This window comes from Amblyraja radiata, chromosome 23 (assembly GCF_010909765.2).
Source record: "Amblyraja radiata isolate CabotCenter1 chromosome 23, sAmbRad1.1.pri, whole genome shotgun sequence".
Lineage (NCBI taxonomy): Eukaryota > Metazoa > Chordata > Chondrichthyes > Rajiformes > Rajidae > Amblyraja > Amblyraja radiata.
Genome location: NC_045978.1, coordinates 9,665,646 through 9,737,298, shown reverse-complemented (window position 1 = coordinate 9,737,298; position 71,653 = coordinate 9,665,646). Strand labels below are relative to the sequence as shown.

The 71,653-nt window shown below is 42.7% G+C and overlaps 3 protein-coding genes and 1 long non-coding RNA gene across 6 annotated transcripts; 2 read left to right on the top strand and 2 right to left on the bottom strand.

Moving 5' to 3' along the window:
* Positions 1-741: 741 nt before the first annotated feature.
* snai1 (snail family transcriptional repressor 1) lies at positions 742-4,884 on the bottom strand. Its single transcript, XM_033041521.1, has 3 exons — positions 4,397-4,884; positions 3,568-4,104; positions 742-1,722 (listed from the first exon to the last, which is right to left on the bottom strand). Exons 1-3 carry the CDS (start codon positions 4,473-4,475, stop codon positions 1,541-1,543), a joined length of 798 nt encoding a protein of 265 aa, XP_032897412.1. The 5' UTR covers positions 4,476-4,884; the 3' UTR covers positions 742-1,540.
* Positions 4,885-15,606: 10,722 nt separating this feature from the next.
* rnf114 (ring finger protein 114) lies at positions 15,607-38,739 on the bottom strand. Of its 2 annotated transcripts, XM_033041523.1 has the most exons (7): positions 38,660-38,739; positions 33,415-33,600; positions 28,330-28,480; positions 27,524-27,630; positions 23,968-24,079; positions 17,222-17,329; positions 15,607-16,027 (listed from the first exon to the last, which is right to left on the bottom strand). In XM_033041523.1, exons 2-7 carry the CDS (start codon positions 33,540-33,542, stop codon positions 15,956-15,958), a joined length of 678 nt encoding a protein of 225 aa, XP_032897414.1. In that variant the 5' UTR covers positions 33,543-33,600; positions 38,660-38,739; the 3' UTR covers positions 15,607-15,955. The 2 variants fall into 2 exon arrangements, with proteins under 2 accessions (XP_032897414.1, XP_032897415.1); XM_033041524.1 differs by lacking the exon at positions 38,660-38,739 and having other exon boundaries at positions 33,415-33,694.
* Positions 31,838-52,499, top strand: LOC116986219. Its single transcript, XR_004415441.1, has 3 exons — positions 31,838-32,049; positions 49,381-49,386; positions 52,490-52,499. It is a non-coding gene; the product is annotated as an uncharacterized LOC116986219 (long non-coding RNA).
* On the top strand, positions 39,219-47,121 carry spata2 (spermatogenesis associated 2). 2 transcript variants are annotated; one of them, XM_033041519.1, is made up of 3 exons: positions 39,219-39,424; positions 42,842-43,271; positions 45,328-47,121. In XM_033041519.1, exons 2-3 carry the CDS (start codon positions 42,960-42,962, stop codon positions 46,573-46,575), a joined length of 1,560 nt encoding a protein of 519 aa, XP_032897410.1. In that variant the 5' UTR covers positions 39,219-39,424; positions 42,842-42,959; the 3' UTR covers positions 46,576-47,121. The 2 variants fall into 2 exon arrangements, with proteins under 2 accessions (XP_032897410.1, XP_032897411.1); XM_033041520.1 differs by having other exon boundaries at positions 39,272-39,355.
* Positions 52,500-71,653: the final 19,154 nt, after the last annotated feature.

Below are 71,653 nucleotides of genomic sequence, written 5' to 3'. Positions count from 1 at the left end.
GGGAGTCTTAAAGGAGAGCAAGGTGAGATTTGGGGTCAGACATGTAGGGAGTGGGTGGGTTAAAACACAACTGGAAGTAGCTCAGGGAAGAAAAAATACTGGACAGAGATAAGAGAGTGAATATGGAGAAGAATATGAAAATGTAAACATTTGTAAATTCCCTTAAATCCTTCCCTTTGAGAACTATTGAATAGGGCGGCACGGTGGTGTAGCAGTAGAGTTATTGCCTTACTGCGCCAGAGACCTGGGTTCGACCCTGACTACAGGTGCTGTCCGTATGGAGTTTGCATGTTCTCCCTGTGACCTGCATAGGTTTTCCCTGGGTACTCCGGTTTCCTCCCATGCTCGAAAGACGTACAGATTTGCAGGTTAATTGGCTCTGGTAAAATTGTAAATTGTCCCTACTGTGTAGGATAGTGCTAGCTTACAGGGTGATAGCTTTTCGGCAGATTCTCAGTGGGCCAAAGGGCCTGTTTCCGCCCTGTATGTCTACACTCTATTGAACAGAACTAATGTTGTTTTCCAAGAGGCTATTTAGCTTTACATCATTAAAGTAGCATCAATCAACAATATAGTAAGCTCGACATCACAGAATTAAAATATAATAATTGAGTTACTATGAATTAAATTTGAATGATTTCATTTGATTCCAACTTGGCTGTGACATTTAAATGTAGCAAAACGCGACCTACTGGTTTACTGATATCGATTTATTTTTCACTCTCAATTAGTTACTTTGCGTTCCGTTGAATGTAAAAAAATTTATTACATATTCTTTATATAATGTACATGTTAAAGTCTTAGCAATACAAAACTGTCACGTAAAAAAAATGACAGGTTACAAAGAGCAATACCAGTGTACCCTTGTAATGTAAACAAATATATATTGTGACAATTGTGTACACTGTATAGAAAAAGATGCATTCGCCAGGCACCTGTCAATAGCCATAAAAAGTCTTTTGGCACACACCTCCTGTCAATAGTCAGGCGTTTATCTAAGCCCTGCATTGTAGCATGCGACAACTGCCTGCCATTAGTCACACTCCCACTGAAAAGCAGTTGTTAAGGTTCATATTAACAGGTGCTTCAGGACACAGCTTGCCCCGTAAACAGGAATTTTGTTTCGAATATCAAGCCATGTCTGTTAAACCCATTGCACAAATCTTTACACATTGCAGGGCTTCATTGTTCCACTGAGAACATTTTATGTCAGCAGCCCAAGTTTACCATTTTATTGCATAGTTACACCAATAAAAACAGTCTCTCTTGTTTGGTGGTTTGTACTGAATCAAATACTGAATGAAATGTCCTGGAGATACATCAAGGTCTCCCTGAAAGAGCCGGCCCTGTTCTGTCCTCCCTCTCAAAAAGGTGGTAGCTATTGAGTTACAAAACTGGAATGTTAATATTTATGCTCCAATCATAATAAATAAAACAAAACAAAAAAAATCAGCATTAAGCCAACAGAAAAAAAGATTCAGTCTGTAACCAATGAGTTGAGATGTGCGTGGCAGTTGTTGCTTCGTATAATCGTTCAGTCTCAACGAGCTGCACAGCATCCTGTTTCTTCGTGTTTGTGAAGAAGAGACATTCTGGAGAAAGTCTTGGAGCAGTTTTTGCACTGATACTTTTTCACATCTGAATGAGTCTGCAGATGGGCTCTGAGGTTGGATCGATCTGCAAATGCTCTGTTGCAATGAGGGCAGGAAAAGGGCTTCTCTCCTTAAAAACACAGGAAGAAAATAACAATAGTATGAATTTTCAGAGATAAATTGGTACTTTCAACATACTTTATAACACCATGCTTGAAAGGCTCATTCATGTTACTTCCATCTCTATTTTATTTGTTTATAATTAATATTTTGCCTCGAACTGCAAAGGCTGGAAGTTGAAACAAGTTAAAACAAACCAATTAAGCTTTGAAAGGCTGACAAATGCGAGGAGATCGGCGCAGCCAACGTTTACGAGCAAATAGGTGGTGAGCTGAGCTCTCATTGTGAAAGCAAAACAATAAAGGGATCTGCTTTCAATGTGCTAGATTGTGTGAAATATTAATTCTGCAAGGGAAATTTAACAGTAGCCTGTTGAACCAAATCTAATATCAAATTTGCAACAATCACCCTCAAATAAGGAGGAAATGCTGTGACCAAAATTTAGGAAGCCTATCTACAAAAAGAAAAACTACGATCCAGGAATAATTCCCAGACAAAGTTGAAAAAAAAGTGTTCTTTTAACTAATTCCTTTGAGGGGAATTTACTTAAGAAGGTGTGAAATCAGTAACAAAGTGGGAACGAACCCTTGCCAAGGGCTGATAAATAGATCTGGAGAGGGTGCATTGTGAAAAGTGATAATTCCTGCATTTAAAACTGATGGCCCCGAAAGGTGACAGCTGGAGTCTAAAGCTGTGCCTGCCGTGCACTGTAACAGGTGCACTGTACAAACCGCGCAGCTACATGAATGCACCTGCCGCGTGTCTGTCATTCACATACATGGTCCTCGGTAGGACAACGCCAGCACTCAGAAAGAATTAAATGCAATAGTGGTGAAACGAAGAATCACAACAGGGTCTTTTTGTTCCCCAGTAAGAACATCCTCTTTTTGCTGGTCGAGACAATGTATGGAACAAAAACACAGTCTGGAAAGCCACCAGTAATGTTTTGGCTGAAGGTGGCTTTATTGAAGCATGTGCGCCTTTTGTACCGACTCAATGGGGAATAAGTTCTATATCAGAATGTGATCAGCGCTGTGCATATAAACATTGAGATGAATTGGGAAGGGTAACCTGCCTTCCCTTGTTAGAACGACCAAGTAGAGGCAAAATATTTATATTAATGGTAAATATTCGCTGAAATGGGGAAATATGAGCGGGTCTTCATATTATCTCTTTTCGTGCCATTAAATGGGACCAAAGACAGTTACACCGGCCAGCATCCAAATATTTCAAACATAACGTTAAAATGAATAGGAGACGTTTCGGGTGGGAACCCTTCTCCACAGCTTGACTAAACATTTTCTAAAAAAGATCGACACAAACTGCTAGAGTAACTCAACGGGTCAGGCAGCTTCTCTGGAGAGAAGGAATAGGCGACGCTTCGTGTAGAGACCCTTCTTCAGACCTGGGATAGTCATTGCCTGAAGAAGGGTCTCGACCCGAAACGTCACCAATTCCTTCTCTCCAGAGATGCTGCCTGACCCGCCGAGTTACTCCAGCACTTTGCGTCCATCTCCGGTATACACCGGCATCTGCAGTTCCTTCCAACACATCAGATATAACGTGACTTGGTGTTGGATCCTGCAGGGTGAGGAGCAAGGTCCCAACACCAAGATAGAAACAAAAATCTGGAGTAACTCAGCGGGTCAGGCAGCATCTCTGGAGAAAAGGAATAGGTGACGTTTCGGGTCGAGACCCTTCTTCAGACAGTCAGGGGAGAGGGAAACGAGATATAGAACAAATGAATGAAAGATATGCACAAAAAAACAAAAAACATTCCACTTGGAACTGCAGATTTATAGAAAGTCACCCAGAAGGTTACTGGTCCCACCCCAGAGCGGCTCGATGTACTCACCAGTGTGTGTCCGAATGTGTCCCTGTAGCAGCCAGGGTCTGGAGAAAGCCTTGCCGCAGATTTTACACACACACGGCAGCGTGTGACTCCTGATGTGCATCTTCAGTGCCCCCAAACTCACATACTCCTTCTCACAGTACTTGCAGTTAAAGGACTTCCGCGCTTGGACCTCGCAATGCAGCTGTTTGTGTCTGGAGAGCCCAGCGAAAGTGGAGTACGACTTTGTGCACTGGTTGCATTGAAACTTCTCCGCTTCTGTGGCGGACGAGTCGGGGCTGGGAGGGTCCGACGTCTTCCCGTCCTCTTCCTCGCTCGACAACGACGCCAGGTCGTGAGGTTTGCACCGTTTCGCGCTGTCCGCCGACTGCGAATCGATCTGTTTGCCGGCGAGATTGGCTTCGATGTCAGCCGAGCAGAAACTGGAGATTAACCCTGCATCCCATACGATGGCGGGGTAGTAGGCGGCGGAGCTGAGGATATCGGGCTGTGGGATAGCAGGGACCGGGTACTTCTCATAGAGGAACGGAGAGATGATCACTGGAAGAAAACAGCATGAACAGCTCAGAATACGAACCGGGCGCTGCACACAATCCAGGCGCACTACATGTATATTCACTCGTGCAAATCCTATCGATTCTATCAAACATTCCCCTTAAGCAATTTTTTATTTTGAAGATAAGATACAAAATGCTGGAGTAACTCAGCGGGTCAGGCAACATCTCTGGAGAAAAGGAATAGATGACGTTTCGGGTCGAGACCCTTCTTTTTCCTACTGATTCCCACTATAACGCGACCCCCGCCTGCTGCACCCCCCAACCCGGGTTCTTACCTGTCTGGCTGTCCAGTTCTCCATAATTGGGTTTCTTACTGGTTGAGAAATGCTTCTTGATAAGAAAAGACCTCGGCATCTTGAGATTCCCCGTTTGCCTGTAGGCTCCCAAGTCCAATGAAAGCAGCGAGCGCGTTTGACTCAATCCACCTCGTCCACCCAGTGTTAGTGCGCCGAGTTAACTTGTGGAAGGTGTACGCGTCCTGGTGTAAATATTGGGTGCCGGGCCGGCTGTAGGAGGAGGGGGGAGTTGTATTTGTCCCACCCTCCTCCAATCGCCTGGTGGCACCAAGGGAAGCGAGAGACTAGGAGGGGCTTGCTGGTTGGGCTTGCTGGTTCCAACAGGTGGTTTATACAAAGCTGCAAACCCCGGGATCCCACTGCACAGATAGACCGATCGAACCCCATTGTTGTGCGTGAGAGCGAACGCTTCGCAGCCTTTTTAGGGAGTGAACGAGCTCCAAATTGCTCCTGCTCACACAATGTGAGCTAGATTAGGCTCTCCAACAAAGCCTGAAGCGCACAGTGTGAATGAAGCTCAGCTTCAGAGAGATGCGCGAACAAATGATGCGAGCAATAGTTGGAAATATTCTTCAAACATTTGCGAGAGAGAGGGGGGGGGGGGGGGGGGGGGTGCTCCAGGATTTTTAATTTGAGGCGCGAGGTGTTTAAAGGGACCCGGGGAAACAAGTCTGGGTTTGAAGCTGTCCTTGAATTAGTCACCACTCTTGCCTTTGCACTAACTCCGGATAGTTTTGACATGAGGTCCCGTCCCCGCGTGGTGTATTAATTTGTCAAATATCTATTCGGATTCCTCCCAGTCTCTTACGGACCCAAAGCGTTGCCAGTATAAAGCGGAGGCGCCTGGAAGTGATAGCACTGGTTCTTCTCCGAGAGTTGACGAAATGCGCTCCACCCCTCACCGCCCCCCCCCCCCCCCCCCCCACACACACACACACCCACACACACACACCTCTCTTCCCTCACCTCTCTCCCCCCCCCCCTCACCTCTCTTCCCTCACCTCTCTCTCCCCCCCACCTCTCCCCCACACCTCTCCCCCCACCTCTGTCTCTCCCCCCACCCCCCCACCTCTGTCTCTCTCCCCCCTCCTCTGTCTCTCCCCCTCCTCTGTCTCCCCCCCCCCCTCACCTCTCTTCCCTCACCTCTCTCCCCCCCCCCCTCACCTCTCCCCCCCACCTCTCCCCCCACACCTCTCCCCCCACCTCTGTCTCTCTCCCCCCTCCTCTGTCTCTCCCCCTCCTCTGTCTCCCCCCCCCCTCCTCTGTCTCCCCCCCCCTCCTCTGTCTCCCCCCCCCCTCCTCTGTCTCCCCCCCCCCTCTGTCTCCCCCCCCCCTCTGTCTCCCCCCCCCCTCTGTCTCCCCCCCCCTCCTCTGTCTCCCCCCCCCCTCCTCTGTCTCCCCCCTCCTCTCCCTCTGTCTCCCCCCCTCCTCTGTCTCCCCTCCTCTGTCTCCCCCCCCCCCCTCCTCTGAATCTCCCCCTTGTCTCTCGCACCCCCCTCCCTTCTTCCATGTTTATTCCTTGGCAACTATACAAAGTTACAGCTTTGAATGAAGGGCACTTGTGTTAGACGTGACACTTGCCGCTGTAAGCGAGATCAGGTGCGAACCCACACGCACCATTGAGCGCTTCGGAGGAATAAAACAAATAGATAAACATCACCCGTTAAAAATACAAAATGGGTTATTACTTTTGGAAATACATTTCAGCCGCCCGCAGGATGTTGCAACTACATAATGTTTCACGGCGGGAAACAGATTCTTTATCATAATCGATTAGATTTGTAGTAAAATTCTACTAACTGTATGCAAAAAGGAGAATGTTACTGTACCTACATGCTTGTGACAGTTAAGTACCATTGAAGTGAGATGGAAGTGAAAGAGATACATTTCCTTAATGCTGATCTGTTTAAGGGTTTAGTTCACGCGGTTTTCATTAAAAATGTAATTTGTAAATTTAAAAGGGTCACTTTTTGTGTGAAAACATTGATCAAGTTGTGTGCAGTAAATGCAGGGCATTGATGTCCAAACGGAATAGATGTCGAAGATAGACACAAAAAGCTGTAGTAGCTCTGCAGGTCAGGCAGTATCTCTGGAGAAAAGGAATGGGTGACCCTTCTTCAGACCATGGATCAGACTTCACTCCGACTTCAGGATAGATGTCTACTTGTTTTCCTACGCTTGCAGTGCGGAGAGCAAGGTGTGCATAATACCAGGGATGCCACGCATGTCGTGTCTTGCTTGTTTGAAGATGGTTCGGTTCTTATTTGCAGTCGTTGGCGCGTTAAACAAGAATGCGCGCAAACAAAACATTGGATTGTGAGTCAGATTTTCTCAGACATCGATTGTCCCCTCCGGCTTTGGGCCACGTGTCGGGGCAGGATGCACCTGCCGGGCGTACTTGCTGATGATCTCATCCAGGTGTACGGGCAGGTAGGGCAGGCGTTTGTGTACAGGTGCAGACTGCGAAAGGTATTCTCGTCGGGGGGGTGTAGGGGTGGGGCACTGAGACCGCAGCAGATACAAGTGTAGAGGATGTCCCTAGCTCCGAGGCAGACGGGTGAGGTGATTACACCTTGACTCATGGAGTCAGCAACGCGAAACATGGGATTGTTTGAGAAGCCTCTTTATTTTTACATCCGTCTAATGACGGGGTCGAAGCTATGCATTAAATAAGACATGAACAAGAAGTAGATACCTTCAGCACACAACTTGCCAGGAGTCGTGCCCAAATTAGGAAAGAGAGCTTGTTAACACGGGGGCCGATTTTGTCTCAACGTGTTGTGAGAATAACAATCACATTGAGTAATAACATTTTTCCCAACATCATCATACCGAGTACTGATAATAGTTAAAAGAGAAATATTGTGTTGAATTCACCTCATCACTTTCGATTTGGTGCTCAGGTAGTTTTCTCTAATAAAGGGATTTCAAGGGTTATGGGGAGATGGCAGGAGAATGGGGTTGAGAAGGAAAGACAGATCAGCCATAATTGAATGGTGGAGTAGACTTGATGAGCCGAATGGCCTAATTCTGCTCCTATAATTCATGAAGTTATGAAATCAACATCCGGAAAAGGACCATTGTGTATTTTGCATTTGTTTTATTTTAATGGTAGCTGTATTTTGTCTTGGAAATAGAATGGGACATTTCAGTCCAACGACCCCTCCCCCCCCCCCACCCCCCCCCCCCCCCCCCCCAACTACATCATACAATACCGTAACATTTTGTAACTCAATGTAACCAGAATATGGAGACACAAGACACCGCAGAAGCTGAAATCTTGAGCAAAAATAAACACTCCTGGAGGAACTCAACGGGACGGGCAGCATACAGGTGTGTGGAGGGTAAATGGGCAGAGCTGTTTCGGATTGGGACCCTTCTTCAGACTCAGATGTTTTGGGTTAGGGTTCATGAAGAAGGGTACTGAGTTGAAACATGATCTGTCCACTTCCCTCCACAAATGCTGCTTGCCCTGTTGAGATCCTCCAGCACTTTGTTACATGACTACGTTAACTTTATGTGTATTCATTTACTTGGCTAAACTAAATCTGCCATCTGAGTTAAATTAATCAAGTATTAATATGATTGTGGAAGAAAGTTTCGAAGTTTTACAACCTTAATCACTGAAAGGCCTTGACTCATTTGATTTAGCCCAGAAGACCTATTCTTTAAACTCCTCAATCCATGGAAATTGTTTCTGTCTATCAATAGTTTGTAGAATCTTTCCTCATTTATTTTATTCTTGGGTTCCATGTACAAGTGTAAGACACATATTGTTCCAATAGACAATAGACAATAGGTGCAGGAGTAGGCAATTCGGCCCTTCGAGCCAGCACCGCCATTCACTGTGATCATCCACATTCAATACCTTGTTCCTGCCTTCTCACCATATCCCCCGACTCTGCTATCTTTAAGAGCTCTATCTAATAGAGCACTCTATCAGTGCTGTCCTTTAACATGAGACTGAGAACTCCTCATGGCATAGTGGTGTAGTTTAACAAAGGGATTCAAGTAGCTGTCACTTTTCTTAGACCTTCTTATACTGCAGTCATGTAGAATCCTCATTCATCCCCATTCATCTTTTTTTTGTATTCTTCCATGATATCTTAAATATCTCAGCACTTGAGCAACTCTTCATAGTTTCACAAATTAGAAAGTACATTCTTCTAATTGTTCTAAGTTCAATATGGATAAGCTTGTGTTGAAATCCATTTGCCACAAATTTGTCAATTCACAATTCATTAATATCTCTTTGTTATTGAATAATTTCATCTACACTGATTGTGTTAGCACTGATTGGTACTGATTGGTTCAAACCCATCTGTGCTGTGTAATTGTTAAGTGGGCTGTGGAGAGGGGTGGGGGAGGCTGGGGAAGTGTATGTGTGGATAAATGGCAGCCGAGCCAATTTCCCATATCAAATCACTCTCACAATTCTATATGAAGTCAGGGGGGATGAACTGAACCAGCCTTGGTTATGTGAAGAGTAGCCATTGGGTTGGAGTGCCAGAGGCTCCTATCAGACTGGTACCGGAGGTGGACCTGTGCTGTGCTCTGATGAGCATCATTTTTATTGTGTAGGTCTAACAGGATTTCAAGTTACTAAGGGATGGCACATACCTATAAAGCAGACTTGTGTAGAAACGGCAGATGCTGGTATATACCGACAATAGACACAATGTGCTGGAGTAACTCAGCGGGTTAGGCAGCATCTCTGGAGAAAAGGGATGGGCGATGTTTCAGGTCAGTCTGAAGAAGGGTCCTGACCAGAAATGTCACCCACCCCTTTTCTCCAAAGATCCTGCCTGACCCGCTGAGTTTCTCCAGCACTTTGAGTCTATAAAGACGACTCGGTTTCATTTTAACCTGACATGATACTATGTGACTTTCACAAAAGTTTTGAAAATGATTCCCACTGAAACAATGAAATAGTTCAGTTTGATATATTATTGTCACGTATACTGAGGTACAGTGAAAAGCTTTTGTTTGTGAGCGAACCAGTCAAAGAAAAGACTGTACATGAATACAATCAAGCTGTCCACAGTGCACAGATAAAGGATAAAAGGTACAACATTTAGGGCAAGATATAACAGTAAAGTTATGTGGTACTGAAATAAGACATTTGTAGATTAACAAATAATACTAATATGCTTTTTCTGTAATTATGTACCCAGGTTGTGACAGAGATCTTTACATTGTAATATTTGGTAAATTCATAAAATGAACCAATTGATGTGTTTGTCGTGCAAGACATTTCAGATATTAACAATGGTCATTTAAAATAAAATTTGCAGAATCTATTGTGATGAAGGGTGGATTGTTCCAATTTGTGTGGATGTATTTCAAACTCTGCCAATGGTGACATCTGCTGGTTATATTTGGTATAACACCTCTCCTTGAGCCCATAAAGGTGGGTTGTAGAGGCTTTGCAGGGCGCTCACTCTGCGAGGTCCTCAACCAGTTGGGCATTACAGGGCTGGCAAAGAGGGCCATTCAATCCGCAAGTGAAGCTGCAGAGAAAGCCACCGGGTGGCTTTGGATTAAGAAGGCTGATCCGTGGGTGGTTGCTGCTGGGACGCAAGTCGGGGCTTGATCAACCCCGGCTGGGTCGCCTGGGCGAGGGTGTCTGATGTTGTGAGACCCGAAACACCCGATGACCCCTAGGTCACATCACTGAGGATGCGTCCCAGTGCATCTAGAAGATGTATCTTTCACACTCCATTAATAATCTCAGTTTGAATGGAAATAATTGAAGTCTTAGACAAAGACAATAGACAATAGGTGCAGGAGTAGGCCATTTGGCCCTTCGAGCCAGCACCGCCATTCAATGTGATCATGGCTGATCATCCCCAATCAGTACCCCGTTCCTGCCTTCTCCCCATATCCCCTGACTCCGCTATTTTTAAGAGCCCTATCTAGCTCTCTCTTGAAAGCATCCAGAGAACCTGCCTCCACCGCCCTCTGAGGCAGAGAATTCCACAGACTCACCACTCTCTGTGAGAAAAAGTGTTTCCTCATCTCCGTTCTAAATGGCTTACTCCTTATTCTTAAGTCTTGCTGTTAATGTTCCCATAAGTAACATTAAACCCTCTCCTATCATACATTTCGTGACAATATTATGACCATTTGCTATATCATATTGCAGCAAAGCAAAACTTTCAAGACAGCATCAAGAAAGATATTGCTGGTGCAAAAACCAATTCTTTAACCTGGTTTGAAATTCATAGACATTTTAATCTAGATGTGCCAGTATTCCTTACAATCTCTTTTGATAATTTCAGATAATTAGTTAACATTATCACCTCTTCTAAGCTTTTGTTATCTTGCGCTATCACCCCTGTTGTCACTTGATGCCTTCTGTGTTTCACTCTGACACAGACCATGTCTTTTGTTCTCTCCTCCCTTCTGCATTTCTCCGTTTCTTTAAACCTATCTACTTTTAACTCTTAAGGACACAAAGTGCTGAAGTATTTCTGCAGGTCAGGCAGCATCTGTGGAGAACATGGATAGGAGAAGCTTTTGATCGAGGACCTTCTTCAGACTGATTGTGGGTCGGGGAGAAGAAAGCTGAAAAGGGAAGAGGCAGGCCAAAGTGTGGCAGGTACCAGGTGGACATCGGCGAGAGGAGGTTTGGATAGGCAGATGGTTGGACCAAAGTCCAGAGATAAGAGCAGAAGGTGAGAGACAGGTTGTGGATTGTGGAAGGAAAGCAGCAGTGGGAGTGGGGGTGGGGGTGGGTGGAGGGTAGATGTAGGTCAGAGTCCAGGTGGAGTGGGGGAAGGGCAAAAAATGGCCAGGGGGCTGGTTGGGGAGGGTACTCTTTCAATTCTTATAAAAAGGCATGAGTTAATTTTGTTTCTTTCTGTTCAGATACTGCCTGACCTGCTGAGTATTTCCAGGATTTTCTTTATTCTCAATTTCCAGCATCTGCAGTGTTTTCCTTGGTTCTACTCTTAGAATTCATTAGTTTAGGCATCATTTGCCAGATAGTAATGACGGTTCGCTTAAAACTTTACCAAAGCATACGATTTTCAGTGTAATCTACAAGAAGATTATATTCGTAAAAAGCTGAAGTTCGAATGATTTCCCCGATTCTGTTACTCAGTGCTGTAGAGGTAGGCTGAATCATTACAGCAAACCTCTCATCTCGGCATTAAAATTCTGTGAAGTTACTGCCTACTTTGTCAATTGCTGGGTGCCATCATTACAAGTATAAGAACCTAAAGAGCGCAATGTTTAAGAAACATTTAGACAGGTACATGGATAGGACAGGTTTAGAGGGATATTGGCTAAACGCAGGCAGGTGGGACTAGTGTAGACGGGATATGTTGATCGGTGTGGACAAGTTGGGTTGAAGTGCCTGTTTCCACCCTGTATCACTCTATAACTCTCTAAGTGCAAATTCTGGCACATTCTTCAGAATACGTAAAGCATTTGAGAACTCAGACATGCATGGAGATTCAGCAAAAGCCTATCCGATCAAAGAGGAAATATTCTAGAGAACGGATGAACCAACGATGGCTAATAAACAAAATTAAGGAGGGTATTGAATTGAAAGGGAAAATCTCTAGTCATGGAGTCATACAGTGTAAAAACAGGCCCCTTGGTCCAACTTGCCCACGCCAGCCAACATGCTCCAATTAATTAGTATTAGGTTAAAAGAAATGGCTACCAAGCAAATGAATGCAACAGATAACCTCGGCCAAAGTATATTAGATTCTGTATAAGCTCCAGATGAACCGTGAATTGCCAGTAACACCTCTATTCAAAAAGGGTGGGTGAAAAGAAGTAACTATAGGCTGAATAGTCTGAAGAAAGGTCCCAAACCAAAACGTCACCCATCAAGTTTCTCCAGAGATGCTGCCTAACCTGGAGTTACTCCAGCACTTTGTGTCTAACTTTGGTATAAACCAGCATCTGCAGATCCTTGATTCTACACTTATTCAACATTTATTGCTAGGAAAATGCTAGAATAAATTATAAAGGAGGTAAATGGAAATTATTTGGAAAATCTGATCAATGGGAATTCAATTTGTGTCCGATTAATTGATTAGAGTTTGTTGAGCAAGTCTCAATGACAAGGGAATCAGTTGATGGATTTTGATTGGACTTTCAGAAGGTATTCACTAAAGATTAGGCCACAAGTTAAGACTATGAACCTGGAGCAAGTATATAGGCATGAATAAAAGATTGACTAACGAGCAGGATGATGTAAGTGGGAACAAGCGAGCCATTTTCAGACTAGAACCCTTGATCAGGGAGTTAGCACAGGGATCGGTGCTGGGACCACAACTGGTTATAATAAATGTAATGATGCGGATGAAGGAAGCAAATTTATGGTAGTTAAATTTGCAGACACCAAAAAAACAAATGGGAAGACGAGAGGGAAGGAGTAACAAACTCACAGGTAGATCATGATGCAGGATCTCACTCTGAAATGTCAACCCTCCCCCTCTCCACAAACACTGCTCAACCTACTGGGTTCTTCCAGCAGTTTATCTCTCGTTACAAAAGACCGTGAACTGATCAGACGAGTGGGCAGGAAGTTGGCAAATGGAGAAGAATGTGGGAAAACGTGGAGTTCATTTTGGAATGAAAAAGATTTATTTAAAAATTACATCACAAAGTGAGGTTTTCATTCATGAAACACAGAATGGCAACAAACAACTGCAGCAGGTATAAGTGACGGCCAATGAAATATTGACACAAGGAACTGCAGATGCTGGTTTGCAAAAAAGGACGCAATGTACAGGAGTAAATCAATGGGTCAGGCAGCACCTCTGGAGAACAGGAACTATTTTTCGGACGGGAGCTGTCTGAAGAAGAGTCCTGACCCAAAACGTCACCTCTCCATGTTCTCCAGAGATGCTGCCTGACCAGCTGAGTTACTCCAGCACTTTGTGTCCTTCTTCATGGGTAATGAAATGTTAGCCCTTATTTCACGAGGCATGGAATGCAATAAGTAGGGAAATCTTACAGCAACTGTACGTGGCACTGGTGGGACCACTCCAAGAGTACTGTGAACAATTTTGGTCTCCCTACTGAAATTAAGATCTTATCTCATTGGAAGTGATTCAGAAGGATTTCATTGGATAATTTTGCAAATTCGGGAGAGGTTGTTCTGCAAAAAAAATTGGAATTTACTCCTTTGAACTTTGAAGAACGAGGTGGAATTTATTACAACAGACAGTTTTATCTCTGTAACGCCCACACAAAACATCAGTCTGAAGAAGGGTCTCGACCGAAACGTCACCCATTCCTTCTCTCCAGAGATGCTGCCTGTCCTACTGAGTTACTCCAGCATTTTGTGTCTATCTTCGATTTAAACCAGCATAGACAGTTCCCTCCTACATATTAAATTAATGTTCTGGGTCTTAATGTTAAATGCAAGATGCAGTGTTGATTGCACATTATTCATGTTATTCTCAATACACACCAATTCAAAGTTGTTATTCCCCAATAGAGAGAATATGAAATACAGATAAGCAAGGGTTACTCATCCGTTTAGCGATATCTCAGTGGATGCAATGCATGAGTAGGAATATTTTCTACATCCTCTATTGTAATTGTAGCTCCAAAGCTCCCTCTAGTGTGTTGTTCAGGTAAATACAACTGTTTGAAAAATGGCTGCTGGAAGGAAGTAAGGAATGTTTAGGAAGGAACTGCAGATGTTGGTTTAAACCGAAGATAGACACAAAAAGCTGGAGTAACTCAGCGGGACAGGCAGCATCCCTGGAGAAAAGGAATGGGTGATGTTTTGGGTTGAGACCCTTCCTCAGACTAGTTAGGGCTAAGGGAAACGAGAGATATAGACGATGATGTAGCGAGATAAAGAACAATGAATGAAAGATATGCAAAAAGGAAACGATGATAAAGGAAACAGGCCATTGTTAGTTATTTATGATGGTTTTGGGAGAATCCTTGTCATTCGCCATAGCTGGGAGCAATACCATTTTCTAAGATCGTCACAAAATGCAGGAGTAGCTTAGCAGGTCAGGCAGAATCTCTGGAGAAAAGCAACAGATGACGCTTTGGGTTGAGACCCTTCATCAGTCCGAGAGTCAGGGGGGGGGACCATTTTGTAAGATCTTTTTCAGACGGGATCCATCTGAAGAAGAGTCCTGACCGGAAATGTAATCCATCCATGTTCTCCAGAGATGGTGCCTGACCCGGTGAGTTATATGGTGAATTGGGGAATAAAAAGGCATTAAGGGTTTGAGATAAAATACAGTAAAAGCATTTCTGTAATGTGACTTTCCCTTCTAATCATGTAATTCCACACATCATTATTTTAGGGTAAGAAACATTGTCTACAGAGCATTTGCTTAGGGAGTAATTATCGAGCTTTAAAAATTCATTCCTGAACGAACCAACCTTTAGTTTTTAAGTAAAGTGCTGGAGGTACTCAGCGGATCAGGTAGCATCTGTGGAGGAACTGACTTTAGAGATACAGCATGGAAACAGGCCCACTAAGTCTCCGCTGACCCCAGCGATCACCCCGTACTATCCCACACACTAGGGACAATTTACAATTTTACAGAAGCCAATTAATCTACAAACCTGTACATCTTTGGAGCGTGGGAGAAAGCCGGAGCACCCGGAGAAAACCCACGCAGTCCCTGTGATGGTGCGGAAGTCGCGAGCAGGTCGAGATCAGAAACCTTATCTGGCTTAGGTGCCACATTTTCAGGGGGACGTTTGGGGGGAGGGGGGTTTCAAGTCTGCTCTTGTGATTTTGTCCGGATTACAAGAGGCGCTGGACTATCAGTTGCCGGAAAATCGGTGATGGACCTGTACTTAAAAAGAGTATTTGAGAAAATGTATGCAGATTAATTCAGGGAAACATTAGATTATCACTCGAGGATGCGGAGAATAAAGGATTGTGCTGACAGACGTAAGATGTGCATAGGAGGAAGGAAGTTTGATGTATAAATGAAGTGCGATATATAAATACCTGCAGGGTTTGTTTGGGTGACTGGTAGTTATCAGTTTATTCCTATGGCCGTGTTCAGTACGAAGATTGAACCACACATTCTTGTCACTTATGGAGGCTGAGATTGCCCCAGAGATGGACGTATTTCCTCTTTTATGGTAATTCCGATGAAATCATGGGAAAGGGAAACTTCCATACATATAAACCGGATGGATATCATTTCATTAGCAGTAAATGAAGAAGCCAAATCATTGCGTACCTGAAATCCAACTAATATTTTATTCATCTTTTCAAAAGCTATTTCAAGCTGTCCATTAATACAAATTACAAGGAAGTATAATTGGAATTTAATCAAAAGTAAATATACCCATTACCAAGCATCAAGATTAAAGTGCTGTAATAACCTTCAGATATATATTGTTTTCATAATATTACCATAGTATGTTAGTTTTATGATGCTTTGTTTTTCCTTATCGGTGTATATGTAACTAAATAATCGTCAAAAGTGCACAGGATAGATTTAAGCACATATAAAACCTCTACAGTAGCAGTATTCAGACAATGAACTTCAGCTGTTGATTTTATGTGAGAAAAAAATTGATATCCTAATATCTCATATCTTGGAGTGAAAGTTCAATGGCTTCCTGAAGCATTTCATCTTCATCCACATTATAATCCTATAAAAGAAAGTGTATATTTATTTACTATAATTTGCTTCACAACTCGAATATTAGAGCATGTTGATTGAGAGATACAGATCACACAGCGAAAGCTGTGTGTTTCAACTTTGAGGCATTTGTGGAATGAGAGGTTAGAAGCACAGATCCAGCATGTGATGTACATTGTAGTAAACCAGAAATCCAAACCCAATTAAAGAAGTAACTTAAAAAATAAACTTACATTTAACAATGCCATTCATAAGCAAACCAAGTAGTTTATGCCCGATAATTAATTGCAGGTACCATCGCAACATTTAAAAAACATTTACACAGGGATATGGATAGGATAGGTTTGGGTTAGAGGGTTATGGTCCAAATGTGGGCAGGTAGGACTAGAGTAGATGGGGCATGTTAATTGGCGTGGGCAAGTTGAGCCGAAGGGCCTGTTTCCATGCTGTATGACTCCATGTCTCTCTCTAATTACTTCTCAATTGTAATTATGACTTTGGAAGGAATACAGAGAACAATCTACGTATAACAAGATAACTGGATCAGATTTAGGCTACTGATGTAGGGGTAAATGCTGGCAGAATATTAATGTCTAAGCTACCTTAATGGTGAATGGCATCTTGAATGTGCATTGAAGAGGCAGGCAGAATCTCGGTTTAACATTTCATCTGAAAGATGGCATTCTGGAGTGTCGCACCCCATAACTGTAAAGAAGCATAGCTTGTAGTGAGCAGAGTTGTGGGGTTGTGGAAAAAGAAAACTCCACACCTACTCCACTCAAGGGAACAGCCTGAAATTTCCTAGAGGAACTTCCATGCCTCCAGCCCCAAATGCACATTGGAACTTTCTTGAGTAGAAACCTGGTGGCATGGGTTTCAAATGAAAAACAAGTCTAGGTTACGAGAAATAGATTACTAGCAACCTCAGTACAAGGAACGTCGCAAATACATCCTGTGATCTCAAAGATCAACACTTCCCTGCCTTCTTCCCAGCCTCCAATCTTCCAGTGGAGGTTACAGTTTCTCCAATATGTCCAACTTCCCAGATGCACCCGGAACAGTTTGAGGGAACTTCATCTCTACGACATTTCACCAGGGTTGGAGGCTGAGGTTCATGTAGATGTGGTCTTCTGTAGGAGGGCTTTTTCTATTCTATTATTCATTTTATTTGCACTCTAATTTCCTGAAAATAGAAAGTACGTACCACAAAAGTATCATATGAAAATCTATGACGAATTTTCAAATGTTGTATCAAGTCTGCACTTCTGAAGCTTGAGTCACCCCATGGCATGGAGGAGCAGATTGGGCAAACCTGGTGAGAAGAAACACAGTGCAATGGTAACTTCAAAAAACAAAAGCACACGAGCTGCATGCAAACCTATTTGAATAACACCTCATCAAAAATTGTTTAATTGTTTTTCAAAAGGTTCAATGCAAAAATGTGCATCACACAAAATATCAGGTTCAATACACTTAACAGCAGTTTCCTGCAAAATTAGATATACACAGAGATACACGTACTCTGCTGGTATATTGGCAGATGATCGGCAACAGATGACCAAGGAAGGGTGAAGCCCATAATGGCCCTTTGCCGAGTCCAGGTTAAAACGTGGTCGTAGAGCCGGAGCGCAGTAGGAACCACAGAGGGGGAGCAGTGAGGGAGGACCACGCAGAACTCCTCAACAATGGGCCATTATGGGCTCCACCTTTCCATGGTCAACGGCACACAATACACAGGTTGCGTTATCACCAATGCCTTTTGTTCAACGACAGTAACAAACCCTCCTCCTGTATTCAATTCTTCACCCTATAAAGGCCAGCGAGAGTACGTCCAGTAGAGGTGGGTTGTACAGGTTTCATGGCGCAATCGACCACGTCGCTATTTGGAGAGCTAGGCATTCTCAGACAGAGTTTGCGTCAGGCCGTAAAGGAGATGTCAGAGGCAGCAGAGCAAGGCAGTAGGTGGATTAGGTAGAGAAGCAGTATCAGTTGGGGGCAGAAAGGAAATGTATAACATGTGGCATCTGTATTTCTTTGTAAGTGTATCCTGTGTAAGTGTGTCCCAGTTTTATGTGAGGTTGATATTAGTGGCGCTAATCTGTTTAATGATGGGTTAGAATAAGTGGAAGACAGGATGTGAGTGTTTAGCATTTGTTTGAGTGAATTCATCATCTGTAGTTTCCTTTATTTAGTAGATACTGGTAGCATACGTGGTGAGAGCAGGTATTGAGGGGGGTGGTTATGGGTCACCAGAACTAACTGTGGAGCCTTCCCAAGGTGTCGTGGGCCTAACTCAACGAAGCACCACTGAAGGGACTTGATGACTCCAATGATAAAAAACTGATCATGTACATGCAAGTTTATGTGCTTGTTAACATGTAGGTAGCTGATTATTGCATATGGAGTTAGTTATTGTCCTTAGCATAAGTTTGTATAATCAGTTGAAATAGTACTTTGGCTTTGGGCTGGGTTTTCTTAGTTGAGCGCTTAACCTGGTGTTATAGCACAAGTACGTTTTGTTTTATTTGTAATATATTGTTCTGTGTCTGATTTCCACTCGCTCAACATGCCCAAATCAGACTGGACATCTCGACTTCTTCCTCACAGCTCACACTCCTACTGACACTTTGTGACATGAGCAAATTTATAAATATTAAATTTAATTTCCCCACCTAAACCATTATTATATATAGTGTTACAAAGTGTGTCCATTCCCTGCCATTTCTGGTACTCTACTTGTCACTGGCTTCCTTTTAAAAAAAAAAGAACCTGTTTATTCCTGCATGTTTCACTTTAGTCAACTAGTTCTCTATCCACGTTAATAAATTATCCCCAGTCCCATGTTTAGTTTAGAGATACAGCGTAGAATCAGGCCCTTCAGCCCACTGAGTCCGTGCTGACCAGTAACCCCCTACACTAGCACTATCCTACACGCTAGGTACAATCCACAATTTTTTATTTATTTCCGAACCAATTAACCGACAAACCTGTACGTCTTTGGAGTGTGGGGGAAACCGAAGCTCCCGGAGAAAACCCACACGGTCACAGAGAGAATGTACAAATTCCGTACAGACAGCATCCTTAGTCAGGATCGAACCCGGGTCTCAGGTGCTGTAAGGCAGCAACTCTACCGTCGTGCCACTGTGCCGCTTCAACTTAGCATCTTTCAACTTAGCATGTTAATGTCTTATGTGGGGCCTCGTTGACAGCCTCTGAAAGTCCGAATACACCACGTCCGCTGGTTCTTCCCAATCTCTCCACCAGTTATATCCTCAAAGTATTCCAGTAAAATTTTAAACCACAGTTTCAAGCTGACACTGACTGATCCTGTTACTGTTTTCTGACTGCTCTGTTGTTGCATCTTTAATAATAGTCTTGGACAGTTTTCCCACAACTGATGTTAGGATAACTGATATATTTTCCCTCCTATATGAAATAATGGGGTCCATTAGTTACCCCCCATTCAGTAAAATCAGATCCAGAGAACACCGGAAAAGGTCCAACACTTCTTCCATTGTCTTGGCCAAATACTTAAGTAGTTAAGTTTTTGCCTTGGCGATGAACATGATTGTCAAGTCTGCTGAGCCAGAGTGCCGGGGCCCTCGGACCAAGTCAGGAATACGCCAACCACCAATCAGAGCCTTCATGGACGACCTGACTGTCACCACTGAGTCAGTGCCAGGAAGCAGGTGGATCCTGCAGGGGTTGGAGAAACTGATTGGATGGGCAAGGATGAGGTTTAAGCCAGGAAAATCAAGGTCACTGGTGTTGAAGAAGGGCAAAGTCATGGACAGGTTCCGCTTCAGCATCGAAGGGACACCAATCCCAACTGTCTCCGAAAAGCCAGTGAAGAGTCTTGGCAAGGTGTTTGACAGCAGCCTGAAGGATACAGCATCTGTCCAGGCAACCTGTCAGGAGCTGGAGAGCTGGTTGAGAGCAGTGGACCAGTCGGGGCTTCCCGGCAAGTTCAAGGCATGGATTTACCAGCATGGTATCCTGCCAAGGATACTCTGGCCACTGCTTGTCTACGAAGTCCCAATATCCATCGTAGAGAGATTGGAGAGGAAAGTCAGCAGCTTTCTCAGAAGGTGGCTGGGACTGCCCAGGAGCCTTAGCAGCATCGCCCTTTACGGAAATAACACCAAGCTCCAGCTGCCCCTGAAGTCCCTGGAGGAGGAGTTCAAGGTGACTCGGGCCAGAGAGGTGATGCTGTACAGGGACTCCAGCGACCCCAAGGTGGCTCAAGCAGGGGTGGAGGTGAAAACTGGGAGGAAGTGGAGAGCCGGCGAAGCCGTGCTGCAAGCAGAGTCCCGGATACGCCACAGAGTCCTGGTGGGAGCAGTGACTCGGGGAAGAGCAGGCCTGGGAATCTTCCCATCTCCCCAGTTTGACAAGGCCAAGGGGAAAGAGAGGCGCAGGCTGGTCCAGGAGGAAGTGAGGGCAGTGGTGCAGGAGGAGAGGTGTACCAGAGCAGTTGGATTGAGGCAGCAGGGAGCCTGGACAAGGTGGGAGCAGGCCATGGACTGAAAAGTCACATGGACTGAGCTCTGGCAGGCTGAACCACAGCGCATCAAGTTCCTGGTCCAGGCAGTGTATGATGTCCTGCCCAGCCTATCGAACCTCTTCATCTGGGGCAAAGTGGAATCTCCAGATTGCCCGCAATGCTCAGGCAAGGGGACGTTGGAACACATCCTGAGCTGTTGCCCAAAGTCTCTTGGGCAGGGCCGGTACACATGGCGTCACGACCAGGTTCTCAAACCCATTGCAGAAGCCATCAACATGGGAATCAGCAGCTGCAGACGAGAACGCCCCACCACCCAGATGATCACCTTCGTGAAGGCCGGAGTGCAGCTGCCAAGAACCACAGCAGCCAGGAATCAGTCAGGAATCCTGGCGACTGCGCAGGACCGGCAGCTTTCTGTAGACCTGATGAAACAGCTGAAGTTCCCACAGCACATTGCCACGACCACCCTGAGGCCAGATATCCTCCTGGTCTCAGAGGCGACCAAAAACATTGTCTTGTTGGAACTGACAGTGCCGTGGGAGGACCGTCTGGAGGAGGCCCATGAGAGGAAGATGGCCAAGTATGAAGAGTTGGTCATAGACTGCCGTAAGCAGGGCTGGAAGGCAAGGTGTATGCCCATCGAGGTTGGCTGCAGAGGTTTTGCAGGGCAATCGCTCTACAAAGCCTTGAATGCACTGGGCATCAATGGAGTGGCAAGGAGAAGGGCCATCAAGAACACCACAGAGGCAGCGGAGAAGGCATCAAGATGGCTCTGGATCAGGAGAGGAGGTCCATGGGGAGGAGCGAATGCCACCTGAACACAAGTCGTGGTCTGATCAACCACGGCTGGGTCGCCTGGGTGAGGGTGTCTGATGTTGAAAGACCCGAAACACCCAATGACCCCAGGTTACATCACTGATGATGTGTTCAGGAGCATCTATCGATGTATTTGTATCAATTGGGTCCTTAGGATTTCTCTACCTTTAATTCCACATATAACACCACTTCCTTATTAATATTGATTCTCTTTAGTTTCTCGCTCTCACTAGACTCTGGGCTCCCCAACATCTTAGGGAGATTATTTGTATGCTCCTTTGTGAAGACAAAAGTATTTGTTCAACTGGTCTGTCATTCATTGTTCCCCATTGGAAATGTACCTGTTTTTGTCACTCAATGCTCATCCTATTTTCTCCCCCTTAACCAGTCCCTTTACTGAGTCCTGAACTGTTCCTAGTCCTCAGGTTTACCATCTGTTAAGTGAAAGGGAGTTAGGATATTGCACAATTTAGCCTTAAGGGACTAACGCTAATTTCGAACAGATTACATAATGTGAATTCATACAGCAAAACAGTGCAGTAATCTGCCATTCACCCGGTCCTCTGCCAACATTTTCGAGAGGGCTAGCTCATTAATATGAACCCCTTGGTCTATCATCATACCTAGGGATCTTTACGCTCAAACACTAAGCTAATCCATTTTGAAATTTGACGTTGAGTTTATTCCCATCACGCTTTCACGTGCGCAGTTTTGATCATAACAACCTGTTGGGCAATCTCTTTCTTTCTCCCCTTCAGTTTATAGAATGATATAATGAATGATGTGTTTTACAGTATCGCCCCACTGCCTCTCGGAATAGTTTCCCCTTCTTTATTCTTTTTTAAAACCGAAGATTTTTGATGGAATTCCATCATTTTTTTGCTCATCTTTTTCTGCTTTAAGGAAAACAATCCCGGTTACTCAGATTTATTTTTCACATAACTGACATTTCTTAGACCCTGGCATCAGTCCAGTAGGTTTCCGCTCCAATCCCTCTCAGGACTTGTTATTCTTCCAAGAGCAAAAATTGCACAGAGTACTCCAGCTGGGTCCAAACTGGTATTTTGTTACAGTTTTTCATGATTTCCATGCTTTATGGAAAAGAGAAACCCTCGAAAAATTCTCGATTCCATATGCCTTTTAAATAACCTCTGCAATAAAATACATGGATATGCACATGTATCGAAAGGAACTGCAGATGCTGGTTTATACCAAAGATAGACACAAAGTGCTGGAGTAACTCAGCGGGTCAGGCAGCATCTCTGCAGAAAAAGGATGGGTGACCTTTGGGGTCGGAACCTTTCTTCAGACTGAAAGTCGAGGTGAAGGAACTATAGGTCGGCAAAGGTCAGAACAAATCAGGACCGGCCACAGATGACTAAGGAAGGGTGGGAGCCCTTAATGGCCCATTGATGGCTGGGGTAGATAGAGGGATGGCAGGGATTACTTGAAATTAGAAAAAACAAATGATCACGCTGCTGGGTTGAAGGCTGCCCAAGCGCATGTATCCCCAGGTTATCATAATCCTCAAAACCCGAGTAAATTGTATCATAGAGCAAAGAACAATACAATACTGGAACAGGCCCTTTGGCCTACAACGTCTGTGCTGAACATGATGCTGAAACCAACTCTTATCTTGTGCACATAATTCATGTGCCTCTATTTCCTGCATATCCAAGTGCGTATCTAAAATTCTCTTAAATGCCACTATGGTATCTGCCTCCACCATCACCCCCAGCAGCAAGCTCCATGCTTCACCATGATCCGTATAAAAATGCTCTGTATTCAAGATATTCACCATGCTCCGTATACAAAACGTGCCCCACAAATGTCCTTTAAACTTTGCCACTTTCACCTTAGAGCTATGCCCTCCAGTGTTTAAAATTTACATCCTGGGAAAAAGGTTCTGACTGTCTACCCCATCAACACCTCTCACAACTTAATACTTATCAGGTTTCTCTGCACCCTCTGGCAATCCTGAAAAAACAATCCAAGTCTGTCCAACCTCTCCCTGTTGGATTCCATAACATTTGGATGGAGTCAAATTCAGCATTAAATAAATGCATGAAATAGATTAAATCTCCACTTATGTTCCCAGTGGAAAAATGTATTTGGTGATCATGGATCGAAAAAAAAAGTATAATAATATACTCTATCTTCAGCTGGCAGTTCAAGAACCGGAAAGATATTCTTAAGCAAAAGGTCATAAAGTGCTGGAGTAACTCAACAGGTCAGGCAGCATCTCTGGAGAACATGGATAGATAATGTTTCGGGTATTCTTAACTCTAAAGGATTTTGAGTGAAATGATTGTCAGCTGACAAAAAAGTCCCCAACATTAACTGAATCAATTAGAATTTAACATTAATTCAATTTTACAATTTGAACTCAATTAACAATGACTAAATAAGCACATTTAAACATACTTTATCATATCACAGTGACTTGGGGGACAAATATATCACCACAAATTGCACCACACTGCAAGCTAAGGATATTATCATGTTACATTTATGCATGACAATTACACTATATGACCAGCAATAAATTGGTGTTTTGGGGAAGAGGAATGGTATCCCAGTAAAGTATTTGTCCAAACTTACTCAACATTGATATCTTTGTTAAATCTTACCTTTTTTGCGTATTCTCCAGAATGACTTGAAATACAATGCTCAACCAAGCCATCTTGGTCCAAGTTTTTTGCGTTGCAGAATGGGCAAGTAAAAGTAAAACGATTGGGCATGCTACAAAAAAAAGACAAAATATAACATTTGTTTTAATTTTGAGGGAATGTATCTAATTCTAAAATAATATTTTGTAAAATCATTTGGCAGAATAGAGGCATAATGCACCTGAAGTAAATTCAGGGGTGGCATTGTGGTGGAGTTGCTGCCTTACAGCGCTAGAGACCCAGGTTCGATCCTGACTACGGATGCTGTCTGTACAGAGTTTGTACGTTGGCCCTGTGACCACATGGGTTTTCTCCGGGTGCTCCGGTTTACTCCAAAAAGATGTACAAGTTTGTAGGTTAATTGGCTTGAGTGAAAATTATAAATTGTCCCTAGTATGTAGCATAGTGTTATAGTGTACAGGGGGATCGCTGGTTGACGCGGACTTGGCGGGCCGAAGGGCCAGTTTCAGTGCTGTATCTCTGAAGTCGAAAGAAAAAGGTTGCTTTTCATTTGCAGTTTGTCCAGCATTCAGTGACACTAAGTGAGGTAGTTATTGGGATGCTACAAATGTTCATGGCGTGTAGGGTGGGTCAGGCAGTGAGGTAATCGCCCTATGTTATTTAACAATCACGGACTGATCCCTGCTGTAAAGTATATTCCTGGAATTCAAATAAAAACAAAATGGATGGACTTGGCTCCAATTCAACTCTGCCTAGTTTTTGTTTATTATAAACATATTTCATATTTAACTAATTCCTCATGTGCTCTATGCATTTAATAAAATCTTAGTTTTTTGCCATGGCATCATCTCCAGTTCAATTGAATCGCAATTTGTGTTTCACAACAATGCTCCATCCTCAACAACCCTGTGTGGCCCAAGCATTATCAATGTTCATATGGGCTACACAATGCAATTTATATGAAAAACCTGTGCTTAAAGTAAAGGTTACTTGCTGTAGTGATAGAGGTCTGCGATGTTTGTTTCCTCTATGAATCTGACACAATAGTCCATGGAGTAGGTATGTTGCAAAGCGTACCTGAAGCGTCGTTGAAGATCTGCTGCTGAGGGTGTGCGCGATTTTGGCGCCGTTTAGAGGGGGCGGGTTTAAAACGCGATTTTCTCTAAGCTGTTCCAATCGAAAATGTTCAGCCTAGTTAATTATTAACGAAAAATCGCTGGAAGACCCCGTCGCAAAAGCTATTATTAGGTTTAAAGGCCTTGAATAATAGTTATAGTAGTTTAAAAATCAATCTCTAAACCCGCGACCGCCAGCAACCGCAGGGTCTCATAAAGCAAATAGCAGAAGTTAGGTTGTATATTTTTACATTAAAAAGGGCTTCTAAAGATCCCTTTATACTAAGTTTAATATTGCGAGTAGCTCAATTTGGGCCCATTATATCGCGCAGTATTTTTCTCGGCATTTGGGGCACAAATCTACCGCAATGTGAACGTTCTAAACCAGCGCGTTCCACAGGGACCCACTGGAAAGCTGATTTAAATGGGCATTTATTTACAGCAATTAAACACTAAATTCCTTCCATTTGGCCTATAAATTAATGTAAATGAGATTTAAAAATCATGTTTTATTGTGAATTATTTGTGAATATTATTTGGACATTTAGGCTATTTAAAAATGTTAATCATTTATTAAGAAATGGATAGATGTTTAGATCTAGTAATTGAAGTCTGAAATTAGCTACAATTAGGTAACTAACTAATTATATGCTTTAATTTCAGGTCATCCAAGTAAGATTATTTTATATTTGTTTCAGAATGCTTCAATCTATGATAACTGAAAATTTCATTCAGTTCTCTTAATTTTTAAGAAAGTTATGGGCTTTTGACTGTTCACGATCACAGCTTTTTTGTTATGTCCATAGAAAATCAATAGGGAACAAGATGCTCATTTCCCAGTATGAAAATGGCCATAACTTTTTAAATACTTGAGATATGAAAGTGAATTAGGTGTCAAATTAAACTTATTTTTATGCTTTATCTGATGGGATAAATTACAGACTTGATTTTTAAAATCTCAAAATTTTGTAACATTGCTACATGGAGGTACCAGTTATGTGCAGCGGCATTCCATGCAGGCTTGGATGGAACTTCTATGCTTTCTAAAGATAGACACAAAATGCTGGTGCAACTCCGTTGGACAGGCAGCATCTCTGGAGAGAAGCAGTGGGTGACGTTTCGGGTCGAGACCCTTCTTCAGCCCATGCTTTCTACCTTTCCTGGAGCCTACAGTAGATGCAGGCCCCTTATAAAGTTCATGATTTCATGACAAGCTAAATCTGATTTGATTAAAGGGAAGTTGCCTGTGTAAGTAAGTACCTGCCCTGTAAATTGTTATGGAACCTATTTTGGGTAGGTGTTATTTAAATTACATATTGAGTACAAACGTTGGGCCATAATGCTACAGCTGTGCAGGATGCTGGTGAGACCACACTTGGAATAACATGCATAGTTCGGGTTGCCCAGCTATAGAAAGGATATCATTAAGTTGGAAAGGGTGCAGAAGAGATTCACCAGGATGTTACCGGGACTTGCGGGCTTGAGTTAAAGGGAGAGGCTGGAACTTATTTTTCTTTGGAGCGTAGGAGACTGAGGGGTGACCTTACTGAAGAATGCAAAATCATCAGGGGCAATAAAAACGTGAACGTTCAGTCTTTTACTACTGGGTAGAGGACTCGTAAACTAGAGAGAATAGATAGGCTGCAGGTTAGAGGGGAGAGATTTAAGATGGATCCTACGGGCCACGTTTTCAAGATAGGGGATATGGGGATCTGGGGAGAAAGCAAGAACAGGGTACTGATTGGGGATACACAAAAATGCTGGAGAAACTCAGCGGGTGTAGCAGCATCGATGGAGCGAAGGAAATAGGCAACGTTTCGGGCCGAAACCCCTCAGGTTTCGGCCCGAAACGTTGCCTATTTCCTTCGCTCCATAGATGCTGCTGCACCCGCCGAGTTTCACCAGCATTTTTGTGTACCTTCGATTTTCCAGCATCTTCAGTTCCTTCTTGAATACTGATTGGGGATGATCAGCCATGATCACATTGAATGGCGGTGCTGGCTCGAAGGCCTACTCCTGCACCTATTTCTATTGTCTATTGTCACTCAGAGGGTAATTTGTATCTAGATCACACTGCCAGAGGAAGCAGATACAATTCTGAATTTCAGAAGGATAAGAAAGGTTTAGAGTGATATGGGCCAAATGCAGGTAAATGGGACTAGGCTAAAATGGTCAGCATTGACAAAATGGGCTGAAATCCTAAGGCCATTGTATAAAATTAACTGCAAATCCATTAAAAAGTGCAAGGACAATTACCGCGTTAGAGAGGCAGATCTAGATTTTGGGCCACTGGGAAAAAAAACAGGTAGCAAATGTAAAATTCAGTCTGATAAGGACTGCATTAGAATATTATTTCTGAAATAACAAAACAGGATCTAAGAATAACTAAATTATAGTTTAATAATTGTGATTTAAAAGGATAATACTTAAATAAAACCGACCTAAGGCTGGGATGCTGATCCTTCATTGAAGCTTTCACCCCCTCAGAGATAAACTCTTGATATTTTGGACATGTTGCGTTATGGGTCCGTAGCTTATTCATATAAACCTGAATCAAATTGGAAAATTATAATATTAATAATTGAAAAACAATTACAGTGAAACACCTGGACTCAGCAAAATTCATGTAAGAATTGTATTACTTTCATGCTGATGTATCCTGCTGCTTAAGCACTTTTGTTCCACACCTTTCACTATTTGCAAAGCTAAATTGCAAATTTATAATAAATGAGAATTTATAGCAAATACAAGCACAATTATCACTGGTTGTGCAACCATTTTAATGGCTACACTGAAGTTTGAGACACCCTTCACCTGATTTAAGCAGATCTGCATTTCTGCAGCCAGGCTTGAAGCTTGGGATGATGAAGCTAGTATCCAGAAATCTAAACTATGAGGTTTGCTAACCCTTTTAAGAAGACACCAACCTTGCTTTTTAATCTGCTAGCTCCAGAGGTTGCTGCCAACCTTTCTGAGATACAATGATTGGAGGGGTTCAGATACATGTGTTATGGGCTGCTCTGCACAAAATAAATCCCTATAAAATCGAGCTCTTTGTTAATTCTGCCCCGGCTTTAAGCTGAGAAAGAAAGTATATCCTGGATTCAAAATAGATAATAATCATCTCGTAATCCACTCAAATACAGATTTACTTCATAACAGTTACATACAAAGGTCAATAAAGTGCACTAGAACTATCAAATCATTCAGTATTTCTCTTTATACCCCCCATGCAGTCACCACTGACCTGCGTTCCACAACCATTGCAGCTTGTAGGAGTTATTTCTAATTTTCTCTCAATTTCCAAAGCTCTCGTTACACCCTTCAGAGGAAAGCGACATACAGCACAAATTGGCTTTTTTGGCTTCTGTAGTGCAAACAAGCAGCTACTGCAAAATCTATTCAAAAACAAGTTGAAATTGTATTTCAGTTTAAAAGTTGATGCTAGATTAAAATCAGTTCTTCAATAATGGCACCAAGAAGTATTAAAAAAAATGGAAAAAAGCAGAAGAATATAAGTTAAACTAGACTAAGTGGGCCCAGCTTCACACGGGCGGGCTGGTCCCCCAACACAATATTCCACCTCTCGACCAATTCCAAGATTGCTGGCCAGTGTGGGGGGGGGGGGTCTGGAGTGCTAGCATGGGTGTTGTGGGCCGAAGAGACTGGTTTCCAGAGGGCTAGTATGGACATTGTGGGCCGAATGGATTCTTGGGCTGGCAGCTCAGTCACTCAGGCCAGGCAGCTCAGTAACTCAAGCCTGGCAGGCTGGCAGCTCAGAAATTGCCAGAAATTCTGCTGAAAACAGGTGAGCGTGTGAGAGAGGGGGAGAGCGTGGACAATCAATTTTAGACATTTTCATCTTTTTTTACAGTTGCAAAAGGCACAGTTTAAAAACACATAAAGGGCACTCACAGGTCAGTATTCTCAGTGTTCTGTAGATTTCCAGCTCATACTGAGAGTCGTGACCCTCTCCCTCCCCCTCCCCCATCTTGTAGAGACTGAGCCACGCCCTCACTTCCGGGTTTTATAGCTCCTCCCCCTCCCACAGGAAGGGGCATGGCCTTTGTGGTGTGATTGACAGGAGAGAGAATCTACACATTTTTAAAACATTAATAAGTCTTTTATTTTTCATCGATGGGAAAAATCCTCTGCTCTGACAGCTGGAGGGGGACTCTGAGTAAAGTGGCCAAATGTCACAGCCGCAAGTGGTCTCGTTTTTTCTAAAATCAATATACAGTGCAAACAGGAAGTGGTCAAGTTTAGACTTTTAATTATATAGATGTCTTTGTTTTAATAGTTACTAATAACACGCGGTTGGGGGGGGCGGTCTGCAGCGTCATACACACTAACCACCCCCCTCCCACACATACGAACCACCCCCAACACACACACATTAACCACCCCCTTGATATTATATTAATAAAAAGGAGGAGGAGAGAGGGAGAGGGCAGACTAGAACTCGGCAAGCGAGCGGTGCAGACGGGGCCGACTGCGAACGGGCGGCGGGCCTCGGCAGCTCTCTGGACCTTGCGGGACCTCTTTAGCCCTCGGAAGCCCAGCCAAATTACTGCGTGATTAGCGGCTTCAATCCAGAGCCCGGGGGGTTGGGGGGTGGGCATCGCTGCAAGATATGAGGAAAACACTGGTACTTTCAAATCCCTAACATGGAAAGAAAGATGAAAGGAAAGGATTAGTGAGGAGAGCGGAGATGAAGAGAAAACCTTGTGGGACCACAAGGTAGTTAGGAGATGATGGCTGGATTGAGATTTACATCGAAGATTGAGGAGATTGAGAGAGTAAGAAACTAGGAAATGAGTGATGGGATACAGGAATGAAGTGCCAGGAGATGTGAGAATATCACGCAGGATTGGTTTAGGAAACTGTGGTGACGAGCGAAAGATAGGAAGTGTACGAAGAAGTGCTTGTGCAAGAGTTACTACTGGATAGGTCAGGGGAAATTAAACACTCATGAGACAACCATCAAAAATGGAACTTGTTTAAAAAAAGCAGGAACTGACAATAAAGTGTAAATTAATTTTACAATGGCCACAGTATTTTAGCCTGTGTGTGGATAGAAAGAATTTATATCACAATGATGAGTCCCGTGACATCTGTAGGCCCTGGAAAGATCAGATTCATATTAATGTTATGAAATAAAACTGATGTATTTGTGATGCAATAGTTTAAGAATAACAACAGTAATGTTTACAGTTTGCACCTTTAACAAAAATATCAAGGTGAGCTTTATGGGGGGAAAAAGCATCCATGGGGAAATCATTCAAGGACTGTCTTGCCAGTTTCCTTAATAGTATTAAGGAGAATGAATAATCACGAGGATCAGAGAGTCTGTGGGAAAATTAAATACAGATTTTTTGATTGTGGAGTTTATTTATACCCACGGTTTGATGTTTTGGTTTTCATCTATAATAATGTGAAAAATATGCTTTTTTTTATATACACCAGTAAATCTCTGTGGCAATATATTTTACAATGTCAACAAAGCACTTTATCATGCAGTTATACACTTGGATCCAGGCCCATCGGCCCAACTCCTCCATGCTGACCATGATGTCTATCTAAGCTGGTCCCATTTGCCTGTGTTTGGTCCATGTCTCTCCAGTCCTTTCTTATGCATATACAGTATCGGTCTAACTGTCTTTTAAACACTGTATTTGTACCCACCTCCACAGCTCTAGCAGATAATTCCTCATACCCACTGTGTGAAAAACCTGTCCCTTGTGTCCATTTGAAATCTTTTAATGAATGAAAAATACTTTGACCATTCACTTTTACCTTATTATAGCCCCCAGGATTGTATGTACTTGTGTAAGGTCACTTCTTAACCACCTATGCTGCAGGGAAAATAGTTCCAGCGTATCTTGCCTCTCCTTGTAACTCAATCTCTCCACTCCCAGTAAGGTCCTTGTGAATCACTTTTGTACCATTTCCAGCAAATTACGCTCTTTGTATAGCTGTCCACAACTACAAACACTGTGGGCATACAATGACTTCTACAGTTGTTACACAACCTCCAAAAATCCTGTACTCAGTTCTCTGGCCAATGAAGGTGAGAGCGTGCCAAACGCTTTCTTCACTACACTGTCTACCTCTGACACCATTTTTGGGGAACTATGTACCTGTGGCCATGGATCTTTAAAAAACATCGCTTTCAGAATGGAATTTGCAAAACACACATTGTGCATGAACTACTTTGTCAAATGTATTTGGACGGGTAATCAAATACATTATTCAGTGAAGCAATAGGGTGTCAATTGTTAGGGAGGGGTGATGGTAGGGGAACACCCAGAATAGGAAAGGCATGGGTGGCAATGATAACTTTGATTGTTTACGTTTTATTGGGCCTAGTCATACATGTGGCATTCTCACAAATATAAGTCTTGGAGTTGTGCTGACTTGCTGCATATCTGGGATATACTGAGTGACATTGAACATAGAACAGCACAGGTACACAAAAAAGCTGGAGAAACTCAGCGGGTGCAGCAGCATCTATGGAGCGAAGGAAATAGGCAAAGTTTCGGGCCGAAACGTTGCCTATTTCCTTCGCTCCATAAATGCTGCTGCACCCGCTGAGTTTCTCCAGCTTTTTTGTGTACCTTCGATTTTCCAGCATCTGCAGTTCCTTCTTAAACACATAGAACAGCACAGCACAGGAACAGGCTCTTCGGCCCACAATGTCTGTGCTGAACATAATGCCAAATTAAACTGATCTCATCTGCCTGTACATGGTCCATTTCCCTCCATTTCCAGCCTGTGTGCCTATCTAAAAGCCTCTTAAATATTAAAGCCTCTTAACTATCGTAACTGCCTCCACTGGAGCCACTGGCAATGTGATCCAGGCCCCCACTTACTCTCTGTAAAGAAACTTGTCCCGCACACCTCCATTAAACTTTCCCCCTCTCACCTTATAGCTATGCCGTCTAGGGTTGGACATTTCTACCCCTGGGTAAAAGGCTCCGACTGCCTAACCTATCTACTATGCCTCTCATAATTCTATACACTTCTATCAAGTCTTCCCTCAACCTCCGACATACCAGACAAAACAATCCAAATCTGTCCAACCTTTCCCTGTAGCCAAATCCCTCTAATCCAGGAAACTGACTGCCTCAGCTTCCACTTATTTCCTGTAATGGGGTGACCAGAACTGCACACAATACTCCAAATGCAGCCTAACCAAAGTCCTATAGATCGGCATCAAGACTTCCTGACTCTTATATTCAATGTCCCTTGCAATGAAGGCAAGGTATCGACCCGAAACATCACCCTTCCTTCTATCCAGAGATGCTCCCTGTCCTGCTGAGTTACTCCAGCATGTTGTGTATATCTTAAGCATACCATATGATATCTGTCAATCCACTTGATGAAAGGCCCGTTTCAATACTGCATCTTTCAATCAAGCGAGTTTAGTTCTCCAATTGACCTCCAATTTCAGGTAGTCCTTGCTTTCTCCCTCCTTCCCCTCCCCTTCGCAGCTCTCCCACAGCCCACTGTCTCTGCCTCTTCCTTTCTTCTCCCCCCCCCCCAACCTCCACATCAGTCTGAAGAAGGGTCTCGACCCTAAACGTCACCTATTCCTTCGCTCCATAGATGCTGCCTCATTCGCGGAGTTTCTCCAGCATTTTTGTCTACCTTGGGAATAACATGGTCATTTACAAATAGTAAGATGCATCCGGCATAACTCCACCCATTCCTATCATTGCCAGTTTAGGTCCAATATAGAAAGTGAAAGCCTTTTCAAATAACTAAAAATATATCAGATTTTGTCCCAAAAAAAGCACAAAACAATCCGGAACTGAACCAAAAAAAACAAAAATAAAACCTCAAAAATGCAAATCACACTTATAACCTTATCAAATACAGTAAATAATGAAAATGTTCGTCGGCAGTTTTTGGCAAGACCGGTGCCAAAAAGAAAAGGCGAATTAAGTGCTCCATGATAGTTTCTTATCCGTCTCGACCAAAATGCACAAGTTCATTGATCAGGTTGCAGTGCATTTTATCTATTTAGTAATCCAGTGACCACAATGTCATTGCAGAATAGAAACCATTAAAAAAAAATGCAGATACAGATCCCAAATCGTTTGTAAACCCAACAGGTCATGAAACCGACACTGCAATTATTAGCGCCTTCACTGCGGCGCAATTAATATCATATTTACTTTTACTAGAAGCCGATGGTCTGTCATGTGAATTTTCTCGATAATAAATACAATTCGGCAAGTTTTTTTAAACAGACCTCCAAATCCGGCTACGCATCCTGACGTAGTTAACCCAAATTAAAAAAAAACCCAACGCAAATATTGTTTCTTACACATGGTTACATTCGATGCGCATTGGATTTTCGTAGATTTCTAAGCAAACGGCGCAGGTTAAAGCTTCTTTGTCATCCACTACTGTATCTTTACGTCGTGAGGTGTCCTCCTCGAAGTTCATCGCCATTTCTGCTGCTGTCTCTGTTTCCGCAAATGGCAAACGTCAAATGGAGGCGGAGCTGATCTGCAACACATGAGGTAGAGAAACAACACTGAACATTGCAACCGGCCGAGCTGGAGGGGACAACGCTGGTCACGGCTGCTCCAGCCGCTCACGGGCTTTCTTACATGATCATTCCTGCAGTCCCTGGGGACAGACGTCTTCTGTATTTATTTCCTGTATCAATTTAAAGGGGGAACTTATGCTTCCTTTCCCGATTGCAACTGACATCGTTTTTAGGAAGACACAATGAACTGCATGCGGACGGACACAAAACAGATGCAGCGGGCCAGGCAGCATCTCTGGAGAGAAGGAACTGCAGATGCTGGTTTACATCGTCTATAACCACGGCAAAGAAATAATTTTTTCAATAATACAAATGTTGGAAATCTAAAAACAAAAGCAGAAAATGCTGGATTTGAAACGTGAACTGTTTCTTTTCCCACAGATGCGACCTAAACTGCAGAGTATTTGCTATTTCTATTCAAGAAATCAATGCGGCGTTTCGTAAAACGCAACCTGGACCCTACGAGATTTTTCATTAGAAGCAATCTGGAAGCCTGTTTGTGAAATATGATTTTGTTGCACGCTTTACAGCCGGCGGCCTTTTGATGTACGTCACGGATATAAATCGCAAGTGAATTCCAGCCCCTGTTCAAGTTTGTAGGTGAAGCACGAAGCAGATTTTGGCTGTGAGATTATTACATGTAAGCGGTCCCGTCCCTCTGACTTGCGTTGGGTGTTCTATAGGCTAAGGTTTGGCATGGCAATAAGATCAGCCAATGCCATCTTCGGAGCAACAGCGTCATTTGAATTATCCCAGCAATTACATCTACTGGGTAATTTCTATTTTTGGTTAGTCTTAGGGGATCCCCGGCATTCAGCAATTTTGCTGCCTTTAAGATGGTCAAAAACACGGAAAATCGGCCAATATCAGAAAGAATCCTTACCCAATGATTCAATCAAGTTTCACAGTGAAAAATGAAGATTGGAATTTATGATAAAAGTAGAAGCTAGCTGGAATGAACTTTAAAATAATATAAGGTAGACAAAAATGCTGGATAAACTCAGCGGGTGCAGCAGCATCTATGGAGCGAAGGAGATAGGCAACATTTCGGGCCGAAACCCTTCTACAGACTGAAGGGGGGTGGGGGGAGAAGAAAGGAAACAGGACGAGGAGGATCCCGAGGGCTGAGGGAGAGAGAGGTAGGAAGGGGAGGAGACAGCAAGGGCTAACAGAATTGGGAGAATTCAATGTTCATGCCACCAGGATGTAGACTCCCCAAGTGGAATATGAGGTGCTGTTCCTCCAATTTCCGGTGTTGCTCACTCTGGCCATGGAGGAGGCCCAGGACAGAGAGGTCGGATACGGAATGGGAGTGGGAGTTGAAGTGCTGAGCCACCGGAAGGTCAGGTTGGTTAATGCGGACCGAGTGGAGGTGTTCGGCAAAACGATCGCCAAGCCTACGCTTGGTCTCACCGATGTAGATCAGCTGACATCTAGAACAGCGGATGCAATAGATGAGGTTGGAGGAGATGCAGGTGAACCTCTGTCGCACCTGGAACGACTGCTTGGGTCCTTGAATGGAGTCGAGGGGGGAGGTAAAGCGACAAGTGTAACATCTCTTGTGGTTGCAAGGGAAAGTGCCCGGGGAAGGGGTGGTGCGGGAGCGAAGGGAAATTTAAAATATTTTCAAATGGAAAATATTTTTAATTCAGACGGAAGGGGCTGTTTCCATACTGTATGGCTCTTGGACTCTGATTATTTATGTTGGGCAACTACAACACAGTTACTGGAGAATGTAAATTACAACAACTTTGGCATATTTAGGTTAACTTATGAATCGGCTAAAAATGTTGCTCTCAATTTCACAATGTAATGATAGTAAACACTCGTAAATTTGCAAAAAATAATGACAACGCAATATGTCCATTTGTTCTATATAATTAAGGTTGTTTTACAGTAAATGTGAATGTTGTGAGAAAGTATTAAAGGTGAATTCTTGAAAAACATCAAGATGGTTCATAAATGCATAATAGGAACGATAAGATTTAAAGAGATATTACCCATCAGGGGCTAAAACGCTTGCTTGAATGGGGAGGTAGGAGACAATAGATGTGCAAAATTCTAAGTGAATGCTTTGAAGAATTGACATTTAAAAAAAACGATGTGGCAGATAGACGTCACGGTGGTGCAGCTGGTAGAGCTGCTGCCTCTCAGCGTCAGAGACCCAGGTTCATTGTAACCTTGGGTGCTGTCTCCGTGGAGTCTGCATGTTGTTCTTGTGAACCTGTCGCTTTCTTCCGGTTTCCTCCCACATCACAAAGACAAACAAGTTTGGAGGTTAATTAGCCTTGGCAAAATTGCCCCTAGTGTGCAGGGAGTGGATGAGAAAGCAGTATAACATAGAATTAGTGCGAACGGGTGATCGATGGTCGGTGTGGACTCGGTGGGCCGGAAAGCTTGTTTCCATGCTGTATCTCTAAACTAAATTCAATTGGATATAACAGAGCAAGAAATAGATTGGGTGTCAGGGGTTATGGGGGAAGGCAGGAGAGTGGAGATACGAGGGAAATATAGATCAGCCATGATTGAATGGCGGAGTAGACTTGATGGGCCGAATGGCCTAATTCTCCTCCTATAAGTTATGAACTTATGAGATTGATAGAGAGGACGTAACAAAGAATCGTACATATTTAAACATCTAGCAATAAGATTTCTTGTCCTGTTACGGGATCCAGTCACCGAGATGTGGGATGCAGGGTAGACACTTGCTTGGTCAACTTGAACCAGGAAAAAGTCTTCAACAGAATATCACACAACATTCTCTTCAAAATGGGCTTTTAAAATCAGTGCACGCAAGACAATCCCTCCCTGTATATGGGCAAACTGCTGTCTTCTGTTCAGTCGACACATTAAAAAGCAGCTTCAACCAGTTTGACCAGGCCCCAAAAGCCAGTCAAATTCAGCGAAAGCAAGCCCAAGTTCTTTGGCAAATGGTCCCACAGTTTATCTGTTCCCTCCACCATCAAGTCCAATTATTGGAAGATGTTGCGTAATCTGGTTCCACTGAGCTATGCATTGCAACAAGAATTGGTTGGAGTCAAGTTGAAGCTGAAGTTGGAACGTGAGAACATTGCTTTTTCTCGATGACAATCTTCAATTATGAAGTGCTCTCAGTATTGCTGCTTATGCCACATGCGTGGATCATACCCTGCTCCTGCACTACAGCAGTCATGCAAACCATGCTCCATTACAGTTGGAGTTCCAAAATTGATTGCTTCCATCAATATATGGTGCACAGATATGTAAAGAAAAGCAGTAAAGACATATCCAACATAGCTCTCATCTATCTCTGACGCCTCTCTTCCCTTTCTCGGTCTCCATCACAGGGGACAGAATATCGACTGACATCTACTACAAACCTACCAACTCCCACAGTTATCTGGCCTACTCCTCCTCCCACCTTGCCTCTTGGAAAGATGCTATCCTCTACTCTCAATTCCCCCATATTTACCATCTGCACCCAAGATGAGGCTTTCTATTCTAGGACATCGAAGATGTCCTTGTTCTTTGGCATATAGAAGGTCCCGGAAATCCTGCCAGAGAAGAAGATAGAGCATATTGTGGAATGGTTCCCTAAGTAGATAGTCAAAATCATTTTGCAGAATGCCTCACAAACAGAATTTTAAAAGCTTGGTTGGTGAGAAGGGCTCTTTAAGCAGATGTATCAATTCGCAACTTTTCAATCCTGTCTCCCACCTTCTGCTCTCTTCTCTGGGCTCCCAACCATCTGCCTGTCAACCCACCTATTACCTGTCACCAAAGATAGACACAAACAGCTGGAGTAACTCAGCGGGTCATGCAGCATCTATGGAGAAAAGGAATAGGTGACTTTTCGGGTCGAGACCCTTCTTCAGATTGAGAGTCGGGGAGGGAAACGAGAGATATGAAAAGGTACATAGAACTAATGAATGAAAGAATGGGATGAATGCAAAAGGACAAATCAAAGCCAGCAACAATGATCAAGGAAAGATGGAGCCCACAATGATCCATTACTGGCAACATTTTGTCCTGCCTCTCCCCTCATCCAGCTTTCTTCCCAACCCCCCTGCAATCAGTCAGAAAGGTCTTGATCCAAAATGTCACCTATCCATTTTCTCCAGAAATGCTGCCTGACTTGCTGAGTTACTGAATGATGTTTCATTATCACATGTGACATGTCACAGTGATATTCTTTGTTTTCCATGCACAGGTATGTTAATAAATTAATGTGATAGGAGCAGAATTCGGCCATTCAGCCCATCAAGTCTACTCCGCCATTCAATCATCGCTGATCGATCTCTCCCTCCTAACCCCATTCTCCTGCCTTCTCCCCGTGCAAAGAGTCGCCACAAATAAGGCACCAACAAAGTTTCAAAATATTCCGTTTTGTCACCAATACTCCAGCACTCTGATTCCTTTTGTGTATTAACCAGCAACTGCAGTTCCTTGTTTCTGTATAATGTTTTTACAGGCCTGTTACGCTGCTCCATGTAAGAATTTCAGTATACCATTGTCAATTAAACGCCCTTGAATCTCTGATCCTACTGCAACTGGACAAGAGAAGTCGTGCCCCTTGGAAAAGGCAATCAAATGTTTCATTTATGCAATGTTTTAAGGGGAAAAAAACTGTGACATTGATAGATTGTAAAGAAATGTTACAATTGTTTGCTACAGTGAATAAAGATAAAGCAACCAAAAGCCTTTCAATCTACCTTGGTATACGTGACAATAATAACAAAACTAAAGGCATGTCTTATTGGATTTACTGCACATTGCTCGCTACAGTGAATGAAGATAATTACATCTCCTATTGTATTTACTGCATAATAAATTAATAATATATATATATTTTAGGGGAAAAGGGTATTTTGTTGAACAGTTTGCCCTGCTATTTGTTTGGAGTAAGGCATCCAGCTTGTTCAAATTAATTGTTTTTTTTAAATCACAGGCTATCTGCTGGTTGCGGACGGAAAGAGTGGCAGATTGTGCAGTAAAATAAAATTAATACATTGGCCTCCGTCAGGCCAACTAAACTCACCGGTGACAGAACGCGTCAGATCCCAGCTCCAGTGGTCGCCGGCCAACGAAGTGCGCAGGCGCAGCGTCCCCTCTCTGACGTCCGCTGACGGCTCCCTACGCAGGCGCACCGGCCGGAGTGTGTGTGTGTGTCTGTGTGTGCGAGGTGACGGCACCCTCGCGCAGGCGCACTGATCGGTATGTGCAAGTTGACGGCACCCTGCGCCGGCGCACCAGCGGCAGTGTGCGTGGGGGGAGTCGGTTTACTGCGCAGGCGCACTGATGGTATGTGCAAGATGACGGCACCCTGCGCATTCGCACTGGCGGATATGTGCGAGGTGCCGGCACCCTGCGCAGGCGCATTGGCGGATATGTGCGAGGAGACGGCACCCTGCGCAGGCGCACTGGCGGGTATGTGCGAGGAGACGGCACCCTGCGCAGGCGCACTGGCGGATATGTGCGAGGAGACGGCACCCTGCGCAGACGCGCCGGCGGATATGTGCGAGGAGACGGCACCCTGCGCAGGCGCACTGGCGGATATGTGCGAGGAGACGGCACCTTGCGCAGGCGCGCCGGCGGATATGTGCGAGAGACGGCACCCTGCGCAGGCGCGCCGGCGGATATGTGCGAGAGACGGCACCCTGCGCAGGCGCGCCGGGCATCGCCTTCAGCGATCTGCCGGCTGCGACGATGGCGGCCCGACTGAGGTGACTGAACGGTGAGAGCCCCGGCCGGAGATGCACTGCGCCTCACCACCCGCACCCTTATCACCCCTGCACAGATACAGGTAGAACGAACGACTCCAATTCGTAACGTAAAGCAGCACGAAGTGGAGGAGCGAGTTGGTGATGTTTGTAGAGGCTAAGATGGCGCCGTCACGTTGGAGGGCAGCGTTCAAGTGGCACTGGGCCCGCATCGCTTTGCTGTGACTCAATGCGAGCTTGCTGTCTTCCACTAGCCGCTGGTATATTTATCTCGAAGACGGACACAAAATGCTGGAGTAACTAACTCAGCTGGGCAGGCAGCATCTCTGGAGAGAAGGAATGCAATGGCTGACCCTTCGGGTCGAGACCCTTCTTCCCAAAGATCTTATAGCGAAGTTATCTCTGCTATAGGATCTTTGCTTCTTCCCAATCCTTCTATCCAGAGATGCTGCCCGTCCCGCTGAGTTACTCCTACATTTTGTGTCCATCTTCGGTGTAAACCAGCAGCTGCAGTTCCTTCCTACACGTTATATTGATCTCTCCGGCTAAAGAGAATTCCTCCCTTTAGTGTTTTAATGTTAAAAGTGCTCCCAACGAACAGAGCTGAACCGAGCAATCGGGAAGATGGACGCAAAAATGCTGCAGTAACTCAGTGGGTCAGGCAGCAGCTTTGGGGTAAAGGAATAAGTGATGTTTCGGGTCGAAACCCTTCTTCAGACTGAGAGTCAGGGGAAAGGGAAACGACTATAGACGGTGATTTTAGAGATATAGAACAAAGAAATTAAAGACATACAAAAAAGTAACGATGCAATCAGGAAGTCGGTCATGTATGTAATATGACACCGATAAACCATTTAGTCCTTCAAAATGAAATCGTGTTAATCTTGATGGGTGTAAATGGATAGGGGTATACAATCTCTGTTGAGCCAGCGAGTCCTTCTGTTTGACAAGTATATTACGTGTTGGGGAACATCTCGGGTTTAACCTGTTCAACATGTCAGTATGGTGCTGCTTTCAGCAGGTGCACAAATCTAGTTTTGGTGACTAATGGTCTCCAAAGGCCAGAGTAAAGGATATTGCGGTACCTCACAATTTAGCTTCTATTTTATATTAATCTCTGCATTTGGTAGCACTCAGATGATGATCTGGAACACGTTTGTTATGTTTAGCCCTTAATGCAGTGCTGTTGTAATTAAGGTGATCCCATTTTTTTTTTAAAGTCACTTCTAAACACTTTCTTTGGGGATATGGTCTAAGTAGGAGCATCATTAAGAGCATCCCAAAACCAACAGTAAATAACTTGGTTTTGTTATATCAACATCTTTAAATTTTGAAGAATGATAAATTATGAGATTTTCGATAGAAAGGAGATTGTTACAGCCCCTTGAGCCTTAGTAATTGAAAGGAATGTAAGATATCGATGTGCTGTAAAACTCTGCTGTACTATTTTATTTCAATTACAAATCAAAGCTTTTTTTGTCCGTTATAATATTGTTTTTGTCCTTTTAATATTTGCTCAAGGCAAGACATTTATACTTTTAAGAATATAGTAAAAAGACTAGGCTTGTATTCACTGGAGTTTAGAAGGATCAGGGGGGATCTTATAGAAACGTATAAAATTATAAAAGAACTAGACAAGCTAGATGCAGGAAAAATGTTCCCAATGTTGGACGAGCCCAGAACCAGGGGCCACAGTCTTAGAATAAAGGGGGGGTCATTTAAGACTGAGATGAGAAAAAGCTTTTTCACCCAGAGAGTTGTGAATTTATGGAATTCCCTACCACAGAGGGCAGTGGAGGCCAAGTCACTGGATGGATTTAAGAGAGAGTTAGATAGAGCTCTAGGGGCTAGTGGAATCAAGGGATATGGGGAGAAGGCAGGCACGGGTTATTGATAGGGGACGATCAGCCATGATCACAATGAATGGTGGTGCTGGCTCGAAGGGCCGAATGGCCTCCTCCTGCACCTATTTTCTATTTATGTTTCTAAAATACCATAAGATGTTCTCATTCCGTTTTTTTTAACACTTCAATTTGGTAATATTATATTGTTAGCCAGTTCAATCATCTTCATTAGTCTTCATCTGGGACCCTTGAAAACAAGTTGTTTACATAATGGATGGTAAATGCAAAATGCAAAGCAAGAAACATTTCTTTAAAGGCTTAAATTGGAACCCAAAAAGTATATGGTTCATAACTGATATTACATACATCATCTGGATAAGAATTGGAATCTAAAATGACCTATTTTGTTTCATTAGTGCACATGACTTTCATGGCTCTATTCTATTTTGTTGCACAATGTGAGGAGTTTTGTATTTTAAAATATCAGTCAATTGTCCTTTTAAATTCTCATTCCTTTCTGGGTTTTTTAAAATTTCAATTTGTTAATATGTTCCAAGCAAGCTCAATACCTGTACCATTTTCTTTTGGGTAGTTACAACATTGAGTTTTCAGCAATAAATTTGTAAAACTGCATTGTTTTAGAAAAAAAAATGCCGCTGTTACTAACTGTGTTTATTCCTAAAGAGCTGTATCTTGGTACATGTGACAATAAACTCAACTGAGGACTGAGCCGTCTATAGTTCTGATAGATATTCTGGTATTCCAATAGTCCAAAGTGTAGTTGGAAGTGTTAACCTAACCTGTAGAAATTAAGTGCAAATGTAGGGCATTGGAGACCAATGGCTGTTGATCATTGGTTTACATTTTATTGAAGTTCTTTAAAATATGAAGTTAAAAAATGTTATATTGAGAAAAATATTAAATTACAAAAACAGTATAATGGACACACAAAAAAACGTTTGATTTGTAATCTTAGAATACCTGTTAAACTTTGGGATAAAATAGAATATTTTGACATAAGATTTGTGTGATAATTTGCAGTTCTTGATGTGTATTCCATGAGCACTGTTTTGGAAATAAAGACTGCAGTAAGAAATGGGTTTGATCAAGAGTTCGGTTTTGTTTATAAAATAAATATAGTTCGGCAGATTTGTGCTGTTTTTAGCAACCATTATCATGTTAATATTCCCAATATTTTCTGCGAAATCCTGACATTTGTAAATGGTAATGGTATGCGACTTTGATGTTTACCAATAAGGTCATTTAAAACATTATCAGTGAGGCTTCAAGGAGTAATTTGAGCACTCTTCTGTCCTCAAATATAACGGAAATCTCTTTGTATATTTGGTTTTTTTAAATTCAAAATATATGAATTTCCATTTCATTTGTTAATTTATCTTTTATAAAGCCATGCCACAAGTCAAGAGTGTTTTATTGTCATATGTACTGACAGTGAAGCAATGGAATTTTTGCAATAGATAATTTAATTTTAATCTGTGCTGGTTAACTTTCTGGTTATACATAAATCCATGAACACAATTTTTAAGAGTTAGATTTTGCATCAGTCTTGATTGATTAAAATGCAACTAACTTTTATAATTAGATAGTCTGCTGTGATACTATGTCAGTTAAATTCATCATTCTTTCATGTTGCAGGTATATCTATCGCCATTCTTCGCATTGTGATTAGAATTTTGAACCCACTCTCGTCTGAAAACAACATGGCCGCCATGGACGAATTATAGAAAACCTCACCCTGCACTACAAGTTCCTAATGGATACAAGCAAAATCAGAGAGACATTGTTTCGGAAATATGTACAGATTTGTGAATTGAAATTGAGTGAAAAAGATCCCTTGTTGGACGATGCAAGCCTTAAGAAGATGGCTACGTCCTTACTTGATTCATATCGCCAAGAACCGTTTGAAATATTTAAGTCATTCAGATTTTATGATATTGTGGAGAATTCCTTGAAGACGCTCAGAACATCAAGTTTAAGTGCAATTCTTACTGCCTTTGGAATTCTGGAGACTTTCTGCGTTAACCTCTTTCTCTATCCCTGGAAAAAGGAATTTAAAACAATAAAGGTACAGTATAAAACTTAATGCTGTGAAATAATGTGACACGTAACCATAACTATTTGCAAATTATAAATAAAATGTTCAAATTCCACCATGGTGATTTTGGAATTTAAATTGCAGCAATTCAATACATCTTGAATAAAAACTAATCTAAGAAATGCTGACCATTAAGCTATGGAACTGTACAAAAGCATTAATTACTTGTTCTTCGGGGAAGCCAAGCTTCCGTCCTTTACAGTACAAGCTTCTAGCCTCTACCACAATGGCTGACTCTTAAACAGCCCTCTTGAAATCTCTGCAGAGCCACTGGCATCGGGGCAATTATAAAGTCAGTCTGTCAATAAATTTTAAAACATTTTTAAAATGTTGATCTACCATTCCTGAGGCATCATATCTCTCCACAGAACAACCCATGTTCAATGCTGTTCACTGTGAACTGTTGCCTTAATATTGGCCTTTTCCCCAGCCACTTTATGCCTAATGCAGCCTCCAACACTCATGACAATCTTTTAGTGAGCCTTAGTTAAAACTTCTGGCGCGCTCTAATCTCGGGAAATGGACTGGTGTTATATCCATTCAGTCATGAAAGATAACATATGAGCACAGTGCATTCCTTCCCTCAATTTGTCTGCGGCCTTCACTGGAAAATTGAAAAGGAGTGTGGGATGGGGTCCAGGTGAGTTGAGAGGAAGAGTGGGAATTTGGCCCCGGTTAACCTTAAATATATTTTGCAACTTTACAAAATTCACTTGTCTATACCATTTCTTAAAAAAATATCTTCATGTCCACTATCATTTAGGCAGAGTTCCAGAACTCACAAACTGAGTAAAAACATTTAAATTAATACTCCTCTTGGACATTTATGGGCACTGTTATCATCAAGCAATGTTATGAACTGAATTTTGTGTGGAAATGGGAATTTAGACTTGTTTTCTTCTTCATCGCTTGCTGTCTCCCCTGCAACCATTTTCTAATTAAACTGATGATAGCACCTCTACTATTTATTCAAAAGAAAAGATATAGAATGCCACTGATTAAACAATGAAAGCAGATCATTTTAAGATGAGATGCATAGAACAATAATGAGTATTCAAACCAACTAGCTTGTTCTTATTTCAATGGTGTACATCAACTTATTTAAGGATTTGCCATGATGATTTTATTAAATCTGTTGTAACTGTAAAACGTTCCTTATGTTGCTAAAACTTTTAAAGGAGTTTAGCATGGCTGGTAAAATTATCCCCTACTAAACCGTCTAGGTTTATGGGATTGCTGTTGTACATCTTCGCTCCCTTCCCATAACAGAATGTTCCAAGTAATAGCTTATCCACAAACCTTCACACAGGGATGTTACCTGAAAAGTTATCCAGATTCATCTTTAGCTTCTTTCTTATTTACACAATACTTTTAAGATTTAATATTCTGCAAGCATGTGGTTAGTTTCCATACAGAGGCTGATGAGTTCCAGTTCTGTACCTCAACAACATCGCTTGATTTTTTCCTTAAGTCTTTATTATAATGCCTTTCTAATATTTTTGCAGCTAATCTAAATTATGAAAATGTAAGAAGGAAAATAAAAGTTTTGGCTATTAACTATTAAAACCAGCAGATCTGTGATAATGGAGACAATAGGAGCAATCGGGTAGCCTATGCAGTCACAGGAGTATATACAAATTGCAGGCATTTGTCATTTTTAGAGGAAATGTTCATCTGAAAATTTACAATTTGGGACAAGATGTCCTAAATGTAGAAAAGGCATTTCCTGCTTTGTTTTTATGAATCATAAATTGTTACTGTCTTTCCAAACCTCCAGGTTTGTAGATGAGTTCAAGTTAGAATCTCACATTTACCTAATGTGTGTATATAAGCTTTTTATTTTTTTTATTTGTTTATTTTATTTTATTTTATTTTTTTCGCCCTCTCCTCGCCCCCGCCCCAGCCTATATAAGTTTTTAACAATTTCTCCTCTCAATTGAATAAATCTGTAAGAAAATGAAATTAACGTAGGTAACATTTACAAAGTGATAGAAGTAAGATTCATCAACATTTCTTTCTATTTTAGACTTTTACAGGGCATTTTGTCTACTATATCAAATCTGCAATGTGTGAAGATGATGTCTGGAATATCTTATCTTTCATCGGGTATCACTATGAAAAGGAAACCTATGAACTGAAAAACAAAGTAAACACTAATCATGTGAAATTCATTTCTTTTGAGCTTTTCTTGGCTGGAATTGAGTGTGAGAATTTACTTGAAATCTATTCGCAAATTAAAGTTAAGGGTTATTCGGAGTTTAACGTAGTGCAAGAACGAAAGAAGAGCACAGATGTGAAAGGTTGCATCGATGCCATGAAAAGACAGCGAAGATCAACAGAAGGCTTGCATACGTCAGTGGCTCAAATGGACTTCCGCCGATCAGACAGTGACCGGTTAGCAAATAGTTTTGTGAAACACTTGATGTACAAACCTTCAGCTGGAGATAGTGATGACACTTACTTAGAAAAGCAGTTGAATAAAGTTCATCTAACACCTGCACATCATAAAAGGGAAGCAGTTTATGGCTCTTATGAGGACTTAAATGATGAGATTTTTCGTCCTACACCATCACTTCTTGCCATGTCAAGTTCCCCGCGTGGAGGGTCAGAGAAATACTTGCAGTCTCCCAATGGTAGCTGGAGAGCAGAAAGCAACCTCAACACTTCTTCCCATGCAGTTGATGATGATTTGGATCTTTACACAGCTGAAGTTCCTCGAAGCACTTTATCACAAAGATGGACAGAAGCACCAAACAGTCACAGTACAAGATTGACAAAAAGTAATGAAGTAAGAGTTATGTACCATGAAACTCCACGTACTACCAAAGAAAGTGTGTCAGGTTTCAGTGCAGTGAAGTGCCAAGTGTGTGGAATAGCAAGTGGAACGTCAAGTTGCCAAAAATGTGACAATGTTCTTTGCAACCAATGCCCTTGTAGACATGAATATCCAAGAGCAGTGAGTATCTTAACACGTTCTTCATCTGTTCAAAATGATCTGTCTGCAAGTTCATCTCCGAAAGAGAAATGTGCATACACTACCGCACCACAGTATCAAGAGTACTTGCCCAGTTCCAAGGGCACCAACATAATGCGCTGTGGATTCTGTGATAAACCTGGTGCAAAGTTCACCTGTGTGAACTGTTCTAAGGTCTCCTGCGGCGATTGTAAGAGTAATTATCATTTGGATTTCTGTGGCAAGAATAAGTCGCATAATTTCTTTCCAAACAACCAGCTCAATTTCAAATCTAGTAAAAATTATACTGTATACAGATAGATTGTATAATGTGCAATAATGATGCATAATCAGCCCTAGAAAAATCTGAGCGAGGAATATTTTGAAAGCTAGCAGATTGTAGAAAGAAAATTCTCATATACAATTGCTCACTGTGATCTGTTGTACTACAATATGCACCTTGAGGTATTTAAATTGCTGCTATATTTTTCAAGGGCTGGTGTAAGCACATTAAAAGCTGCTTTGATCTATAATTCATACCAGAGATACAGGTGCTTTCAAAACCTTGAGCAACCATATTTGTAACTACAAGTAAATGGGACGGTTTGCAACAGTTAAAGGAGGATTTAACGTAAAGTTGTCAAATGTTTATATAAACTAGCCTTGGTATTGATGTGCAATTTTCCTCTCGCCTTTTTCTAATGTGATTGTGTTTCATAATTATTTTTTACTTACAATAGGTGAGCAAGTGTGTGAAGGAAACTCCAATCGCTTTTGGCTTATCCATGCATTTTTTTTTTTTTTGATGACTTAAAATAATTTTATGATTGCTTGTATGAATAAAACACTGCACCTGTAAATGCTAAATTCTGGGGATTTATTTTGGCCTACGGTTAAATTGTTCTGAACTTAGACTACACGCATACACTGAATTATTATTATTTTGTGTATTTACAACACAGTGCTTTTTTTAAGACAAATAGTGAAGTTCATAAAAATCCCCCCTTGGTCATAAGCTAGAATACAATGCACAAGTCTTGTGGCACTGAGCTAAATGCAATATATATATATATATAATTTTCTGCTGCCACGATATGTTGACCAAATTTGCCATTTTGTTTTTTTAACTTTTGTCCTCTGTTACTTGAGTGCCAGGTCAATTCTTCACCGTCTCAGTTTAAAATTGTATGTGCCACCTAATGTTAAGCCAATTGTAAATTGTTACAACTTTTTTCCACTTGTTCTGCTTACAAAACCACTGACTCATCTTGGGTATCCATTTATGCTGTAGAGAGGCCATTAGTAAGAGTTTATCAGATTGCTTTTACCTTGATATTTTATTCCTAATGTGCACTTTCCAACTGGGATCAGAAGATTACCGTTGAGACAAGTAATTTCCACATTTTGCCTAGATGAATGAGACCACATTCACTGATCCTATCATTGTTTTGTTGGAATGATCAGACTCAACTCATTCCAACAATTATATGCTAAACCTGATTATGTGGTGCATGGCATGTTATTATATCAGGTAGTGAAGATACCCTCGCATTTGTATTGAAGCTTTTCATAATCTTCTGAGCTGCTTTACACCTAATGAACAACATACTAAACTGTAACTAAGGAAATGTGGCAGTCAGAAGCTAGCTGCTACAAACAGAAATGTGAACATGTACAGCTAAGCTGAAAAAGTATGCATCCCAGAAGAGCAGATATGGCATCAGTTTATCTCCAACTGTGGAGTGCAAGCATAGAATTTTGTGTTCTTCTCTCTGGGGTGTGACTTGATCTGTAACCTGACGTGCTACCATCTGAGTTAAGGCTTAATATCTTATACTTTTTCTGTAAGTGAATGCAGCGTGTTTCCATACACAGTCTGAACCTTACTGCAGAATTTTATTATTCGCATATCTGGGTTCTATACAGTGGTACATGGTTTTATGAGGTTCATATTTGTCACCAGTGTCACAAGTCTATTCTTGATAATCAGGAAAGCAGTTGAAACGAATGGGAGCAGTCCATTTTGTTGTTCTTGGCTGTAATAAACTTCATAGCTGCTCAGTGTCTTGGCTCCAACCATTGGTCTTGATTGTAAAGTCTTTTTACCTTGCCTGACAAGATATGTCTTGAGCATTTTTCAATTTATCTCTGACCACAACTCAAACTAATTGGAGGAGAGACTGAAATTTGCAGCCTTTGTGACATTTGAATTGTCCAACTTCATGTTCAGTTTCCCGGCTCAGCTTCAAATGAAGTTCTCGAAAGACAGATTTTGCGGCGGGGGGGGGGGGGGGAGAAAAATTGACGATGGAAGAAAGCTAGGCAACAAGACTAACTGGATTGGACTTGCTTAGAATTGGTGAGAACTAAAATATGCTTCATTGCTTAAGCACTTATTTCTGCATTGGACAGTTTAGTGTGAATTGTTTTCATAATTAACCGCCCTTGGCCAATAAGTAAATATGCTACCCAACTTACCAATAATATCTGTATTCTTTGAGATCTTGTGCCAAACAATTTGCAATTTTCTAAAGGCACACCAACCAGAGCTTTGAGTAAAACAATGCTGGAGTAGATCAGGCAGCATCACTGGAAGGAATGTGTAGTATTTGTGTAATACTTAAGATTTCAGCATCTGCAGCTCCTTGTGTCTCGAACCAACTGTTGTATGACTACAACAGACATCCTATTTTCTAAAATTCCTATTTAGAGTCAACAGCATGGAAACGCCCTCTGGCCCAACTTGCCCACACCAACCAACATGGCTACATGGCAACACACGTGCCTGTATTTGGCCCATATCCCTCTAAACATGTCCTAGCCATGTACCTATCTAAATGTTGCGACATTTAACTGAATTCAATTAATTTCAATGCACAATCTCAACTTTTCTGCAAATTTTAACCAGACCTGGATCTATATTTAGAACCATTGTTTAATGTAGTTCATGTTTGTCATTTGTAGCCAGCGTTTTGTTATGGCCAATCCGGAAAGCAGTTGAAAGGACAGGAGAAGTCCACGTGTTTCTAGACTAATAAAATTCAGTTACTTTATAAAAGTTGATTTTTATACTTGTACCTTTTGTGATTTACGTGCGGGGATTCCTAAATTTCTGTTCCTGCATAGTTCTTTGTTTAAAAAAAAAAAAAAATCTATTTACAAAACACTCGATTAGTTTTTCAGAAAAGATGGTTTTACATTTCATCAACTTGGATATTTGGATTAATGACCCGCACTTATGGGCCAAGCCAGTGTCTAAATTTGCAAATTACACACTCTTTTGCACTGCAAAGAGGACATTGATAGATTCCAGCAGAATATAAACTGGCTGGTGGAATGAGCAGGTAGCCCAGATGAAACTTAAAGTAGAAAAATTAGGTAATGGATTTTGATGGGAAGAATGAGATGAGGCACTACAGAATGCAGAAAAGTGATGAAATAGTGCAGGAACAGAGGAAGATGCATGTGCACAAATCATAAGAGGCACTGCTGATTGAAAAAAAAAATAATAGGACATTCACAATTCTGGGTTTTGTCAATAGAGGTATAAAGCACAAAGCCAATGAAGTAATGTTGATTCTATTAGAAAACTGGTGGGATCGCAACAAGAGGATTGTGCTCAATTCTGGTTGCCACCTTATAGGAAGGATATGAGAGGGGTCAGAGATTTATGAAAATGCTTCTTGGATTGAGGGAGTACGATAGGGGGATTGGCCAAAACCTCTGAAATGAAAAGGCTGAGGTGATTTGATAGAAATATTAAGTGCGGGAGACATGATGTATGGTTATGCAGGTAGAGTTGCTTGAGGAAAGATAGAAAATGCAAATAAATATTGTTTGGTTGGTTATTTTGATTAGCCAGAGGATACCTGAAGTACAACATTTTTTGAGAAAAGATAGAAAAGGTTTAGGAAGGGAGTTCCAGAAGTTAGAACCTATATTTCCTCAGATATGCCTGTCAATGATAGACACATGAGTGGGGATGTCACCAAGGCCAGAACTGAAGGAGCAAAATATTTTCAATGGGTTGTTGGACTGTAAAGATTTAATGAGCCCTGGGTTGTAATTTTGCATCTCTATTTTCTTGCCCATAACCATCAATTTTCTTAATGTCTATTAAATCAATTGTTCTCGGCCTCCAGAGGTAAGTGTAAAGAAGTATAACACTCTGAATAAACAAATTTCTTCCCATCTTACTACTAATAATCTGATCTCCCTCTGTGATAGTGTCTCGAGTTCTTGGCTGAGGAGACAATCTCTTCAGAATCAATCCTCTTCAGAATCGTGCATTTTTAATGAAATCATTATTCTAATTTCCAATAAACAAAGGCAATCCTGTCTCTCCAGAGATGCTGCCTGTCCCACTGAGTTGCTCCTGCATTTTGTGTCTACCTTCGATTTAAACCAGCATCTGCAGTTCTTTCATTAAACAATCCTGTTCAACCTACCTCTTTATTTTCTATTCCTCGCCGAATAAATTACTTCATAAGCTCTGCAGCGCTAAATATGTCAGTTCACGAGTAGGGCGCAGCCCCAGCTTATGGACGCCTGACTTGCGTGCAGCCCGTTAAAGGAAAGCGTTTGGGAGACCGGCGGGATGGATTTGCTGGCATCTTCTGCCTCTTGGGAACTCGGTTGGAGCCTGCATTTCCAACGTAAAATGTTTGTTTTGAGCAGTAAACAGCAGTACGGGACCAAATTGCACATAAGACCCCAGGTGTCATTGCGGCAAAGCTCTCTTTCGGAGTAACGAGACTTCCTTCCTTGTTTAGTCCTGCCTTCTTTCCCATAGCATATTTTTCCCAATGTAGCTTTTGCCCATGGGCGGAAATCCTAGGGGGGACGGGAGGGGGGGGCAATCTCTCCCCCCCCCCATATTTTGTGACCCGGATTTTGAAATTCGATGGAAAAAAATCTTCGCCTTCAGTGAGAGTGGTGATGTCACTGTTAAGCGCTTGTTAAATGCCTATTAACACTATGTGTCACCAATTGTGTTTTGACCTTCCAAAGCTGTCTGATGTGGGTACAATTACCATTTGAACTAATTGGATGTATTGGTGGATGAGAAAAATTTAAATGGGTATCAGATTTAAACGGGTCAGGTCATTAAGGAATCCAGTCGAACGTGTTTCCTGGCTGGCTTGCAGGTAAGTCCCTCACTCGCGTTATTTAGTATGTTTTTCCCCATCTCCCTCTTTCCCCTCCAAAGTTGGTTCTTCTGTTTGTCTTTATTTGCTTCAGTTTTATTTGTTTAAGTGTTATTTATCACATTGTAGTTTTTGAAAGATTCAAGCGGGTATCAGACGCTTTCTAAGGGCTGAATCGGCCCATTCGCAGGGCTTTTCATCGCCCGGCGCGGCTTAAAATCAAACTACTGCATCAAAGCTCCCGATGTTGAAGCCCCAGCCGGACGATTTTAAGCCGCGCTGGGCGATGAAAGGCCCGGCGAACGGGCCAATTCAAGCCCCAGGATTCAGGGCGGACGAAGCTGCTGTTGCTGGAGTTCGGAGTCGGTCACCAACCAGTTCAGCTCCAGATGTTACCGTCCACAGGGCCCACGTCTGAAGCCTCGCGTGTGTGAGTGTGCATGCATGTGCGCGACCGCCAAGAAATTGTGTCCCCCATGTTTTGATAGCGATTTCCGCCCCTGCTTTTGCCTCTTACATTCTGTAATGTTTATTTACCTAACGTTTCACGAACCATCATACGATCTCCCAAGTATTGAACAATTGCAAGTTTCTCACTGATTTTTGTTTCTTCTTGCCAAAGGGAATCATTGTTTCTTCTTGCCAAAGGGAATAAACTTGTTCTTCCACATTATTTCCACATGCCATCATCTTTCACATTCCTCCAACCTGCCTTTCTCCTTTTGCAAGCTGTATTTGCTTCCTTCTTTTAGTTTTCCCAGCCTGGTGTGTGCAGATTAGAATTTGTTATATAAGTAATTAAGGTAATTTTGAATGTTTGAGTGCTCAAGTTCACAACCCCAAGTGTAACACTTCCTGAAACCTGAAAAGGGTATTTTTTAATAATATGTGTAAACAAGACACTCCGATGCTAGTTTACAAAAGAAAACAGTTCTGGAGAACATGCACAGTTGATGTTTTGGGTTGGGATATTGCCTATCCATGTTCTGCTGAGACACTGTGTGACCTGCTGAACTGCTTCAGCACTCTATATCTTCCATTATAATCCCATGTTCTGTTCTATAACCAATTATTTATCCCTGCTAAAGCTATGCCCATCTTGTGAGCAGTTCTTTAATAATGCATGTATTCTGGGGATGTAGACATCGCTGGTACACTTTGCATTCCTTGACTGTTCATGCATTTCACTGAACTGAGGAGACAGTTCAAAATCAATTATATTCGTGAACGTGGAGTCGCATGCAGACCAAACGTGACAAGGATGACAGATTTGTTTTCCTGAAAGAAAAATTTAAATGAGTATCAGATTTAAACGGGTCAGGTCATTAAGGAATCCAGTCGAACGTGTTTCCTGGTTGGCTTGCAGGTAAGTCCCTCGCTCACGTTATTTAGTATGTAAGAAACACAGACATCTTCAAGGTTGTTTTACTGAGAGTATATTTTATTTAACTTATAGAGTTAGTTAATTACCCAGAATTAAATTCTTTAGTGAGCACCTTGGGATTTTAACACAGTTCAGAGTCCAGGATGTGGCCTTTAGTCCAGTAGCAACCACTGCGACTAAACCTTCCACTCCAGCCTCAACCTCCATCCAACCCCCTGCCCCCTGTGATCCTCGCCCTTGTCGTGTTTTCACCTCACCCTTAACAATCTCATATGTTTCAATGCGATACCCTCTCATCCTTCTAAACTCCAGAGTGTACAAGCCCAGCTGCTCCATTCTCTCAGCATTCTCTGTTTTTGCTACCAAAGTGGATAACCTCACATTTATCCACATTAAACTGCATCTGCCATGCATCTGCCCACTCACTTAACCTGTCCAAGTCACCCTGCATTCTCATAGCATCCTCCTCACAGTTCACACTGTCACCCAGCTTTGTATCAACTGCAAATTTGCTGATGTTACTTTGAATACCTTCATATAAATCATTAATCATTAATGTATATTGTAAATAGCTGCGGTCCCAGCACCGAGCCTTGCGGTATCTCACTAGTCACTGCCTGCCATTCTGAAAGGGATCCCTACTCTTTGTAACGAGTGGGGGTTAATCCCTACTCTTTGTTTTCTGTCTGCCAACCAATTTTCTATCCATCAGCACTCTACCCGCAATACCATGTGCCCTAATTTTGCCCACTAATCTCCTATGTGGGATCTTATCAAATGCTTTCTGAAAGTCCAGGTACACTACATCCACTGGCTTTCCCTTGTCCATTTTCCGAGTTACATCCTCAAAAAATTCCAGAAGATTAGTCAAGCATGATGTCCCCTTCGTAAATCCATGCTGACTCGGACTGATCCTGTTACTGCTATCCAAATGTACCGCTATTTCATCATTTATAATTGACGCCAGCATCTTCCCCACCACCGATGTCAGGCTAACTGGTCTATAATTCCCTGTTTTCTCTCCCGCCTTTCTTAAAAAGTGGGATAACATTAGCTACCCTTCAATGCACAGGAACTGATCCTGAATCTATAGAACAATGGGAAATGATCACCAATGCTTCCACGATTTCTAGAGCCACTTCCTTAAGAACCCTGGGGTGCAGACCATCAGGCCCTGGGGATTTAGCAGCCTTCATCTGCAAATGGTAACTTATATTGCTGCTGCTGCTTATCATTTCACATTTAAAGCATCTTTGGGTGTCTGAGAATATTTAATAACAGTTGCGTTGTGCAAAAGGTGCAAAGTCAAACTAGTTTGAACTACAATCTCAAGTTAGTCTTGCAGTGCTCAGATTTTGTTGCCCAGAGTAGGGGAATTGTGAACTGGAGGACATAAGTTTAAGCTGAGGGGGGAAAGATTTAATAGGAACCTGAGGGGTAACACGGGGTGGTATGTGTATGAAATGAGCTTCCGGAGAGGTAGTTGAGGCAGGTGATATCATAACGTTTAAGAAACATTTATACAGATACATGGATTAGACAGGTTTAGAGGGATATGAGCCAAACGCAGGCAGGTGGGACTAGCGTAGATGGGATGTGTTGGTCGGTGTGGGCAAGTTCGGCCAGAGGGCCTGTTTCCATGCTGTAAGTCGATGACTCCATGACCAACAGCATCATTGAATAGGTGGATTTGTTAAATTATGCCAGGACCCTTCTTTACAGATAGATGGCGCAGTAGATCCATATTTCCACGAGAAACAAATTTAAAATACTTTCATTTCGGAGACAACGCAATAACTAATTTTTTTTCCTCCTTTATCTTTCATTTCAGTTTTCCAAATGAATTTGCAGTGTTAAAATACCACATGGTTCTTTAAAGATTTGGCTTCCCAACAGGTTGAATGCAGTTATGTGTGAAGTGATCACATTATGGGCATTCCATATCACATAATTTCAGTCCAGTCATCTGTCAGTTTGGAAATAGAAAATCAAATTAAGCTCCAGTTTCACTCTGAGTGCATCCAGATTCACTATGCATCAAAGAAAAAAATCTATCACTATAGCTGCAGGTGCCGGGAGAATGAATTTTAATCACCTCAGTTATTACCATTGAATGTTTGATTTCTAAATCTGCACAAGTGCATCATCAGCCACCTGTTTTCACTATAACTTTATTATATTGGTTGCCATGGAAATACATTTGCACAATGAGCAATAGACAATATCTATATCAATCATAACTTGTCCCTTAGATATATTGGTTGTCAAACCTTTGTTATCTACAATGACTGAATGCTTTAGTAGTAGGTATTGTAATTTCAAATGACATTATGTTTTTACCTTGACAAAGGGATTAAAACGAGAGCACACTAAATTATTTTATTTTGCACGGAAGTAGTTTATTTTCTTGGAACTAATTATATTTTTATTTTGGAAATGAAGTAACGCATATAAATGTGGCATTTATAGAACAGCAGCTCACAGGACCTGAAAAATCCACCTTGGTGCAAGACTCTTAAGTACTTCATAATGAAATTCGATCACATGTTCTCGGTGAACACAATGCATTTCTAAGGTTCTAGACTAGTCTTCTGTACATTTAATGTAAGCACTCTCTGTAAGCAATCATAGCACGTAGACAGCACAACAGGCCCTTCGGCCCACTATGTGCCAAACATGATGCTTCTTCGTCTTCTTTCCTGTGGCGTGCACAGCCTAAAGTTGTTGGACAACTTGTTCTATTTGATCTTCCATTTGTGCACGTCGAGTTGACTGCATTAGTCGAAACAGGGCGGACCACGTGAAGTTTGCAATCTTCCACCCCCAAACATGATGCTAAATTAAACTAATCTCAGCCTGCACGTGATCCATATCTCTCCTTCCTGCATGTCCATGTGTTATCTGCATATCTAAAGGCCTCTGAAATACCTCAATCATATCTTCCTCCACCGCTGTCCCTTGCTGCACCATCCAGACACCCACCAGCCTCTGTGTATAAAAACAAACCTTCCTCTGGGCTTGTCCTTTAAACTTTGCCTCTCTTGCTTTTAAAGCTATGCCCTCTAGTCCATGACATTTCTACCCTGGAGAAAAAAGATTCTGACTCTACCTTATCTATACCTCTCATAATTTTATACACTTCCTTCAGTCTCCCCTCAAACTCAGCTGCAATATTTTAAGAATGGCAGGCAGTGACTGGTAGGGTGCCGCAAGGCTCGGTGCTGTGATTGCAGCTATTTACAACATACATTAATGATTGAGATGAAGGAATTAATAGTAACATTAGCAAATTTGCAGATGATACAAAGCTGGGTTGAAGTGTGAAGAGGATGCTATGAGGATGCAGGGTGACTTGGACAGGCTGGGCGAGTGGGAAGACGGGCGGAAATCGCTTTTAAAACATGGGGGGGACACAGTGAGGCCTAACATCTAGGGCAGGGGTCGGCAACCTACATCCGGCACGCTGGCGTATTTTTTTTTTTCAATTCTTTTTCGCCACGTGAGAACTGCAGCCAGTCCCGGGGCAGGCGAGCTGACCTGGGAACTGCAGCTAGTCCTGGGCTGCTGGATTCTAGGAGCTGGCAGCCTCCAACTGGAATCGACCTTGAGGGCTCCGGTCACAGAGCATGTGGACTTACCATCACGGAGCTGGCTGATGGAGGCTGTGGTGGGTTTGCGGCTGCGACTCGACTTCGGAGGCTTCGCTTTTGCTGCAACATGGTTCACAAAACATGGTGGGGATTGTCCCCCACCTCTCAAAACATGGGGGGGGGGGGTGGAATAGGTCCCACGGCCCCCCCCCCCCCCCCCACCCACTCCCCAGGATTTCCGCCCATGCGCAGATGCAATTATTAAGGGATTGGACACTCTGGATGCAGGAAATATGTTCCCGATGTTAGGGGAGTCCAGGACCAGGGGCCAGAGTTTAAGAATAAGGGGTAAGCCATTTAGAACTGAGATGAGGAAAAGCTTTTTCACACAGAGAGTTGTGAATTTGTGGAATTCTCTGCCTCAGAAGGCAGTGGAGGCCGATTCACTGGATGCATTGAAAAGAGAGTTAGATAGAGCTCTTGGGGCTAGCTGAATCTATGGGGAGAAGGCAGGAATGGGGTACTGATTGTGGATGATCAGCCATGATCACATTGAATGGCGGTGCTGGCTCGAAGGGCCAAATGGCCTACTCCTGCACCTATTGTCCATGTATCTATGGCAGATCAGGTGGCTGGCACTTGGGATGTTGCACAGTTGCAGTGTGATGTTAGAGTGCAATTAGTAGAATTGATAAGGGGAACCAGTAGATATATGGACTTTCAGAGGCTTTTTGATAAGGAAAGAAGTTAATGTGCAAAATTATAGCACATTTGATCGGTGATAGTACACTGGCTTGGATTGAGAATTGGTTGATTGACAGGAAACAGGGGGTGGCAGGCAAGGACCAGCAGAGATACTGTAGAGATCAGAAGATAGACATAAAATGATGGAGTAACTCAGCGGATCAGGCAGCTTCTCTGGAGAGAAGGAATAGGTGATGTTTTGGGTCATCTGTTACCAGCCCTGATTTCTTCTGGCTTTTTCTCGCCACCAGTTTATTTCACGCTCTCCCCCCCCCCCCCCCCCAAGTCTGAGGAAGGTAGAAGGGTTTTGACCTGAAACGCAGCCTATCCATTTTATCCAGAGATGCTGCCTGACCTGCTGAGTTACTCCAACAATTTGTGTCTATCATAGGAAGCTCCTCTTCCTATTTTCTTAGCTTCATTGTAACATCAAAGAGTCCTGTCCCTACATGAACCTCTGCTGGGTGTCCGGAACTGAACATGCCACCTTCTGTGTGTTCCCACAGCTATTGATCATCATAGCAGCACGGTGTGTATAAAAGGTAATAAATACTTTCTCTAATCAATACATTCCTTGCTCTGGCATCCGCCATTGATCATCGTAGCAGCATGCTGCTGGCAGTTGTATTATTATACACATACCAATCAAGGACAAATCAATTGTAAATTACCTCTGCTGATTTGACTTAAGCGCCTGTCCCACTTACGCGCCGTTTAAAGGCGACTGCCGGCAACCGCCATAGGTCGCCGAAATTTTCAACATGTTGAAAATTCAGTGACGACCAGAAAGACGCTACGACTCTTTGGAGACCTCTCACGACCATAGACCTCCCACGACCATACGTGAGAAAGGTCACCTGCGACATGTGGCCAGGGGTCGCCTGTATGGTCGTGAGAGGTCTCCTATGGTCGCGAGAGGTCTCCAAAGAGTCGTTGTGTCTTTCTGGTCACCGCTGAATTTTCAACATGTTGAACATTTTGGCGACCTAAGACGGGTGCCGGCAGTCGCCTATAATGGTTGCGTAAGTGGGACAGGCCCTTAACACTTTAGAACTCTGGCCTTGTCTGAGCAAGGTTGTGTTTCACAAGTTAATTTGTACCTATTGTGCATTTTATGTATAATTACTTGATCATAGCTTAAGCTAACTGAGTCTATATACAAGGTACACAAAATTGCTGGAGGAACTCAGCGGGTGCAGCAGCATCTATGGAGCGAAGGAAATAGGCGACGTTTCGGGCCGAAACCCTTCTTCAGACAGGGTCAAATCCCTCCCCACCTTTGTTCTAGACACCTCAGACACTCTCCGCCGCCTCCACGCATTCCACTCTCTGGGCCCTCACCCCCTCATCTTCACCATGGATGTCCGGTCACTCTACACCTCCATCCCCCACCAGGATGGCCTCAAAGCCCTCCGGTTCTTCCTCGACCAGTCTCTCCTGAGTCTATATACAACTGACTACACATCATCTGTATTAGTGTAGGGATCTTCATCAAGCTCTGTTCAGAATTGATCTGCGTACCACACACATCACCGCTTCAACACACATGTTCTTGAACTGTATCGGACCTATGTAACGGAAAATCATGTGTTAATTTAAAATGTATCCAACTTTTTTAACAGTTTTAGTTGGCACGGACCTAGTGGGCCAAAGGGCCTGCTTCCACGCTATATCTCTAAAGTAACAAAGTTATTTTTCAAACTAAGTTATATTTAGAAAGCCACTGTGTATCCAAAGGGAAATCACCAACACAAGTATAATTTTACTGCTTTCACTCCTGGGGTCATAATCATGAGCCAAACACATTGAGGGCAGAAAGAGACGGAACTTGCCAGGGGAAGCTGAGAAAAAAAGAAACCCCTTTGTTGAGTTTTTCACAACATTGCAATGCTGATTTACTTTAAGTGTAGGAAGGAACTGCCGATGCTGGTTTAAATCGAAGATAGACACAAAATGCTGGAGTAACTCAGCGGGTCAGACAGCATCTCTGGAGAGAAGGAATGGGTGACGTTTCGGGTAGAGACTGAAGAAGGGTCACGACCCAAAATGTCACCTATTCCTTTTTTCCAGAGATGCCGTCCGGGTTACTCCAGCTTTTTGTGTCTACTGATTTGCTTTAAGATGGCCAGAAACTTTCAATCAATAGTTGATGTGTCATTTGGAATGCAATACTCCTCGGTCTTAACATGAAGGACGCTGTGGGAGATGCCCCAATAGGTTTAAAATGTTGTGCCTTTAACATCTCGTTAAATATTACCAGCTGTTGGTGAGAGTTTTATATCTAAACCAAGAATTTATTTTAAAAATTACGTAAGAATTACCATTTTGTCATTGATAGCTTTATGTAAAGGAGAGATAAGGAATGTTCACAAAAACAAATAAATCTTCTTCTTGCATATGGCGGGCACAGCCTAAAGTTGTAGGACAACTTGTTTTATTTGATCTTATTTGATTGATTGCATTCGTCGAAACAGGGCGGACCACGTGAAGGTTGCAATTTTCCACCCCAACTCATCAATGAAGCTCCACAATTACTATAACAGCATCCAGAATATAGAAAAAGAATTGGCCATTCAGCCCATTAACCCAATCCTGGAAACCAATTAGATTACCAAATCTGTACTCTTCTGTTTCACATCTTAAATCAAACTCGATGCAACCTGTTTATATTATCTTTGAAAATGTAATTTGATCCAATGCACACAGACCTATGGGGAAAATGTCCATTGTCCTTCATATAAAAGGATGATTAATGATTTCATTCCTTAACAATTGTTGTCATTCAATTGCACTCTCTTGCCTACGATTTTCTCTTGAGGACGGAGTTCTTGTATTAATCTTGTTGTTTCTGGTTTTCATGTTAAAGATATTGATGATACTTCTCCTCAAAGAAATACAAGCTAAACACATTCAACATCGCCCCCATTTTTCATGACAAAATACTTTTTGCAATTTTTAACTCCTGCACAAAATTAATTCCACAATCTCCTTCCACCCTAGTGAAATTAGACAGAAATTATTGCCTGATTTTCTAACAATGTCATATTTGCTTATTTACATTGTTAATATTCTTGGCTTCACACATACTCGTAAAGTATGTTCATATATAGGCAGTAGTACACCCTTGTCTAAATGTTGCATAGTACAACTGAACCAACATTAGGGGCATGATGGCACACCAGAGAGTTGCTACCTTACAGCTCCAGAGACCCGGGTTCGATCCTGACCTCAAGTGCTGTCTGTCCGGTGTTTGTGCGTTCTCCCCGTGACCTGTGTGGGTTTTCTTCCAGGAGCTCCGGTTTCCTCCCACACTCCAAAGATGGACAGATTTGTAGGTTAAATGGCTTGGTAAATTTGTAAACTGTCCCTGGTGTGTGTAAAACAGTGATCGTGTACGGGGATCGCTGGTCAGCACGGACTCGGTGGGCCGAAGGGCCTGTTTCTGCGCTCTATCTCTAACCTAACTAAATTAGATAAGGGCAGGAATTAGTCAAGTGCCCCCCCCCCCCCAAAGACTGTCATTACTCAGTAAGGTGATGGCTTTCTTGATTTGAGCCTTAACTTCGCTTTCCTAGCTCGATCTCCATACACCTTCATTAGAGCCCCAAAAATCTATTATGATTTTGAATGTATTAGGTGACTAAGTCTCCATGGTTTCCTTGGTCAAAATTACAAACTTTCGCCAACTGCCGAGAAAACAATTTTCTCTTCATCTCGGTTTCAAATTAGCAATCTAATTTAGTTCTAAATTCCCTCAAAATGGAAAACAACCTCACAGCACCAACCTATCAAGTGTCCCTGGAATCTTACCCCAGTCTGTAAGATGTTTATTCCTACAATACTGGAATCTGCCTCTAATAAGCTTCAGTTCTGCTCATCGAGTTCCTAGTCAATTAATTGATTCGTACTACTCTCATTTTCAACTTAATAAGTCTTATACTGGTTCATTGCTTTTTACATTTTCTGCTGCTCGCACTGCCTTTAAATGTATGTGTGTATGTTGTGATAGTGTCCTCTGACTTGAATGTCACCCTGACATATGATGCAGGAATGGGTCGACTGGGCTTGTATTCACTGGAATTTAGAATGATGAGAAGGGATCTTATAGAAACATATACAATTATTAAAGGATTGGACAGGATAGATGCAGGAAAAATGTTCCCATTGTTAGGGGATTCCAGAACCAGGGGTCACAGTTTAAGAATAAGAGATAGGCCATTTAGGACTGAGATGAGGAACAACCTCTTCACCCAGAGAATTGTGAATCTGTGGAATTCTTTGCCACAGAAGTCTGTGGAGGCCAATTCACTGGATGTTTTCAAGAGAGAGTTAGATTTAGCTCTTAGGTAAAAGGAATCAAGGGATATGGGGAAAAAGCAGGAACAGGGTACCGATTTCAGATGATTAGCCATGATCATATTGAATGGCGGTGCTGGCTCAAAGGGCCGAATGGCCTACTCTTGCATCAATTTTTTTAAATGTTTCTATGTTTCTATCCCTTGACAGGCCAGCAGAAGCAAATCCCCAGCATCATTAGTAAAAGTTGGGTTCAGTTAGATGATATTGCTAGGCCACTTGAACTTTGTCAGCCTGCTACCTTTAAAACCCAGGTATTCGAGCTAGAGGGAAGAAGGAAGAGGGAAGGGGGGGGGGGGGGGGGGGGGAGAGAGAGAAGGAAGAGAGAGAAGGAAGAGAGAGAAGGAAGGGGAGAGATGAAAGGAAGAGGGAGAGGGAGTAGGAAGGGGGAGTGTTTCCCTGCTAGTTGTGTTTCCACTGTTGCTTGTTCAAAGAAGATTGAGCCATTGGGACAAACCCGAGACCACCACCGCCACCGTGTGGTCAAGACTGTACTGCAAGGTAAGAAGCTCTACACAGCCAGCGCCTCTACCTGAGGCTAAGACTGAGTGGCCGGGGCAAGCCTGAGATGCCAGAACCTCCACCCACCCATAGACATAGAGGGGCCACACACAAACACACAAACACACACACACACACTCACACTCACACACTCATACACCTGGGGTCACCAGGGTCATCGCACATGCACTGGTGGCGAGAACTGAACCCCTGGCCAGTTCTGGACTTTCTTATCTCTATAAATAAAATCTATCATGCAAGTTCACCCCACCCCACATACTTAGGTGCATAGAGTCTCTTGCCCAGAGTAGGTGAATTGAGGACCAGAGGACATAGGTTTAAGGTGAAGGGAAAAAGATTTATCGGAATCTGGGGGGTGACTTTTTCACGCAAATGATGGTGGGAGTATGGAACGAGCTGCTAGTGGAGGTAGTTGAGGCAGAGACTATCCCAACATTTAGGAAGCAGTTAGTCAGGTACATGGATAGAACAGGTTTGGAGGGATATGGACCAAATGCTGGCAGGGTGGACTCTTGTAGCTGGGACATGTTGGCCGGTGTGGGAAGGTTGGGCTGAAGGGCCTGGTTCCACACTGTAGCACTCTATGACTCTACTATGCGTGCCAGTGTGGTCACTGAACCCTGTGTCCTTCTCCGAAGCCACACTGTGTGGAATCAATTAAGGGATCTCGTGGTCTTCTACTAACAGAAATGATAATGTCGTGCATTGTTGGTTCATGACTACAAAAAAAACATATTTTCAAGATTATTAATCCTCATATAGTTTTAATGCTAAATTTATAATTTACTAAGAATCAATGCATTTTATTTGTCATTTGGACTGGATTTGAACCAGAACTGTGAAATTCTGAGTTTCCTCTGGGTGTTCCAGCTTCCAAAGACATCGGTTTGTAGATTAATTGGCCTCTGTAAATTGCCCCTAATATGTGGGGAGCGTGTGTGTGCATGTCTGTGAAAGTGGGGTAACATAGTGTGCATGGGTGACAGATGGTCGACATGTAGGGCCTGTTTCCACACTGTATCTTTCAATTAATCAAAATTGGAGAACAAGAATAAAGCAAATTCAGATGTGTTGAAGTAGTCATTGACAATTGATCGTCGAGGATTATCAAATTAACCAATTAGCCGAGATAAAAATAGCTTAAAACTAGTTAGATTCTTGCATTCAAAATTACCTACATGGATATTTCTAATCTATTTTTCCTTGCTTAGTCATTCCTTCTGTGCACCACCCCCACTCTTGCCCCTGTGATTCATGTTCTCTGTGTGAAAAGAAAAAAATAACATTTTTAATTCAACTCGTTTGCAGAGATATTTACTCTGGTACAGTATTGGCTTATTATTGTCGCTTGTACCGAGATACAATGATAAAGTTGGTTTTGTGATGGACTGGGCTGCATTCATAACTCTCTGTAATATCTTGCAGTCTTTGGCAGGGGAGTTGCCAAAGCAACAGTTGACCGGAGCCCAATGGTTCAATGGTATCTTATTGTCACGGGTACCGAGACACAGTGAAATTCCTGTTTTGCATACCGTTCAATAAAAATAATACCATACATAAGTTCAAGTTTAGTTAAGTGTATAGCAATAGAACATGGAAACAGTATACAAAAGGTGGCACGTGACACAGCAGTAGTGTTGCTGCCTTACAGCGCCAGAGACCCGGGTTCACTCCCGACCATGGGTGTACGGAGTTTGTACCTTCTCCCTGTGACCACATGAGTTTTCTCCAATATCTTTGGTTTCCTCCCACACTCCATAATGATGTACAGGTTTGTAGATTCATTGGCTTTGTATAAATGTAAAATTGTCTCCAGTGTGTGTAAGAGAGTGTTAATTGTTCAGTGCAGACTCGGTGTGCCAAAGAGCCTGTTTCCGCGCTGTATCTCTAAATGTAAAACTATAAACTAAAGTCGGCACGTCTTGCCGCCATTTTCCACGATTCATGTCTGAAATTCCACGATTCATGCCTTGTTACAAACGTAAAGTTCTCGACTTGGCCACATAGGCCGTTGTTCTGGCGGCCTGGCCAAGCGAGGTTGTTCTTGTCCTCCACTGATCCGTGCCACTGCTGGCCGCGTCTGGTCCCCACGCTCAGCCCCCTAGAGTGGCTCCTGATGCAATCAAACCCCAGGCTGTTGCAGGGTCTGCAGCCGCTGGAGAAATACAGAGCATGCTTGATCTTCTGAGGAAGTACAGGCGTGGACATAGCTTCACTGTGCATGGTCAAGGACAAATAGTTAGCAACATTTATGCCAATGATCTTCAAACCCGCGACCAGCCATCTCCACTTCAGCACCATTGATGCTGACTGGCAGGTACATCACCTTGTTTCCTGTAGTCTATATCTAAGCTCCTTTATTGCTGACATTGTGGGAGAGGTGGTTGTTTAACACCATGCTACTCAGCACTGCTTCTCCTTCCTGTATTCCATCGCTTCATCGTTCGAGATCCTGCCCACCATGGTGGTGTCAGTTAGAGCAGCATAGGACCACCAATTCATGAATGTACAGCATAGGGAGTATAGTAAGGGGCTGAGAATACATCCTTGCACAGTACTAATGGTGTGAATTATAGTGGTGGATGTTCTTGCCGTTGAACCCGTTTCAGCTGGTATCAGCCATCTTTTGAAACCCAACTCGTTCCAAAAGTTATACTCTAAGCTGTGGAAAAAAATATTAGTTTTGCCAAAATTCAGTTTTAACTTCTGCTGGCCCAACGCATAGAGAGATTAATTATCAAAACACACGGATAATATTAAAAACAACATCTAAAAGCAGAAGGTTAGACACAGCTAGAGGCCCAAGTTCGTTACAGCTAGAACCATAATTAAGTGAAGTTAATCATTCTAATCAGTTATCACATGGAATGTAGAGACTCGAGGGACTACAGAAGCTGGAATCTTGCAAGACAAATGAATTGGAGGCTCAGCAGGTCAGGCACTATCTTTGGAAGAAAAAATACAAGTGCTGGAGTAACACAGCAGGTCAGGCAGTATATTTAGTTTTTAGTTTCGTTTGGAGATACAGGGCAAAACAGGCACAACCGATCATCGCACGCCAACATTATCCTACACACACTGGGGGCTATTTACATCTATACCAAGCCAATTAACTTACAAACCTTTGGATTCTTTGGAGTGTGCGAGGAAACCGAAGATCTTGGAGAAAACCCACGCGGTCACGGGGAGAACGTACAAGCTCCGTACAGACAGCACCCATAGTCGTGATCGAACCTGGGTCTCTGGCGCTGAAAGGCAGCAACTCTACTGCTGTGCCAACGTGCTACCTGTATATTTGGAACAAAATAGGCAGAACGTGCTGGAGTAGCTCAGCATGTCAGTCAGCATCACTGCAGAATATGGATTGGGGACCTGAAAGATAGACTTTTATGGCAGACTGTCTGAAGAAAGGTCCTGACCTGAAACATCACCCACCGATCCATGCTCTCCAGAGATGCTACCTGACCCGCTGAGTTACTCCAGCACTTTGTGTCTCTTCTTGTAAACCCGCATCTGCAGCTCCTTGTATCCACAATATCTTTGGTAGGACATGGATAGTTGGTGTTTCAGGCCAAGATCCTACCTTTGGATTGGAAGAGTGGAGAGGATAAAACAATTAAAGGGGGGGCGTGGAGGGGGGGCGTGGGGGAGGTGATCGGAGCAAGACATAGCAGGTGATCAGGAGATCTTGGTGAGGGAGGGTGGATTGGTGGAAGGAGTCACGTAGAGGGGATAGGGTTGGGGGAAACAACAGAGGCTGAATCATTGAGGGGTTGAGGATGGTGGAATCAGATGGAAATTGAAATTGGAGGGTTGTAGCAAAATAAGGGAAGTCAGGTGGTCAGAAAAGTGGCTTGGTGAGGGGAGGGTGTGGGCGATGAGCCAATGGTCTGCGTGAGAGTGGATGGTGTGCGGTGGGAATGAATGGTATGTGTGGGAGGATCATGGTGGATTAGGGTGTAGGTTATCTGAAATTCAAGGTATTCTGTCTCCCACTCATCCAGATCTCAAATGGTATTCAGCGTTGAGAACTGCAAATTTTGGAATATTCAATGTCGTTTTAGTTTGGGAGATTTGTGAATAGCCCATCGAGTCTGCACTGACCACCCGTGTCCTAGTTCTATCCTACACACTAGGGACAACCTCAAAAGCCAATTAACCTACAGACCTGTATGTCTTTGGAGTCTGGGAAGATACCGGAGCACCCAGAGAAAACCTACGTGCTCATGGAGAGAACGTACAAACTCCGTATAAACAGGAACCCGGGTCCCTGGTGCTGTAAGGAAACGACTTTACTGCTGTCCCCCCCCCCCCCCCCTTTGGAATATTCAATATTATATTTTAAAGCATTAAAATCTTGCTTTTTAGTTTTGACAGCATCACAGGTTCAAAAAAAAAAGCAATGTGTTGCAACTGGTGGAAATCCAAAACAAAAGAGAAAATTCTGTTCTGGCAACATGTGTGGATAGATTCATGTCAATGATGTTTAGTTGGCTGAAGTATTTATCAACTGACAGCATGCAGAACAAATTCAGTGCACAAACAATGGCTGACACTAAATGAACTTTGTAGGCACGAGATGGAACCATTTTTGTCCAGAGATACGGTAAGGAAGCAGGCCCTTTTGCCCACAGTCCATGCCAACCAGGGATCGCCAGTTCTCTCTAGTTCTATGTTATCCCACTTTCTCATCCACTCCCTACACACTCGTGGCAATCTACAGAGGCAAATTAACCTGCGAACATGCACGTCTTTGGGATCTTAGAGGAAACCGCAGCACCCAGAGGAAATCCGCGATGTCACAGGGAGAATGTGCAAATTTCACATAGACAGCACCCGAGGTCAGGATTCAACCCGGGTCTCTGGCACTGGCAGCATTACCAGAGCTTTAGAAATGAGCTCCAGTGCTTTGTTCACATTCATTGCGGACCAATTAACTAATTGGGCTGGATTCTGCTCGCCAGGCCAGCTGTTCTGAGTAGAGCTGCCAGTGTTCATCCTTGTAAGTCCTGGACTTATACACATGTCTGCCTGAAACTTGCTTCAGGCATCTTCAGGGGATGGTGATGGAGTTGACAGAAAGGGGTTGGTGGCAAAGGGTGACTTAGAATTCCAGGCTGGGACCTGTTCGGGCAGTGAAAGGAAATCAAAGCAAACTGAAGATGCTAGAAATCTAAGATAAACATAGAAAATGCTGGGTTCAGCCAGCAGGTCAAGTCGTATCTATGATAAGAGAAACCGTTAACACTTCAAGCCTCAGATTCTTCTTTAGAACCACTTAGTCAGGTCTTAATTTAGGCTTTCTGGGGCAGGGTTAGAGAGCATTGGGGTAACTGTGTATTCATGGCCTGGGCTCCATGTGAAGTAATACATATTCTGGTTTATTAAATATCCCAAATTAAGCTGTTCGCAATGCTGAATACTAATGCAGATACCTTGGGTCCTCCATGCATTGGTGCATCTGTTAACTGGCTGCACAGTGGTGCAGCTGGTAGAGTTACTGCTTCACAGTGTCAGAGACTCGCATTCAATCATGACCTCGGACGCTGATTGTGTGGAGTTTGCATGTTCTCCCTGTGACCGCATGAGTTTCCTCCCAAAAACGTGCAGGTTTGTAGGTTAATTGTCTGCTGTAAATTTCCCCCAGGGTGTAGAGAGTGGATGCCGAAGTGGGATAATATAGAACTAGTGAGAATGGGTGATCGATGGTTGGCATGGTACAAGTGTAAATTGTCCCTAGTGTGTAGGATAGTGTTAATGTGCGGGGATCGCTGGTCGGTTTTGTCTGTTTCTGCGCTGTATCTCTGAACTAAACTCAACTAAACAGAGAAATCAAATCATTTTATATAGAATACAATCAAGCCATACACTAGTGCAAGAGAATATAGATTACAGAATATAGTATTACAGTATTCAAGCGTTAAAGTTATAGAAAAACTATCCAAACTGAAGAAGTGTCTCAACCCGAAACGTCACCTATTCCTTCGCTCCATAGATGCTGCCTCACCCGCGGAGTTTCTCTAGCATTTTTGTCTACCTCTGAAATAAAATCCAAGGTCAACTATGAGGTTGGAAGATCAGGACGATACCTTAGCCTGATAACAGCAAGGAAGAAGCTGTTCCTGAATCTGGTGGTATGTGCTTTCAAGCTTTTTGTATCTTCTGCCCTTTGTGAGAGTGGAGTAGAGAGAATGACTGGGCTGATTATGGTCGCTGATTGTCATGGCTTATTTCCTTCTGCCTCAGTCAGATAATGGATGTTCATTTAGCTCAGTACCATTTTGTTGCTCCGGTCCCAGATTTCATAGTTCCTCAAGTATCTCTGCATTGAATGCATCTGACATGGAACCAAGTCCTTTGGCCAACCAGCCACATTTACATTAAGCCCATGTTTTTATTTCTCTCCAATTTTTACCATCAACTCCCTTTGATTTTACCACTAGAGACAATTTACATTGGCTAATTATCCTTCCAACTCACACAAAATTTGTGACGTTCGGGGAAACTGGAGCATCCAGTGGGAACCCACTATGCTCAGCCACCAAGTCTCCACAGCTCACATGAGTTGTCAATTCAGAAGCTTCTCCTGTCTCCGGGTGCAGAAATTTATTTTTATATTTCTCTTGAATGGCTGACTAATCTTTTGGGACTGCGACCCCTACTGTTACACACCACAAGCAGAGAAAACATCAAATCCACAAGCCCTTTAAAGGTTTTGTATATTTCAATGATCACTCTTCATTCTTCTAAACTCAAGAAGGTACAGACCTGGATAAATATAAAATGCTGGGAGTAACTCAGCAGGTCAGGCAGCATCTCTGGAGCAACAGAATAGGTGATGTTTGGGGTTGATACCCTTCTTCAGCCCAAAACATCACCTATTTATTTTCTTCAGAGATGCTGCCTGACCTGCTGAGTTACTCCGACATCTATCTTTGGTGGTAAACCAGCATCTGCAGTTCCTTCCGACATATAAGGTACAGGCCTGGTCAGCGTAAAGTCTCTTCATCTATAAATTGTGCCATCCCATGCTTCAATGTGTCGACGTTAGCTGCATTCCTATCGCAAGAATATTCTTCTTTAGGTGGACCGATCGGACTGGTAAATACTTTCCAGATGTTGTAGAGGCCAAAATTCAACTCATCTTTCTAATTGTTTACAGAATCTGCACACTGACTTCTAGTTATCTGTATAAAAGGAGGCCATGCACATTGGAAGCAGGGTGGATCATTATCTGAATGATGAGAGAATGCAATTGAGTGGTTCAGAGGTGAATCTCAAACACGCTTCTGTCCACCCAGCAGTTAGGAAGGCAAATGACTCTTTGGACTTGCGCAACAGTTTTCTGTGTTCTGTGTACTCTGGGGTGGATGGTTGACAAGTGATGGTTGGCAAAACATTTTAGGTTTCTCAGTTCCTTTCTTTGTAGGGTCTAAGGATCAACTGTGGAGAACATTTGCCAATATTTTAAATTATCCCCCGGGCGGTTTCAAGCTTTAGAAAATAAGTTAAGAGATTATTTGAAAGCTCTCCAATGAGTTTGGAATTTTCCCACAGTCATCGGCATTCTAAAGCACAATTATTATTGCTGATTTACTAGCAAGAAAAGTTGAAGTGAATGGTGTTAGTGTGAGAGTGAATGTTAATGCCCTGTAGCTAACGATCATGAATTAGTGTGTTCATAACTGAGAAAAATGGACAAAGAGCAGTTGCTACAACACAACTATTTTACAACAAGAAAACAAAAAAAAGTGTTATAAATACTAAACAGGTCAGGCAGTGTCTGTGGAGTGGGAAACAGTTAATGGGCGTATGAAAACATTGATAGATGAATGTCTTTTTCCCAAGATAGACAAATCAAGAATCAAAGAAGAATCGTTTTGAAAGATTTAAAGCCCTGTCCCACGGTACGAGTTCATTCCAAGAGTTCTCCCGAGTTTACCCTGATTTGAACTCGGAGATTTACGGTAATGGCCACTCGTCGGTACTCGGGGCTCTCGTGGACATTTTTCATCATGTTGAAAAATCTTCACGAGTCTTCCCGTGCTTACCTGCCGTTAGCGAGTCTTCCCGAGTACCTGCCGTTAGCGCTAAGAGACGTCTCCGAGCTCCGCCGTACCCACTACGTCCATTCTCCGTGCTTACCACGAGTTTGATTTTTTTTTAAACTCGGGAGAGCTCTTGGTACCGTGGGATAGGGCTTTTAATAGGCATCTGATGGGAATTTCTTTTACCGAAGAAAGACACAAAATGCTGGAGCAACTCAACGGGTCAGGCAGCATCTCTGTAGAAAAAGAATAGGTGATGGTTTGGGACGGAACCCTTTTTCAGTCAGAGAGTGGAGAGAATGTGGAATGACATGCCAGAAGAGGTAGTTGAGGCAGGTACTATAACAGCATTTAAAGGGACATTGGGCAGATATATGGATGGGAAAGATTTAGCGAGCTATGGGCCAAACATGGGCAAATAGGGGGAGCATCTTGGATAATATGGGCGAGTTGGGCCAAAGAGTCTGCTTCCCTGCTGCACAAATCTATGACTCTGTTGCTAGTCCTGGACCCATCAGAACTGAGAAAGAGAGAACAACATTATCTGAGAGAAGCAGGAGGAGGGGCAGATAGAATTTGGGAATATCTCTGATTGGGTGAAGCCATATGTTAATGGAAGCAGTTGAAAGCTTATGGTTTGTGTGCTATTCAGGAACTTGGCATGTTTTGCGAATATGAAAATTTTAGCAATGAGTAATCATTTTCAATATTCCATAGCAAATCTTATTAAGGGTGACCAAATATTTTAAAGGCAATGTTTTGGAAATGTTGCTTTAAGCATGCCTGGAATGCTGGAACTTCATAAGAACTTTACCACATATACTGCCAATATCAGGATGGTCTTCAGAACAACAGAGATGCAACGAGACCTGGGTGTCATGGTACACCAGTCATTGAAAGTAGGCATGCAGGTGCAGCAGGCAGTGAAGAAAGCGAATGGTATGTTAGCATTCATAGCGAAAGGATTTGAGTATAGGAGCAGGGAGGTTCTACTGCAGTTGTACAGGGTCTTGGTGAGACCACACCTGGAGTATTGCGTACAGTTTTGGTCTCCTAATCTGAGGAAAGACCTTCTTGCCATAGAAGGAGTACAGAGAAGGTTCACCATACTGATTCCTGGGATGTCAGGACTTTCATATGAAGAAAGACTGGATAGACTCGGTTGTACTCGCTAGAATTTAGAAGATTGAGAGGGGATCTTATAGAAACTTACAAAATTCTTACGGGGTTGGACAGGCTAGATGCAGGAAGATTGTTCCCGATGTTGGGGAAGTCCAGAACAAGGGGTCACAGTTTAAGGATAAAGGGAACTCTTTTAGGACCGAGATGAGAAAAACATTTTTCACACAGAGAGTGGTGAATCTCTGGAATTCTCTGCCACAGAAGGTAGTTGAGGCCAGTTCATTGGCTATATTTAAGAGGGAGTTAGATGTGGCCCTTGTGGCTAAAGGGATCAGGGGGTATGGAGAAAAGGCAGGTACAGGATACTGAGTTGGATGATCAGCCATGATCATATTGAATGGCGGTGCAGGCTCGAAGGGCCCAATGGCCTACTCCTGCACCTATTTTCTACGTTTCTATGTTTCTATCACATCAGACATATTTACA

What these genes read in the sequence shown, in the direction of transcription:
- snai1 (XM_033041521.1), bottom strand. Translation starts at nt 4,475, where the DNA reads ATGCCGAGGTCTTTTCTTATCAAGAAGCATTTCTCAACCAGTAAGAAA. An exon ending in AGAACTGGACAGCCAGACAG is followed by an intron (nt 4,105 to 4,396) that starts GTAAGAACCCGG and finishes GTTTTCTTCCAG; the next exon opens with TGATCATCTCTCCGTTCCTC. An exon ending in ACACATTCGGACACACACTG is followed by an intron (nt 1,723 to 3,567) that starts GTGAGTACATCG and finishes TGTGTTTTTAAG; the next exon opens with GAGAGAAGCCCTTTTCCTGC.
- rnf114 (XM_033041523.1), bottom strand. Translation starts at nt 33,542, where the DNA reads ATGGCGATGAACTTCGAGGAGGACACCTCACGACGTAAAGATACAGTA. An exon ending in GCAATGGTTGTGGAACGCAG is followed by an intron (nt 27,631 to 28,329) that starts GTCAGTGGTGAC and finishes AATTTGATTCAG; the next exon opens with GTTTATATGAATAAGCTACG. An exon ending in GATCAGCATCCCAGCCTTAG is followed by an intron (nt 24,080 to 27,523) that starts GTCGGTTTTATT and finishes TTTTTTTTGTAG; the next exon opens with CATGCCCAATCGTTTTACTT.
- spata2 (XM_033041519.1), top strand. Translation starts at nt 42,960, where the DNA reads ATGGATACAAGCAAAATCAGAGAGACATTGTTTCGGAAATATGTACAG. An exon ending in AGGAATTTAAAACAATAAAG is followed by an intron (nt 43,272 to 45,327) that starts GTACAGTATAAA and finishes TTTCTATTTTAG; the next exon opens with ACTTTTACAGGGCATTTTGT.